This window comes from Helianthus annuus, chromosome 3, assembly GCF_002127325.2.
Source record: "Helianthus annuus cultivar XRQ/B chromosome 3, HanXRQr2.0-SUNRISE, whole genome shotgun sequence".
Taxonomy (NCBI): domain Eukaryota; kingdom Viridiplantae; phylum Streptophyta; class Magnoliopsida; order Asterales; family Asteraceae; genus Helianthus; species Helianthus annuus.
The window spans coordinates 150,396,475-150,467,238 of NC_035435.2; the positions used below are offsets into that span (position 1 = coordinate 150,396,475).

Here is a 70,764-nt window from a genome sequence, read left to right on the forward strand (position 1 = left end):
CTCTTGCGCTCGTTTGCAATTCTCTTGGACAACTCTTTCTCTTAATCTCATACCAAGAAACGCAACGCACTCTAAGGTGAGTATACATGACCCATTTTCTATTTTCCACTTTTGGGTGCAATATGTATTCTATATCAAACATCACAATCACATCAAACATTTTACGCACACTCTATCCTTACCCTATGTGATACATTTTAATCATGTTAGACATGTTATGCTAATGTAAACATTCATGACTATGTGTTCATTAACTTCGTACAAGCCTCCCCTAACAATGGTAGCGCTATAGGTTGAGAAACGCCCCTCCTGTTCTACGAGCAGGTATTGTTAGGTTAAACTATGTCAACCTACTCAAACTCGTTTGGGTACACTTTAATTGCGTTAAACTTTGGTTTGGACACGTAGAGTAACATCGTTTCGAGTATACTGTTTACATGATATTGTATTTCACATTTGGATATGAGCAACATTTTAAACACGTATTATGCTATGTATGAAAACTTGTATACTCGCCAACTTTTTGTTGATGTTATTTTAATACATGTTGCAGGTTGATTAGTACAAGACTCAAGAAACAAGCTAGGATGGCTTTAGATACCCATTTTAGCAATTAATCAATGTTTGAATCTATGTTTACTATTTGAAATAGTGTATTATCCTTTAGTTTTAATAAAATGATCTAATTCATATTGTCACATTTAGTGTTATGTTGTTTTGAGCAATTTGTTCGTCTCATCCCGATGTTTCCGCCATCGGTTGGGGTGTGACAGATTGGTATCAGAGCCATAACTATAGGGAATTAGGTAGGATTGCCATACTTTTCCCTAGTCTATAGTAGGAGTACTCTGATACCAGATTGGTATCAGAGCCATAACTATAGGGAATTAGGTAGGATTGCCATACTTTTCCCTAGTCTATAGTAGGAGTACTCTGATACCAGATTGGTATCAGAGCCATAACTATAGGGAATTAGGAATGCCTTGCTTTGCCTAGTCTATAGTTTAGGAGCTTTCTCACTATGTGTTGCTTAAAACAACTTCTCTTCTATCTTCTTTGCTTCCCTCTACTTTCTTTTGGACTCTTAATATACATGTCTTTCCTAAGGCTAACACAATACACACTTGGAGGCTTTGAAGACACTCTTACAACACCATCGAAATGATTCATCAAGATAGGGGTGATTCCCACACTTGGTGATGATTTTCACTCAGCTATACTTTGATTTTTGCACGAAATCTACCCTCAAGTTAGGAGTGATATCCAAACCTTGATGGGAGTTTTCCATTTCATATTCTAGTGGACCCTTATCTTAGGATAAGTACCAACCACATTAGGGTACGATGTTATCAAGTTAGAGGTGATACTCGTATCTTGTTAACTAGTCCCACTCCTCGATTTTCGCTCTCGCCAAAGTTTCGATTTTCCCAATCGATTAAGGACGTGTAGTAACTGGAAGGAAAAATATCGTTAGTCGCTCCTCGATGAGAGTATTTGTCCATTAGGCCAAAGCACGTTTCCTTAATTCGAGAAGGTCTTCGATTCACTTTGGAAGTGTCGTATGTTACGTTCCGTGACAATCCATGTTTTACAATAAATCTCTTTTTATGTTATCTCAATTATTATGTGTTTTACGTTTGAATGTTACCTTCATTTCAAGCTTGGAGACACGTTACACACTATCTTCGCAATCTAAAACAAATAATAATAATCTCTTGTGAACAAATTAAATTTATCATGCTTTCATCATACATGTTACTCTATGTGAAAATTCATGTTATCCTATGTGAAACACAATGTGAAACAATGTGCTACATGTTACATGCATTAAACACTTTTTCTCAAAATAATCATTATGATCAAAATCTCATCTATTCTTTCATTTAAATCTTTAACAGTCTTCTCTTTGATTTCGAGGACGAAATCTCCTAAAGTAGGGGAGACTGTAACATCCGTAAAAAACGGATATCCAAATCCGACCCGTTTTAAATGTTCGGATCCTAATCCTACACGAAAGACGGGAATTTGTACGTTAATTCGGTTAAAATAAATAATTACAAGACTTAGTGAATAAACAAGTTAACAAAGTTAAGTTAATAATTAAATTAATAAACAAAATTAATTAAATAAATTTATTAATAAATAAATTATAAAAAGAAAAATTAAAAAAGTTTTTCTTATAAGTAATAAACATGGAAGGCCACTTAAACAATATATTAGTAATAAAATTTCTAAAAGTATTTTAATGTACAAAGTCAACCCATTTTTCCATAATTCATCGTTGAATATGACCACTTTTTCAAAATATAAACCTTCATACAATTTTAAAGAATTGCCAAACCAAAAACGTATACAGCTTCACCTTCCCTTTTTCTACTTCATTTCCTTTTCAACACTTCCTGATTTCACGGTGATTAGAGATTGTTCCGCGTTTCCGTCTTCACAAACAATCATGAACAAGGACGTGTTCTTGGTGTATATTCTGTGCAGACACCCATCAACCTTTTCGGAGATTTAAAGACTTTCCAAAACTGTTTTGTCGGTTGATTTATATAAACCTCTAGTCATCGTTTAGAACCCTCATCACCGTATAACCCTCTATATATATCAACTCGATTCCTACAACCCACACATCTCGATACCATCTCACCATCCACTGTTTCTTGTTAACAAGTTCGCCGGAGTTCGAAACATGCTACAGTTGCAACGAAAAAGGGCACATTAAGACAAATTGCCCAAAGTATGCAAAGAAAGCTGATGAAGGAAAGAAGACTAATGCTAGGGTCTTCAGAATGGATGCAAAGGAAGCTGTGCAGGACGATAACGTGATCACATGTACCTTTCTTATAAATGATGTTTATGCAAGAGTAATATTTGATTCAGGAGCTGATAAATCATTTGTAGATAATAAGTTTTGCAAATTGCTGAATATACCTGTCAAAACCTTAAGTGTGAAGTATGAGGTGGAATTAGCAGATGGCACCTTAGAAACCGCCTCAACCATATTAGAGGGATATTCCATATCCATTAAGAATCACTCTTTTCCGTTATCCCTACTTCCTTTGAAGTTAGCCGGTTTCGACATAGTTTTGGGTATGGATTGGTTATCTCATAACCAGGCCAAGATTGTCTGTAATAAGAAGCAAGTGGTGATCAAGACTCCATCTGGTGAATCACTTATTTTTCAGGGAGATACCCAGTATGGATTGCCTGAGCAATTGTCTATGCTCAAGGCCTCTAGGTGTTTGAAGAAGGGTTGTGTCATCTACATGGCACAAGTGACTATTGATGAGCCGAAAACCAAGATTGAGGATATCCCCGTCATTTCTGAATACCCTGAAGTTTTTCCTGAAGAATTACCTGGTTTACCACCAGATAGGAAAGTAGAATTCAGAATTGACATTATTTCTGGAGCACCACCTGTTCCAAGAGCACCTTATAGGTTGGCACCGACAGAGATGAAGGAATTGAGAGCACAACTGGATGAATTGCTAGCCAAAGGTTTCATTAGACCTATTTCGTCTCCTTGGGGAGCACCAATCTTATTTGTCAAGAAGAAGGATGGATCGATGCATCTGTGCATCGATTACCGTGAGCTTAACAAGGTCACTATCAAGAATAGGTATCCATTACCCAGGATCGACGACCTGTTCGATCAACTTCAAGGGGCAAGCTACTTCTCTAAGATTGACTTAATGTCAGGTTATCACCAACTGAAGGTTAGAGATGAAGACGTTCACAAGACTGCATTTAGGACTCGTTATTGTCATTATGAGTTCCTAGTGATGCCTTTTGGGCTCACTAATGCACCAGCGGCATTCATGGATCTCATGAACCGCGTCTGTAAACCATACTTGGACAAATTTGTCATCGTCTTCATTGACGACATCCTCATCTACTCAAAGAACCAAGCTGACCATTAGAAGCATCTTCGATGTATTCTTTCACTACTTCAACAAGAGAAGCTTTACGCCAAATTTTCGAAATGTGAATTCTGGCTCCGAGAAGTCCAATTCCTTGGACATGTGGTTAGTGAGCGTGGTATCCAAGTGGATCCCGCTAAGGTGGAAGCTGTCATGAATTGGCAAGAGCCGAAGACACCCACAGAAATTCGCAGCTTCTTAGGATTGGCATGATATTACAAGCGTTTTATTGAAAATTTTTCAAGGATTGCTGCACCCCTAACTTCCTTGACTAGGAAGAAAATTAAGTTCGACTGGGGACCAAAGCAACAAGAAGCCTTCGATATCCTTAAACAGAAGCTAAGCAATGCACCGGTGTTGACATTGCCTGATGGAATAGAAGAGTTTGTGGTATATTGTGATGCATCACACACCGGAATGGGATGTGTGCTTATGCAGAAAGGCAAGGTTATTGCCTATGCTTCACGTCAGTTAAAGGTGCATGAAAAGAATTACACCACTCGTGACTTAGAATTGGGTGTCGTTGTATTCGCACTGAAACTATGGAGACACTATTTATATGGCATCAAGTGTGTGATCTATTCTGATCATAAGAGCCTCCAGCATCTGTTTAACCAAAAGGATTTAAACATGAGGCAGCGACGATGGATGGAAACTCTAAATGATTATGATTGTGAGATAATATACCATCCTGGCAAGGCGAATGTAGTCGCCGATGCCTTAAGTCGAAAGGAAAGGGTAAAGCCTATGATGGAAGCTAACTACCCTAATGAAAAGCTAGGAGTAACTGAAGAACAATTATCCTATGGCAAGGACGGAATTTTAAGGTTAAATGGGCGAATATGGGCTCCAGTTTATGGAGGACTTCGAGACGTTATTCTCCAGGAAGCCCACAGTTCCAAATACTCCGTTCATCCTGGAGCTGACAAGATGTACCAAGATTTGAAGGCAAACTTTTGGTGGATAGGCTTGAAGAAGTCTATAGCTACCTATGTAGTTAATGTTTGACAGGTGCGCAAGTCAAAGCTGAAGATCAGAAGCCGTCAGGTTTGCTACAACAACCTGAACTGCCAAAATGGAAGTGGGAAATGGTGACGATGGATTTCATCACCAAATTGCCAAAGACAAGAAAAGGAAATGATACTGTATGGGTGATAGTTGATAGGTTGACTAAGTCAGCACATTTCCTACCCATTAAGGAGACTTATAGCTCCGACATGTTAGCCCAATTGTACGTAGACAAGATTGTATCTCTACATGGCGTACCTATGTCTATTATCTCTGACAGAGATACTAGGTACACATCTCATTTTTGGAAAAGTTTCCAACAATCTTTGGGCACGCGCTTAAACTTCAGTACGACTTACCATCCTCAGACGGACGGACAGAGTGAGCGTACAATCCAAACTTTGGAAGACATGCTTCGTGCATGTGTGATTGACTTGGGTGGTAATTGGGATAACCACCTGCCATTGATCGAGTTCTCGTATAACAATAGCTACCATACTAGCATTAAGGCTGCGCCTTTTGAGGCCTTGTACGGTAGAAAGTGCAGAACGCCCGTTTATTGGGCGGAAGTTGGAGATGTCCAACTGTCAGGACCAGAAATAGTCTTTGAAACGACGGACAAGATTGTCCAGATTTGTGACCGTTTGAAAGCTGCCTGATATCGCCAGAAAAGCTACGCAGATCTAAAGCGTAAACCTCTGAAATTCGAGGTAGGGGACAAAGTATTGCTTAAAGTATCACCCTGGAAGGGAGTGATGCGATTTGGAAAGAAAGGTAAGTTAAGCCCGAGATACATAGGACCATTCGAGGTCATCGAATGTGACGGATCAATTGCTTATAAGTTAAAGTTACCTGAAGAGCTCAGTGGTATTCAAAATGTGTTCCACATCTGCAATCTGAAGAAGTGTTTCGCTAATGAATCACTAGTCATACCCAGTGGCGGATCTAAAAAATCCGTCAAGCGGTAACGTTTTATAAATAAGCGGTAACGAAACCGAAAAAACATCAATTTTTTCCAAAATTTACACTAATTTTACACTACCGCCGGAGCGCCAAGCGGTAGCGGGCGCTTCCCTTGTAATAAGCTACATCCGCCCCTGGTCATACCACACACAGATGTGCACATAGAAAAGAGCTTGAAGTTTGTTGAAAAACCTGTGTCGATCGAGGATCGACAGGTTAAGAAGCTTCGAAGGAAGCATGTACCGATTGTAAAGGTAAAATGGGATGCCCGTAGAGGTCCCGAGTATACGTGGGAAGTAGAGTCCACGATGAAAGAAAAGTACCCTCATTTGTTTCAGTAAAATCTCGAGGTCGAGATTTCTTTTAAGGGGGTGAGGATGTAACACCTCGGAAATTCGCGTCCTATAATGTATTGACACGTGTCATAAGCTTATACGTGAGAAAGTTTTGACCTTTCGGATAATAACAAGGTGACCAAGGACTTAACAAGATGGGTAAAAGTCTCGAGGCCCTTATATGTAAATAAGGAGGGCTTATAATGCAAGAAATACCCTTCCGAAGAGCCAAGAGCCAACCTGCAATTATTGAAAGATTTGAAATCTGTCAGAGAGATTCAGGCGGGCCGCGTAAGACTTAACAAAGGCTTTACGCGGGCCGCGTGAAACACCCAGATACAGAAAACGTGGTCAGCAGCACTGTTCAGCCTGCTAACCGACTTTATCAGATCTTTTTAGCAGCATGGGCGCCCCTATGCTTTTTAGACCTTAAGGACACTTGTGGATGATCCATGGTCAGTAGTAGACTTGTTTGGCAATGATCTAAGGTGATTTAAACACTATAAAAGGCCCATGAGTTGCAACATTGTGTTCACTCATTTCTTCTGCATTTCTGGAGCTTCCTGGAGCTTAAGAGCAGACCTTTCTTAGTTGAGTTTTTACTTAGTTTTAGCTTAAAAGTCAAACCGTCGCAATTCACGGTTGACTTAGCGATTAATCATTAATGGTCCAGTGATTAGTCGAATCAAAGGTAGTTATAAGTTGGTAATTATGTGGGCATTGAACCCTTAAAGGGCACCCTCTGATTCCCGCTCTAACTAGATCAAATGTCGGGTCAAAGTTGTTTAGAAAAAGTCAACAGAAACTTAATTTGCAATTTAACATGTAACTAACAATGTAGAAGGCATGTAACCTATTTTATCACTCATATAACTTGATAATAAGTATAAGAACTGGTCTAAGCTTGTTTGATCCGACCATTTTCTGTTTTGACCCGGTTCGGAACCGAAAGTCGCAAAACTTTGACTTTTGCTTTGACTTCAGTTCTGACCCGTTTTAGTAGAGTTTAGAAATGCCTTAGGACTTCCTTAGGACCAGGTTACATGATAGTATAACCATCTGTGACTGGTTCATTGATTGTCCGCTTCGTTTACAAGTTTCCGTTAAATGCCTAAAAGTTGACCATAATGCCCTTTTTACCATAGAACGAGAATTTTGGAAATGTGAAAGGACAAAAATCTTTGTTACTGATTATTAAGCATGTCCCTAAAGTTTCATAGCAGTTCGAGGTCCAGAATAGGAGTTATGCTAAATAGCGCAATTAAGAAACTTTTGTTAAATAAACGGCGCACTTAGCATAAAGCCTATCTAAACCCAACTTTTAGCACCAAACCTTTTACCCTCTGATGTAATATAATATTTTAAGATTTTTTAAATATTTTTAATTATTTTTAACCTGCTCATAACCTAAGGTTATGGCGTTGATCCGGTAAATGCCGATTATACCCTTTTCGGACATAAAATGAGTTCTACATAGTATTTTGACACAAATCCAATTGCTACTGATTTTATATGATAAATGAAGTATTTTGAACTATGTAACCTGATCAGAAAACTCAGATTTCCTGTTTAACCCGGAAATCGCTTAAAATGGTTTTTTACGCATAATAAACGCCTAGTATAGGTTTAAAACCATTTTGTCACATAAAGACTTATTACCTACTGATGTAATTTGTTAAAGTAAGTAGTTTTACTGATTACTTCTGACCCGAACATCAGAATTATAAATAAACCCTTTTATAACCTTTAAAATGACCAAAATACCCCTACGGGGCTTATATTGATATTAAACTCGTTTTGGGAATAATGGAAGGTATCCTACTGATATCACAACATAATTAGGGCGTATTAACTTAGGAGACCTGTAAGTGACTCTTTCAGTTACCCGTTACGCTTCTTATGCGTTCGGTTCGGGTTATGTAACTAGTTTGCATAACTCAGCCGAAACGGGTCAAACCTTATCGTTTTTATCTCAAAATCCAGAAGATGTTTAGTTTCCCCATATTATACAAGTATTTAAACTTGTCGGGACTAAAACACATTCTATTCCGGTCTTCGCCTAATCGCGTGTTCGAACCGTACTTTCGTTAAAACTAACCGGTCTAAGTTTAGGCTTAATTAAAGACCCGTTAGGATTCTAATAGGTTATATTAAACCTTCGTTCCAGAATAGGAGACCCAGTAAAAGTTACACGCACTTGCTATTTGTGATTGATACTTGCAAAGGTAAATACTTTTAACTTAATTTCCCTTATACGGGCTTGGGGTACGGTATATAAAATACCGCTTGTTCCGGCATTGAATCTTTAATCAATTAGAGATTAAATCATTGATATGCTCTGTTTTGAAATGTTTTGTTTGCTTAAAGCCTTTGGGGGGTTAATGACCATGTCCCGGATATCCTTGGCATCATCTTACGAGATGGCCACGACCTGAGCACGGGGTGTAGGCGTACACTCGTTAGTGCATAAATGAATAAATAATGTGGTGTGTCTATTGATCTTTAACCCGGTCTACGGATCGGGCTACTGAACGCATAAGGAACATGTAATTCATTTACAAGTATTATATTCAAATAATTATCCCAAGTTATAAAAGTTTGTGCCTCGTGCATTCAAATCAATTTTATTAAACTTTTCAAACTGAGTCGGTTGAATGTATTTACCAGTGTAAACTGACGTATTTTCCCAAAAAGGTTAAGTGCAGGTACTAAGCGAACTAGGCTGGCTTTCTCCTAGCGTCCTCAATAAGTCTCGCAAGCTTGGATGTCAAACTGTTGAACAACGTTTCCTATTTATTTTGATCCCCCTGTGGATTATTTTCAACTGTTTGTGATACTTGATATTACAATTATATTCAGTTGAAATATATCTATCTTTTGCTTCCGCTGTGCATTTAAATATTGTGTTGTTTGACTGTAATGTTGCCAACTACGTCACGATAATCACCGGTGAAACGTGTAATTATCGGGGTGTGACAAGTACCGATACATTCAGTATCGGTTTCGTTACCTAACAATTATCGTGCTTATCCCTAGTCACAACTCACAAGTCCAACCAATATCTAATAAAAACTGGTGGTTAAGGCCCAATGGTTGAGCACAACTAAGTACTATGAAACCTTTTTAGCATATTTAATTTCACGATTTCGTATTTCCTTGACCTTTGAATTTGAATTAATGATTTTATATGTAAAAATATCGTTTATGTAATGTAGTTTTCCCGGTCCGGCCGGGATCCGGAGACACCACCGGGCCGGTTCAGCCTTTTAACCCGTTTCAGCATTGACCCGAAGGTCAGGCCGGGAGCCGGGCGGTCGGGTCTGCGGTTCGTCACATAAGGGCCAGGCCAACTTTTTTTATTAAATAATGTTGCTGCCTCCATTGACAAACACACAAACAGTAATTTTCCAATCACCACTTTTAGGTTTTTTACTCACCGGCAACCGCTCCGGTGACATCTGCAACCTCCTCCGGTGACATCTGCGACCTTCGACCTGCGACGTCTGCGACCTCCAGCGACATCTGCAACCTCCGACCTGCGACATCTGCGACCTTCGGCAACAAACATTGTATTTTTATTTTTAATTTTTTTATTAAAGGGTTTGTGAGGGGATGGAAAGGGAAGGGGATGGTGATGATGATGCACTTGTTTGTTGTGAACAATAATGAACCCGAGAAGCTTCTTTTTTTTTTTTGATGATTTTACCCCTCAAGTTGTAATTTGTACCCCTCGAGTTTTACTTTATGATATGTTGACCCCTTTGTTTGTTTTTTATACTATATTTTTGTTAACTTTAGCTTTTATACTTAATTTTTGTTATGTTTAGTTTTTATACTATATTATATATATATATATATATAATTTATGACGTAATCCGGGTCTTAAATCCGGTCGGACCAGTCTGACCTTTGACCCCATAAGGCGACCGGGTCAACCTCCGGTCCGGTCCTGAAAACATTGGTGGTATGATGGAAGAAAATGCCAAAAATTTAGGAATTTTAATTTGACAATTCATATGCCATCTTAAAATTTGATAGAAATTCACCATTTTGTACATAGGAAATCTATCTATACTTTCTATAAAAGGAGAAATCCCAATGACATAAGAAAAGTTGATGTATCAGTAGGAGAGGCTGTCCAACAAGGCTTTTCTTATCTCATTATTACATCATAAAGCCTAATATATAAATCACTTTAAAATAAATTTAATTTAATTTCAAACCACTGCCTTGTGTATTCAAATGTTAAAGGTCTGGCCACATTCAAAACTAACACTTATTGTGGTTTTGATCGTAGGTGATGTTGGAAACAAACCGGAAGACGATCAAGCAAGCTTTTGAAGAACCGAACACTATTTACAAGCTTCCGCAATGTTTTAATCTTTAATAGACTACGTTTATGGGTTGTAAACAAATTGATAAAAGTTTTAGAATGTTCTAACTTAGTCGTTAGTCGACTAAGGTTTATGCTACTTATGAACCTAACTTATGGATTCTATGTTAATTAGATGTATTTTATCTAAAATGGTATGAATTATTATTAAATTTAGTAAAATTAAACGGGTCTTACAAGTTGGTAATCAGAGCTCAAGGTTGTCAACAAAGTGTTCGGTTCAAGCTTGATCGATCGTCCGGTAAGGATTAATTATTTCCTTCAATAGATGTTATCCTATGTAAGTAAAAGAGATGGAAATTAATGTGGATGGGAAGAATGCGTTAATACACTCAAACCCGGAAGGTGCACTAAATGAGAACGGTCAAAGCAAGTTACGAACTTGGCTAAACCAAAGCAAACAAAGTTATGTTATAAATGAGATGTTTAATAATTGATGTGAACGATATGAAATATGTGAAAAGTGTATGGGAGGAGTGTATAAATACGCTCGAACCTGGGAAATACACTAAGTAAGAAAGGTAAGGCAATATATGTACTTGACCAAACCGAAAAAGAATAACACATTACTTATGATTAAGTAAGTGTGATATAAATTTCCGTATATAAGACGGAAATGAATTAAATAAGTATTGATTAACCATTATGGATGTTTCAGTTAAAGGAATGTCTGTAACCAGAGATAATTCGACATCTCAATTAACTGAACAAATGAAAGCTAAGATTTCCGAGGCAGTCGGAAAAGCTCTAGAAAATAGTCTATCACATTATATTGATAGATTACAAACCACAATCGTGCCGGTGGTGGACAATATGATGGCTGAATTGAAAGACATCATATTACAAGAAATAGAAGAAAGGAGGGTGTTGGATATGAATCCAAGTTCCGTAAAGAAATCCAAGTCTAATAAAGCTCCCAAGAAAGGAGTTACAAAAAGTGTGTTACATCAGTGCAAATTTTGTGGAAAAATTCACAAGGGCACATGTGGTAAGTCAAGACATAAGAAGTCTAAATGTCCAGAAAGGCTTGGAACCAAAGATGCAACCGACACAATGTCTGATGCCCAGAAGTCAAGGACAAGGTCGTTTTATATAACAGCCACAGAGGCTAAAGCTGAACCTGATGTTATTTCAGGTATGTTTCTTGTAAATTTAATTTAACACAAATTTTATCCGATGCGAGTGCGAATGATAGTTGCATAAGGGCATATATGAGTAATGAATTGGGAAAATTATGTAAAAGAAATACCTATATAAATGTATACATATATATAGATAAGAAAATAAATAATGGCGAGTATGTGAAACTGAGGTAAAAGTAATCTCGGTAAATATTTCAACGGGAAGGAGTGCATGTACACTCGAACCCGGGAATGCAATGAAAGACAAGTGTCATAACGGGAAGGAGTGTGCGTACACTCGAACCCGGGAACTTAACGAAGTGAATAAACGTTGTGTTGGGAAGGAGTGTAATTACACCCGAACCTGAAAATTGAAATAGTAGTGAATGGCAAGGACAAGGTTATACACTTGGTTAAACCAAATAAAACATATAGGAACATCGTTATATTGATAAACGATGTGAGAAAAATTCCATACAATGACATGGAATAATAAAAATGAAATGAATGGATTTCCATTATTGTTATAATGGAATGATGTCAACCATAGTTGGCAACAATACGACATCCCTCATGACTGAGGAGATGCACGAAAGAATCCATGGAAAATCGGAAAGGCTATAGAAGCCGTTTAACCCGGAATAAAGGAAAGGCTATAAGTCACCATCATGACGGCAAAGAAAGAAGGTTAGCGAGTTGAGAAAAAGGCCCATTGGGGTGAGTATTGCGGGTACACGTATTAAAATTTCATTAAGATAACATTGGGCAACAATTAGACAATGGATTGAGGCTAAGAATGAGAAATTAAGACTTGGGCAGAAAATACCCTCAAGGAAAACCAAATAAACGATACATATTATTCGCCACTACGAATAAGAAAGTATCATCAAATGCGAATTTAGAAACTTGGGTATGGGTAACCATCCAAGTAACATATTAATACTCAAACCCGTATAAGGAAGAACAATAATCACATTGATAAGTGTAGTTGAATAAAAGATTAGTAAAATAAACATATTAGAAGTGTTAGAACGAAAACGGGTAAACCCCAAGAGCTATATAACGATAGCAATGGTTTTAACAAACAAGGCCTAAGAAATGAACCCTCGGGACATTGATAAAAGAGACGGTGATGCAGATTAAAAGTTAAAAGACTCAGATTAAGAGTTATGACTAAAAGACGATGAAATTCTGCAAAACAGAAATTTCGATAGTTGTGTTCAACTATTCCAATATTGGATGGGCTTAAATAAAGTATAGTACTTGATATTTCAAGTGAGCGCAAACCGAATAGTGAAAGTGCGAAATATTAGTGAATCTACGTGATAGGTCGTAAAAGATTGTAGAAAGGAAAATGCAAACCAGTGAAACAGAAGTGTTAAAAAACATTATGATAAAGAACCCGGGTAACGGGTTGAAAGGAAGTAGGGGCATAAACCAAATAACGAAATGAGTAGGATAAACCGACGTGAAAACGACGTAAGAAGTCACAGAGTCGGAAAGATAATCCGAAAGAAAACGAGTGTAGCCTTAGGCTACGGTCAAGGTCAAATGAATTTCAGAAGTGAAAATAAATTATTCTAAACATAGAAAGGGGGGTGCCTTGACGCCATATGTATATATATATATACACACAATTAAATAAAGAAACAAGTAGAAGATGATCTACGGGATTACCATAACCTCCGGGTTATAAACAATATAAAGGTCTACGGGGCCAAAATGACCCTCGGGTCACAAATACAAAGAAACAAACTATAGGGTCTCACCTTAAAAAGGTGAAGTTCTAATAAAATAGTCTACGAGGCAAAGTGAAGGAACCTACGGGTCACTTTGGGATTAAGCATGAGGACTTGTTACGATCCCCCGCGTAATATAATAGCGGAAAAGAATAAATTCTCGTCGTTAATTCATGGATATGAGTAATTGACATAAGTTGAAGAGATAAACGTTAAACTAAAATTCAGTTTTAGTGAGAGACAACGTTTAACAAATATGAATAATATGAGGTAAATTAGGAAATAGTTAATAATAAAAGATATAGGTCTTAACACCAATAGGTGTAAGACGATACGTTAGAAAGAAGATTTTGATAATGAAAAGTTTATGAAAACTTAAACACGATGTGATGCGATGTGATCATGGTCACAAAAGTGATATAGAATATAATCATGTTGTAGTGCGAGTTACGGGATAAGAGATCATAAAATCACGCAAGTCCGAATATAGCAAAGGGTAGACCCAAATTAACGGGGCATGAGGTGACGGTGACTGATCAGTCTAGCCGATAAGATCATCCAAAGTTAAAATAAGTTAAAATAGTGTTGTAATTTATATAAAACACTTGTCAATATTGGGTAGTATGGAATAAACATATTGACGAACTCATACTAATGAGTGGTCAAGTAGCAATTGGGACAAATAGGCGGCAAGATAAGAAATACAAGACACAAGTTACAGTCCGTGAGGACTTACACGTGAAAGACGCATGCGTCGAGGCAAAGGGTGACTTTCGATTAAAAGAAGGAATGCCTTAAAAACGAAACTAAGTTAGTTTGGTCCAAACCAAAGGACTACTTAAGGAAGGTTTCGGGGACGAAACCTCTTTAAGGGGGGTAGACTTGTAACACCCCAAAAATATAAATTTATATATACATATATTAAAATGCCGGTAATAGTCAGGATAAAACAACTAGGAAGAAGTAACCTAGTTAGTTAAAAGTCTTGACATAATAGGAAAAACATGGTTAAACACCCTTTATAGAAACTTGATTATGTAGAGGGACCAAAGTGGACAAAAATTAAAGTGTTTTAATTAAATAAAAACTTAACACCAAAACACACACATAAAGTGTGTGTTCTGGTCGAGCTTTTCACAGGAGAAAAAGGGATTCTCCTACTTGAACCCTAACCTTGCAAAATCAATCAAATTGAAAGGGCAAATCAAGCCCAAATCGAAATCCAAGCACAAATTAGTGATCACCTCAGTAAAGGGATCATAAGGTATGTAAAATTTTACTATTTGGTTCCATCTTAAATTCTGGATGAACACATAAGATTCGAAATTTGTGCCTGCATGATTGTTGTTTGGATGAAATTGGAATGAAATCATGTCTAGGAGTTAACCCTAGCCGTGAGCTTGTTGAATTTTTACTCATCATGATGAAATTCATAATCACCAATATAGATGTTTAGTGGGTTATGTAGAAATATGTTAAACACTAGGATTATGATTGTCACTCTAGTGTATTTTGATCTCTATGAGTAAATCCAGAATGTTGATGTAAAAATTAGGCATGAATTTGTCTACTTGATGTTTAATCTTGGCTAAATAGTTAGTCATGAACTCGATTGTTAATCGTATGAAATCATGCCCACAAGGTGTTTGATTAAATGCCTAAACGAATGTTAATGTATTGAAAATTTTGAAAGAAACGCGTAATTGAATAATATGGTGAATTACGTGTAAAATGAAGTGATATGAGTTCTAAACACGGTGTTGGTTGAACTCTATAGGCTCGGTGGTTGAATCTTCAAGCGGTCAAGTCGAAGTGGACGCGCGCTTGAAGGATATGCCTTAAAAGGTACGCGGCTTGTCACCTCGTTACAATTATGTAGATAAGCCTAGTCGTAAATATGTCTAATGTTGTTATAGCGAAAATAGCTGCGTTTGGTGAGTCTAAGAAGTGATGTAATTCACTCGACAAACCAAATGGGTCAAAAGAATTAGTCGAAATAGGTATGATGTCGAAATAGTGAAATTGGAACCCTTTGGTAAGTCTAAGAAGTGATGGAATTCACTCGACAAACCAAGCGGGTCAAAATAAATAGTTGGTTAGATATGTTTATTGATAGTATCGCTTAATTAGTCATAATGGGATGTAAGTAAAGTGATGTAATTCACTAGATGAAGAATGTGTTAAAATAATGGTCGAAACGGTAGTGTTTGGAGTTACTCAAACGTCACTGGTTAAACTGAGTTATAAAAACAGAAACCGTGGATTAGAAGGGATACGCTAAGGTCGACAAGCCCGGGAATGGGTAATTATGGTTAGAAGGCAATGCCGACGAATTATGAAGGTATGTAACTTGACCCGTTACATTAAACGAATTGTTGTTAAATCATGTGTAGTCGCGTTTTAGAATAGGAATTGTGTTGATCGTAGTGATCACAATTGTTACTCGAATTAATAGAGTCCAATTAGTAAGGAACCGTTTGGTAGTCATCACATTGGAGGAATTTCCACAAGATGAGCCAACGGGTCGAATATGGTGTAAATTATAGTATTGGTGTCTAATTAGTTAGCAAAGGCGATATCGATCACAAGAGCATTAAACCATAGAATTGGTAAGGAAATGCGAGTGATGCTAAGCCTCGGATGTTGGGTGAAAACGCCTTAAGGTTGCTCTTGCATGGTAGTAAATTTGTGTAAATATAGTGGGTCAAATATCTAAATAGAAATTTTTGTGACTAAGTCCGTAAACCAAATTTTCGGGATAATAATTATGGTAGACACATTGGTAATTTAATTACGGTCGTGTAGGAAAAAGAATCACCAAAAACGGATTTACGGATCATAAGTTATGGCGATTTTAAGTTGGGATGTGAATAAACTTGGAGCTGGGAATCTGCAGCATCAAAGAAATAAACATTCTGAGAAAATAGGGGCTAGGCGTGACGCGAGGGGCCTTGGCGTCACGCGACGCCCCCTTCCGGATTTTTTTTATTTTCTTGGTTATTAACCCTTGGAACTTGTTTGTATCCATTTTAACTTGATCAAAACTAACACTTATTGTGGTTTTGATCGTAGGTGATGTTGGAAACAAACCGGAAGACGATCAAGCAAGCTTTTGAAGAACCGAACACTATTTACAAGCTTTCGCAATGTTTTAATCTTTAATAGACTACGTTTATGGGTTGTAAACAAATTGATAAAAGTTTTAGAATGTTCTAACTTAGTCGTTAGTCGACTAAGGTTTATGCTACTTATGAACTTAACTTATGGATTCTATGTTAATTAGATGTATTTTATCTAAAATGGTATGAATTATTATTAAATTTAGTAAAATTAAACGGGTCTTACACAGATGGATGATGATTTAACAAAAGAAGACAAGGCTCAAGAAGAATACATCATCAAAATGGTTCTTCAGACATTTATGGAAGAAAAACAAGACTCGGCACAATCTAAACTTTAAGTATTTACCGACTGACTTATTTATTTATTTTATTTATAAGTCTATATAAGTATAACTATACTCATCATTTATATTTGTTGTGCATGGTTTTCTAAGAAACGACCCGTGTTTGCACACGGGTCTTACCGCTAGTTTATATAACAAATGAAAATAAGTATGGGACACGTGTCATATTTTTAGGGTCTCTAGATTTGGTTTTTAGCGGGAAAATAATGGGGAAATATTTTAGTAAAATAATTGCATAGTTGATATTTTTTTTTCAAATTTAAAAGTCGACAATTTTACAATTATTCCTTTTTCTAATTTTCGTTTACAATTACAATTATTTCCTTTTTTTTTAATTTCCGTTTACAAAGTTTCCATATATGATTTTTTTTATTTAGGGTATAATTCATTTGTATCTTTAAAATTCATATTGTGACTGAATTTTTTTAATCAATTACAACTATACTTTCCTTTATTCTTATACAATCGATTACATACTATTTAAGCATTATGTCTATATACTAGATTGAAAATTAAAACCAAAATTGTCAATCAATATTCATTATAATATGTTTACGTAAACTTTCTTAAATATTTTAAAATTCTAATACTTATAAATTTTAAAATGATATATGCAATTGTTTTGGTAGATATATATAGCCATAACCAACTCTAAAAAATTATTTAAATAATACAGCAATAATAACATGCCAAAAATAAATATAATCTAAAAGGTAACCACAATAATTTTCGACAATTTGAATTTCAAATCATTAACTTGAAATGAAAGTATTCAAAATTCATAATCAAGATAACCATTTAAGTTATTTATTTATGTTTTTGACATGATTTTTTGACATTTATCATCTTTAGTATCTATAAATAACTTTATTTTAATAATACAAATTGTTCGTTTATATAACATGTCTTTTAAGTACTCTTTTTTAGAGGGCCTTTTTCTATGACACTAATTATTGTCTAGTACTATTTTTACGAATTTCGTAACCCATTTTGATGATATAAAATGATAAATTATTGTATAAATGATTCTATGTATCTAATCTCATAAGTAATTAAATAAAATTAAAAAAAATAAGTGTGTAAACATTAATAAAGATTTATATCATACCAAACTAAAAAAAAGTATGGCAATTACTTTTGTATCACATATGGCTAAAGTAATTTTGTGTATGAATTTAAGTTGCCATTTGGTGATACTCTCTGTTTCCAAATACAAAATAAGACATTTTTTAGTACTACAATTTTTAATAAAGATTGTTGTGAAATATCATTGAGGAAATCAACCTCAAACGTCTTTGATCTTGAAGATACCTATAACCCATATAACTTTATTGAGCTTTCTAATGATTCAAAATATCATATCTTTTATAGTTGTATGGTCGATACATTGATAAATGACTTTATTGCATTAATATTTTTGTATCGTTTTTATTAACTATTTAACAAATTACATTCTAATATTACGAACAATTTGTTCTTATTTTGTAGTAGCTACCTAAACACATTTGAATGGAGATTGAAAATATCTACGGAAGACGGGCTTTTCGAAACTACAAGGTTTATAATTTGTTTACAATATACTACAGTTTGTAATCTATTTATAATATACTAGGCTATCACCCGGGAACATCCCGGGTTAGGAAAATTAAGTTTTTAATAATAAAAGGTGTTTTACAAAAGGTACAATTCATGTAACCATTCTTTTAAGTGTTTTCTGAATGCCTTTTACAAAAAGGATATCTAAAACAAAAAGGTTGGACTAAGACCTGGAATCCTTTTGATGACAAAGTCGCAGGTGCAAATAGAAGATGAACACAAAAATATTCACCTCCAAACGGAAAAGACCATAGAATCATTTAATACGGGTCATTAAGAACACGTAAGGTTACAAATTTCGTGTCACAGACTACAAATGAAGCTGTCTACAAATTTCGTGTCGTAGCTTATCCAATACAACTATGCGCTGTTGCGCCTAACCTCTGTAATTGACTTCTTTAAAGTCTTCATTCAGAAATGCCATTTCCATATTGATTTTTAACTCTTTTATAAGCACCCATTACTCGCCATGTCTAAATTTCTTGCAAATCAATCGGCACTTCCAAAACAGCACAAGATCATAAATTTCATGCTCCCACCTCCCACTACATTAGGTTGTATAATTTTGTAATGGTAGGAAACTCCATCTGAATAAGAAAAAATATTAATAAATGGGTCATAAACAATACATAGCACAAACATTAGACAAATACCAAAACTAAAATAGGAAGACAGAATAAAAGTAGGAACAAAAGCAAAACAATTCTCCAAATTAATAAGGAAAAACGACATACCTACACAAAATTAACAAAACTAAAGCAACACGATACCTACACAACTATTTCATTTAATCCTAAATTTGTAGTAGCTACCTAAACACATTTGAATGGAGATTGAAAATATCTTCGGAAGACGGGCTTTTCGAAACTACAAGGTTTATAATTTGTTTACAATATACTACAGTTTGTAATCTATTTATAATATACTACATTTTTTTAATTTTCATATCTACATTTATTAATTGTTGTTTGTTATAGGTATAATGTAGTCGGTTGGAATGATTTGATAAAATATGGGGGAGCTCCATGGGGCAAGATAGATATTTTCAAATATTTCCACTATATTATCGTGTTATGAATTTACATCGAGATAGATGGTAAATGGGCAACAAGGTGTGCCGCTACCCCTTTTTGAATAGCAAAACTACGTCTTTAAAAACTACATCCATAGATCCCGGGGTGATAACATTACTATGCATGACCCTTTGAACTCGACTAAGTAGGTCCACAGCCTCTGACACTAGGAAACCAAAAGTATCAAAAGCAAATGAGATAAACATGTGCTGGTTTTCAAGGCACGCTTTCTCGTGTTTGGTCAATGGGCCAAGGAAAGATTTGGCTTGGAATAGATCAATACCTTTAATATTTCATAAAATCATTTTATCAAAAGCATCTTCGAATCACATTGTTTTTTACATTTAGTGTTGTTTGTTTATTTGTAGGTTGAGCTATTTGAACATTATCATTTTGTCTTTTTTCTTATCATAAGTCATTAGTACGATTTTAACATTGTGCTACATGTTCAAAAACCCATGTTTAATTATACCAAAAGTATTGTTTGTTTATATGTTGGTTGAGATATTTGAACATTATCATTTGTCTTTTTTCTTATCATAAGTCATTAGTACGATTTTAACATTGTGCTACATGTTCAAAAACCCATGTTTAATTATACCAAAGTATTGTTTGTTTATTTGCTGGTTGAGATATTTGAACATTATCATTTATCTATTTTTTTTTTTCATATCATAAGTCATTAGTATGATTTTAACATTGTACTACATGTTCAAAAACTCATGTTTAATTATACAAAACTTTAAAATTCGTTTATAAATAACTTATTGTATTATTTTAAATAAGATGCTACTCATAAAATTAGAATATGAAAAACTTTCTTGAGTTCGGGAAGTAGTCACAGGTGATAACTTAGTGCTTTATACATTGATATAGATATAGATATATAATATGAAAAGAAGACTTTTATTCACTAGAGATGGATGGCATGTGGAAGGGTTAGTAAAAAGGTAGATAAAAAAAGAAACGAGGAGTGGTAAGTTGAATAACTTTCCATAGAGTTTTGAAAATGACAATCTACACGTATATGATGTGTTGAATGATATCACTAACCACTATTCCTATAAAGAAACATTTCATCCCTTAACAAATATCAAACTAATATAAAACACATCTGAACATAGTTAAGGTAGATTTAATGCTAAACAAATATAAACAAAATTTTTAACTTTTATTAAGATAATGACAACCGTCAAAGTTGGTATACCAAAAATAAAGTAAATTCTATGTTTGGTATTAACTTTATGAATTCAATTAGAAAAAGTAACATAATTAATCTAATCACTAAATACCACTCGTATCGTAATCAGGTTGGTTGAGTTATCTTGAATCTTCTTCTTTTCGGCCGACTGGTTATAACGTCGACCGATGAACTTAGTTATGTGCTTTCAAAATTGATGGTTGGGTCGTGTACTCTTTCATTCTTTTTCAAAGTTTCATTCACTGATTTATTTGCTATTTCTACAATATTTTATTACCACGATGTATCTACACCAAAAGATAAAGTAGTCGCATATATGTTTTTAAAAAAATAGTTGGATTATATATTGAGTTTCATCGGTAGTACATCACACAATATCTCTCATCCACTCCTCCTGCCATGACAAACAATCCCCACAACCCTTCATCTTTTACTGCACCACAAGTGGGCGAGGCGGTGTTCCCAGTGGCACACCCATGGCTGAGCCACATCCTTTCCTCTTGACCCGTTACCACTCCCTTCACCCTTCTATACCGTGTCCTAAATTAAACATATCTTAGCTTGTTTTGAAATAAAATAAAATGCAACACAAAATCATAAACTGTAATATAATATATAAATATATAACCAAAGGAGCAATGCTCTAGCGGTACCCCAATACTTTCTTTAAAAAAGGGAGGTTGCTAGTTAGAGTCTCATTTCTGATAAAACGTCATGCACGAGTAAGAGGTTTTATCATAGTGGGTCGTCAGACAGTGAGTAAAACTGTCTACGATTGCGGGCGGAGGTTACCTTTTGACATTATTTAAACAAAACTAATAAAAAAACTATTTCACATGATGAGGTACAATGTAAAACACAAAGTCACATCAAAGTGACTATCTCTGACTTGTTTTTTATTCACCATTCATCTCACTCCACTTTCCACAAAGCCCAGTTCAACCTTTGTCTTCTTCCTCTTACCATCTTTTAAATAATAATAATGCCTCCAATCTTTCTTTTAACATAACATCCTTAGAGGTGAAGAAACTACAAAAGATCCAACCTTTTTCAAACATTATATTATATGATTCATTGAACTGAATGTTAGCCACAAATCATCATGGATCATTTCAATCACAACAACAAAAAAGAACAGCAACCATTCAATCATTCTTTCATCTGCAACACCACCTTTTCTGAACAAGATCTTGATGACTTCCTCAACCACCCTGATGATGCCACTCATCCGCCTCCCGGAGATATCTTCTCTGCAGCTGCTCTTCACTACACAAATCCGGTTTGTTTGTTTTTTTTATTATTATTATTACTTACTTAAATATTATTATTTTTTTTGTAATGATTATTATCTGTCTGTATTACATATTCACCCTACTGAATTATTGAATTTATTAATTGTTTGTTGTTGTAAGATTCTTGTATTTGTATGTTGGATCATGTAGATGGTAGGTAGGTAGGCCCCAAACTAGACCTATGTGTTTTTTTTTTTTTGTTCATGTGTGTTTGGTTTTGGGAAAAGCAAATTAAACATCAAAGAATAGATGTGTTTGTTCATGTATGTTTTTTTTTGTTCATGTGTGTTTGGACAGTTAGATCAAGAATCAACTATGTGTATGTGTGTTTGTTTTTTTTTTTTTTTTTTTTTTTGGGGGGGGGGGGGGGGGACAAATTAAGCAGCAGCAAAGAAAAGATGTAACAGTTTGATCAAATGAGATCTTTTCACATGATGAATGAGTTTGTTGAGTGATTGTTTGGGTTGCAGGATAACTTAAATAGGTTTTCAAGGTGTGGTGGAATGGCAGGAAACCCTCTGTGGTCTCCGAATCTTAATCCAAAGACTATGGATTCACAATCCTCAATATGTGGTACACTTACTCACTTGATCTGTTTGTGCATAGAACTTATTCCTAAATCATTTTGTTAGAATGTCAGGTTATTATCGAAATAATACGATTTTTCTTATATTTTGCACAATAATTGTTATAAACAAACTAAAATTTTGGACATTTTCTTGGCCATCTCACCATATCCGTTTCGACCCATACAAAATACTGGTTTGATCCGTTACCTTACCCACCTGACCCGTTCATTTTGTCACTAACCATACTTCACATATAAACAAAGTGTTATCTGATGTTAGTTGGTGATGTATTCATATTTGGTCAGCTGAGAGTCCAACTTCTGATACCAAACCGAAAAGAGGGGATACCAATGTGGCTGGGGCAACCAGTGATTATGAACAATCAGACGATGATGATACGGAGATTGAAGCTGGTCAATGTGAACAGAGCAATGATCAGCTAGATGTTAAAAAGCATAAAAGGTAATATTTTTTATCAAGATTTTCATGAATCCAAGAAATGGAAGGTTAGTCAATCCCACTTTAATATAATTGGCTATGATTTCAGGATGGTTTCGAACAGAGAATCCGCTAGGCGGTCAAGAAAAAGAAAACAAGCACATTTAACCGATCTTGAGCAACAAGTGCGTACTTAACTACTTATTAACAATGTTTATTATCTACATATATCCTTAGATTTTCAGAACTATACCGAAAGATCCGTGAACCAAACATGTGTTTCAGGTGGAACTACTGCGAGGAGAGTACTCAGATTTGTTCAAGCAACTCACGAGTGCAAGCCATCAGTTTAAAGATGCCTCAACGAACAACCGAGTGCTCAAGTCAGAGGTGGAAGCTTTGAGAGCTAAGGTACCTTCTTTCCTGAATCGTTAATATAACAAGTTTACTTACGTAGGTGACCCGTTTGACCCATTTGTTCCTTTACTTTAAAGTGTTTGACACGTTATCAATAGAATGCAACCCAAGTAGACCAATCTTGATATACATTGCTTGAAATTGCCACCTCTAGAAATAGAGGTGTGAATTTCTGACACTACCCAAGAACATCACATGAACCTAACACGAAATTCGTGGTTTGGGTTTAGTCTAAACTAGGCCTGTAAACGAACCGAACGAACACGAACATATGCATGTTCGTGTTCGTTCATTTAACTTTAACCGAACATGAACATGAACACGAACATATAATCGAACATATTTTTTTGTTCATGTTCGTTCATTAAGAAATCGGGCATGTTCGTGTTCGTTTATGTTCGTTCATTTATGGCCTAAACGAATAGTTCATGAACATAAACGAACACAAACGAACATACACAAAAAGAAAATTTAACTGAACATATATGAATAAACATAAATTAACATGATTGAACAAACAAAAATGAACACAAATGAACGTAATTGAACAAATATCGACAAACATAATTTAACATTAGTGAACACAAACAAACAAATCTACTATATTATAATTCATCCGAAAACACATCTAAATTAGGGTTCATATATACTAAAATTAAGTAGTTTTTTATATAGCCGTTAAATAAGTTATTAGTTACGATCTAAGAAAAATTATAAAATTACATTTTCTATTACTAGAAAACTCAATTACTAATTAATTATATTTATATAAGTAGTTAGAAAACCTAATATTTAAATAAATATAATTATTTATGTATTCACTAAAATTTAAACGAACATAAACGAACGTAAATAAACGAACATAAATGAACATTCACAAGGTGTGTTCATGTTCGTTCATTTAATTAAACGAACAAAATATTTTGTTCGTGTTCGTTTGTTTATTAAATAAATGAACATAAACGAACTTCCCTCCGAACAAGTTCACGAACAGTTCATGAACGTTCGGTTCGTTTACAGGCCTAGTCTAAACGGGTTCGGGTCAGTTTCAGGTTGAACCCAGGTTGACCCGTTTAACCCATTTATATTAAATTATATTTTTTACAAATATGTTTTATGAGATATATTAAATTGGGAGCGTATTTGATGCCATAATCATAACTTAAAAAGAGAAATTGATTTGTGGAAAAATAATTAAAAAAATTCGGGTTGACTGGGTTGTGTTCGGGTCAACCCGCTATTATTCGGAACGGGTTCGGGTTCATATGTATGACATGATTTTCGGGTTCGGTAATCCGCCAACACGACCCGTTTAGCACCCCTACTTGATATTCATAGACTCATGACTAGATGCTAAAAAGTTGTCTTTGGTTACAGGTAAAGTTGGCTGAAGATATGCTGGCTAGGGGCTCATTAACATCTAGCCTTAGCCACCTCCTTGAGAACCATTTAACTACTTCTCAACTGTTTAACTGTCAGAACATGTCTAGAATGGGCATGGGCAACGTCTCTCCAACTGTAACCTTGCGTGGGGACGACCATGGACCCCACGTTGGCCTACCTGTTCCCGGGCAACACATAATGGGTGGACTAGATTCTAATCCTGTCATCTACGATGGTAACGTCAAGAATGGTGGTATTAACAGTAATGGTGGAAGTTGTGCGTCTAATATATGGTCGGGTTGAACGTATAATAAAAGGGTTTCTTGCTTTTGAACCCTCTCGTAAGCCTTTCACGTTCGTGGTAACTTCTTTTGCGCGGTTTTATTGTATTTATGTAATGCTTGTATAATTAGAATCGTTAGACATGATCTTGATGTAGTATAGTTTTGGTATATGATGAGACTGTGGATGAATGCCAGGGATAATGTTCTTTCATAAGTTTAGACCCTATGATGATGTTAACAAATCTAGAGAAATATATATTTATATATTTTGCACAGGATACAAATCATTATATCATGTTGCTATGGAAGGCCTATTTATTTTAGGCACATTGATTTCTATGCCTGGTATATCTTAGATATGTTAAACAAATGCATAGGGGTGAAAACGAGCCGAGTGGCTTGCGAGCTACTCGCGATCGGCTAGTGAAAAAACTCAAAACGAGCTGACCCTTTTATCGAGCCCGAGCTCAAGCCTGGCATGTGAAGCTCGCCAGGCTCGTTAGCCTTAGTGTAATATTAGTTATTATTAATATTAAATAACATTTACCCCTTACTTAAAGTTGTCTAGTAAACGAGCCGAGCCGAGCTTATTTAAACTTGTTTACGAGCCGAGCCCGAACCTAAAAATAAGCTTGTTTACTAAACGAGACTAGGCCCGAGCTTCACTTAGTCTATTATTTATATTACTTTTATTTAATATATTAACTAATAATAAACGAGTCGAGCCCAAGCCAGCTCGAGCTTGAGAAACTACCAACAAGCCGAGCTTGAGCCTGGTCGAGCTCGGGCATGTCTCGGCTCATTTGCGCCCCTTTTATGCATCATCTAAACAATAATTATATATATGTACCGAGTCGCTAGTAAATAGACTGTAGTTTCTAATGATTCTATAGATAGTCTCATAGTCAGTGAATACATTATACTCATAAGAGTTTCTCAAAACACCCTAGCTAGCTCGATCCGGCATAGTCTAATGGCATAGGGAGATCAAGTTCTAAGCAAATAAAAATAAACCGGATTATCTCCCCGGTCAAAGAACCCGCAGAAAACTTGTTTCGGGTCACAGCAATGGCAACTCTATTGTTTGTCACAATATGCTATAGATCCACCTAAACCCGCGTGACCAAACCCATGTAAAGAACCAGTGGTAGTGAGAAACCTACAAAACCCCAACCCGAACATCCCATTTGGGAAGATCAAATTCTTATAATCTCCACTTCCCAAAAAGGCATCATGAATTTTCTCTTTAGTGTTAGCAAAGATTGTAGACTTGTAGTGTCCACCTCGTCAGTTGTATCCTCTTTGTTTTCATTGTTGATAGAAGGATGGCGAGGCGGGACCACGCCGCCATCCACAAGGGCAGCATAGTAGTGAGCCACTGCACGAGCCAAGAGGTGTCCATTGGCTGCTGCTACTATTGCACAGCGGCCATCAAGCGTATTCAACAGGTTTGAAACCGTGCTGAGTGTTAATGAGGACGGCAGGAAGGTCGCGCTTGCAGGGTTGGCTTTTGGGTCTAACTTACTGAGATCATATGTATCCATTGCAACACTTGCAAGACGAGATTCCACACCTGAAAGCAGCATAAAAGCAACTTCTTTTATAGTTGTACACATTACTGAAGCTTTTGTATTGAGTTGTGACTTAATTGCACGTACCAGGAGGAATCCCTATATAAAGCTCGCCTTCAACGTTAAGTGAGCAATTAAAAGCTTCCTCAAGAACATCCTGAAACTTCTTCCCGGATGCATGCTGCAAGTTCAACAACATGCACATACGTTATTCAAAATAAGGATAAACGTTTAAGCGGTTTGCGTGTAGTATACCTCAATGATCTCACCAGTCACCACATAGCCAACCATAAGATAAATAATGATATAACTGCTCACGACCAGGTTCGGTCTCAGGTGCAACCATAGGAATGCGTTTTAAACACTCGTACCAGTCACAAAATAATGTACAATCTTTGGTAATGCTAGCGAGAGCATTGTGTAGACCAGATGTATGGTTAAGTATATGATCAAACATAAGCAGATTGTGTTTGCCTAAAATATGATAACTGTAAAACTCATATCAACATACCCTTTTAAATTTTAATCATTAATGTAATGTAATTGTTTTGAAGGAAATGTAAAGAACTGGATCAAGAGAACCTTTATTTGATCTTTTTTGTTTGTACCAAACTCCGGCCAAATGTTTGCAACGTTTTCGTCAAGCTTCAGTTTCTGATGCAGGCCCAAGTGTGGAAGCTCAAGCCATGGCATTTCTGGAGGCCCATGATCGAGCTACCAAAGGTGATTTACGAAAACGACCATAACTTTGGCAACGGGTCTCCGTTTTAGGTGTTCGACCAGTAAAATCGAAGCTTGAAACGAGGAGCACATCGTGGCAAGGACCCAAAGCCTTGTCCAAGTTTCAGTCCAAAAAACGCATTCTAGTGGAAGTTATGGACACTTTTATGTTTTTTTCCATGTTTTATGCATTTTGTTTTTGGGCTTGTGTTTGGCCCATGGCCTTATTATGGCCCGTTTCGAATTTCTGGTTTTATTTATGTCAATCATCAGTTTTGTAATAATCATTTTACCATTTCAAATTCTTTGCCTTTTGCATTGAATTTGGGGGTTTGGGGAAGATTATCATGGGTATTCATAGAATCAACGTGATCAATTCTTCATTATCATTTTACCTCTCCCCCTCTTGCTCGCCCGTGTTTCGGCGGGGACGTAAAACCGTACCATATCCCCAACTTAAGTTGTGGTGTGTTAAAGCGAAGAAATAAGACCGAAACCTAAAATATAGAAAAAAAAAAATAACTAAGTCAATCTAGGACCCCGCACGTTGCGACAATCCTGTCAACGAGAAAAGATAGACGTAAGCACGTTGAATCACAAATGCGCTTTGTGCCGTGATAACTCCCAAAATTTTGAAGGAAATGTAAAGCAAAATGTAAAAACGTTGAACCACACACGCACGTTACGCCATGTAAACTCGTAAAATTTAGAAAGAAGCTAAAACGAAAATTTGCGAAAGATGTAAAGTATAGGGGATCAAAATTGAAGTAAAAAAGTTATGAAGTTAAATTTCAAGTAATGAAAAGTTTTGGGTTAAAAATTAAAAAAATAAAACAAATTTTATGATGTTAAATTTGCAAAAGATAAAAACTTTGGATTAAAAGTAAAAAAATTAAAAAGGATAAAATACAAAAGACAAAAAACATTTGAGTTAGAAGTGAAAAATATTTATAAAAAAAAAAAAACTATGCAAGGGGTGCAACACCAAAAATCTTGTAATTAATAGTATGGAAATAAACATGCATCCAAGTTGTTTACATCGATAGCATTGGCGGAGCCACCATATGGATGGTGTCACTCGACACCATTAAACGTCGCGTATCATATATAACAATATAACATTTAATAGAAAATTGTTAAACGACACCAATTTTAAACCCCCAACACCATTATGTTTTTTTTCTAAACTTCTTACATACGAAAAGATTTATAATTTAAATATTAAGCCCAATCAACCCATTCTATATTATATTGTTCCCGTTGTTTATAACTGCTATTTGGGCTAATTACAGCCGTAGAAAGTCATCAACTTTTAATCTCAGCCGTTTAAAGTCTCTAAATTCCTTCTAGAAGCAGCAGTTCACGGCGGTTCAGCACTCTCTCACCCACGATCTTGCAGTTTCCTGCAGTTTATCAAGATGCACCAATCAGAATGCATTATTAGAACATGGGTCCTAGAAAAGTGCAAGTTATCAATTGACGGTTAAAAGGGTGTTCCTTATTTTCAGGAACTTAGTGGGGTAGTAGACACTTAACTGAATAGTTTGCTGGCTATATAATACGGGTTGAGGTAGCATAATCTTCCATAATTTTTTTAATTATATATGCTACCAAAGTTTAAGCATTCGAATGGAGCAGATAAAGATGAAAGCAATGGAGCATATAAAGATGAAAGCAACATATCTAAATTCCAGGGTATTTTACTTGATAAATTGTTTTAACACTTTTACCTACTAATTTGAGAATTTCCAGGTATTTAACTTGATAAATTGTTTTAATACTTTCACCTATTAATTTGATAGTTTCATTTCATACCAGGTTGAGCCAAAAAAGGCCTTGCAACTGATGAAAACGTTGAGACCTGCAACCCGTTTACCAGTCCATTGACATCCGCTGTGACCTGAAAGTGTAGGTTAATTATATTTAAAAATGTTAGTAATGAGTTTGATTTGTTCTCATGTATATTTTTTTCTTTTTGGAGCATACAGGAAGATATGGGGGTTAAAAAACACTACCTATGTTGTCTAAATGGAAGATCATCATAAAAAAAACACAAATCATTTGGCCAAGGTACTCTTTCCATCATATTACACTTTCAGCTTTGAAACTCTTAACATAAAAAGGACACGAAGATGATGGTGAAGCATGGTGAATCGAAGGTGAACTTGTATTCATGTACTTTCTTTCATTCATTGTACAAGTACTTAGTTTACAATCTCATCTTTAAACATGTATTTAAAAAGTTCAAATTTCTGATTTTATGTAAACAGGATTATAAGATGATGTCGAAGCATGATAAATTGAAGGCGGGCTCAAGTCACGTATTTTCTTTATTTAAATTTACAATCTCATCTTTAAAGTTGTAATTAAAAGTTCAAATTTTCTGTTCTTAATTTAAACAGGTTTAGAAGATGAGGCTGAACATGATAAATCGAAGGTGAACTCAAGTTCGTGTACTTTCTTTTTTTCAGTTTACCATTTGATCTTTAAACATGTAATTAAAGATTCATATTTTCTGTTTTTTTATTTAAACAGGATCGGATCAGATCGAATGGCAAATGGTGTATTTGTAATTTGTTAACCTTAAAAAAACTTAGAAAAGATTTGGATAAGGTTTCTTTAAATATGGTAATTTTGCTTTTTAAATGTTTACATAAGTTTACATAATGTTTTGTTTTAAAAATGTTAATTGGTTTTTTAGTGGTTTTCAAAACATATAATGCCTTCAGTACATTTTACACAAGTTTCATATTTTTTTAAAAGGGGCAATGTGTTTTTATAAATGTTTTTTAATGAAAGATAGTGTCTTTTATACATTTTACACAAGTTTTGCTTCCTATTTTTTGGTTCCTTAAATTAGTGGGTCGAATATTTTTTACTTAACTCTTAATTTGTGCTCTGTAAATAAGTTGTTTCAGTTGTTAAAAAAGGTAAGTATTATGATCATTTTCATGTTCCTAATGTTGTAAATTCTCTTTTCAAGTGGTGTAAATGAAATGGGATAACACATGAAAGACTTGAAAAAATAATAAAAAGATATAGTAGTGTCCTGAAGGTACCACACAGAAAGTACAACCTCAAGTTGAAGCAATTTTGATTTTTCTTACAAAAGCCTCTCATTTGTAAACACCTTCATAGCCATTTTAAATTATCTTACAAAAACCTTCCATGTGTTAACACCTTCATTACAGGTTAGTAGACCTTCATAGTCATTTTTTAATTCTCTTACAAAAACCTCTCATGTGTTAAACCTTCATTACAGATTAGTAGACCTTCATAGCCATTTTGAATTCTCTTACTAAAATATTTACAAAAATCCCTCATATGTTAACCTCCTTTTTAAACAAAAAATACAAAGGAAAACAACAAATGAACACTTATTGTTAACTAAAACCAGGTAGATTAGTTATTAACAAAACTGACCTAATTTGCTCATTCCCTTCTTCAACATCCTGAAGCTAGCCCCCTACCTCTTCAAACTGCGATAAAAAAAATACTATTGTAAATACGTGTGGATTAGCAATATCCCCAAAATGATTCAACATAAACCTTAAAAAACAAAACGACTTAGATTAGCAAATCTGTAAAATTATATGGAATTAAAGCCGATCTAGGCAATTCGTATAGAAAAATGGAAAAAAAAAACTACCTTTTTTGGTATAAAGATACGAGCGAGAGAGAGAAGGAGGTCCGATGAGATGCATCGGAGCAACTTTGATCTTGTATCTGTGACAGGTGCATATCTTCCGACAACATAAAACCTCTCATGTGGCGTGAAGTCTAGATGATGATGATCAATCGTTCAAAAAGACAAAACTCTTCTGAAATACAAAACTTAAAAGAGAATCAATAAAGATTATGATCTCTGGTTTAAACTAATGAGAACAATTCATCTTAATATGATATGAAACCCCAAAACGAGAGTTGAACGATCTGGAATTTTTGGAAAAAAGGATCTCTACAGCTGATAGTCTTTTACTCTTTTATACTGGAACCCTAGCTTGAGAACTTGACCAGATCCACAAAGCCCAACAACAGCATGTAATAGTCTTCAGCCCAGTAACTAGCCTCCTGAGCCCAGCAAGTAAAATATCATCTATATTGTAGCCCAACTCCAAATCCAATCCTCAAAATATAAAAAAACAAACTCTTTATTAAAACTAAGAAAAACTCATAATAAAAAATATAATTATTAAAAATAAGGAAAACTCATAATAAAAAATATAAACATCACACTTATATGTTTAGATATAAAGTGGATTATAAAGCTATATAGGTTAATGTTGGGAATATTTGTGCCTATCTTTGTAAACAATAAAAGCTTTCAAATTATATTTTATCTATCTCACAAATTTTGTTTGTCATTATACCATGAATTGCACCAAATATTTAGTATTCTAATATATATACCATATATACCTGATCCTTGAACCCCATTGAAAGCATTTCATCAGCCTCATCAAGAGCAAACGTCTTGATGTAATCAGAACGAAGGGACTACGTACTAGAGCTCCGAGACTATCGCCTACAAGTGAAAGTTTTTAGGATGACAAATCATGTAAATAAATAATTAGAGCCCAGAAGAACTAATGCCATATACAAATGAAAAGAAAATTAACTTGAACAAAAAATAATTATGAAATGTGAAATGACAAAATATACCACCTTAGTTCCAACGATGCGACTGTTCAAACGAGCTACTAATTCATGAAAGTGTTTAAGTTCTGAATCGACATTCGTTTCCTAAATAGTAACAATCACAAGTCAAAGGGTTAAATATGAGTTTTAAGTAGACCTGGCAAACGGGTCGGATCGGGTCGGGTCATGGGTCAAAACGGGTCAACTATAAAAAAGGGTTGTTTTGGTTCGGGTCGGGTCAGGTCAGTTTTTTTTACATAACTTTGGTGATCATACTTGGCACGTTAACTATTAATAAAAAAACTAAAACTACTAAACAAAAAGTGAGTCGAGCCGACCCCATCTATTGTAAATTACTAACAGTTTGGGCTATCTAATTGTTGAGTTACACCCACATAACTTTTGGTCAAGAAACAAAAACAGAACTAGATCAACCTGTACGCCGCAAGATTATGACAAACTTCAAAAGGATCATATAACCACTTAACCGTGTGGAACTTCCAGGCATACACAGAACACCACTAGTGGAATTACTAGCATTACCAGCATAAACAAATGGCAGCATCTTATCAGGCAGTGTGGGTCCCTTATACAACGAGACACCAGAATAGTCTCTCCCCTTGCCGAGACTAACGTACGCCGGGAAGTCACGGTCCGACGTCCCTGCACCGACGGTTGTTATCCATGGTGACACCAAAACACAATATTACCCTACATAACTGATCAAAACACTACCGGTTACACGAATTCGAACCAGTAAAACCTGGCGCACATCAATTAAATCCAACTAGGGCACAAAAACGCAAAATAACTGACAAAAAATGTGCAAACTCGAGAACTCCTTCCAAAAACGGAATACTCATCAGACCGTCTCTCATACCTAAAGTCGAAGCATACAACCAATTAGATCTTCTTCTTCCTTAGATTTATAGTGATTACTACTAACATCATTTCACACATATTTTACAAAACACAACATTACACCCTAGCATCGATTAAAACAACATCAATTACAAGAATTTCTAACAGGTAAAACCTAACAACTGCCAAATAGAACCAACTAGGGCATAAAAACACAAGATAAACGAACAAAAAACCTGCAAAATCGATCAAAAGCAACGTAGATTACACGAATTCGAACAAGTAAACCTAACGAACGTTAAATAAATCTAACTAGGGCACAAAAACACAAAATAAACGAACAAAACACCTGCAAAATGATCAAAAACAACATTGATTACAAGAATTCGAACACGTAAACCCTAACGAACGTCAATCAAATCTACCTAGGGCACATATACACAATAAACGAACAAAAAAACCTTCAAACCTTTTCAAAGACCGAATACTGATCGGACTATTTGTCCTTGAACGCAGTGGCGGAGTTGATCGAGAGAGCAACAGTGGCAAACTCTTCAATCAGCTTCGAAGGAAACCCGGTGGATGTAAGTTATATAGAGCGGCAGAAGTAGAGGAGGAAGTTAGGGTTTTAGCACCGGCAGAGGTAGCCATCGGCGAATACGGGAGGAGGTGCGGTGGTTGGGGCATTGGACTGGCGTGGTGGTTTTGTTAGTCTTTTGTTTGGTTTAAAGGGGTTTTGAAACTGTAAATGATTTTTGGGGTTTTGAAACTGTAAATGATTGGTTGGGTCTATTCGCACACGGCCTTTGTCTTTTTGCACACTCAAAGCGCCCCGCTATGGCCAAAGCGGGGCGCTTTGGCTTTGGTCAACAGACAAGGACTGACTTCTGTCAGTCCTTGTCTGTTGACTAAGCCAAAGCGCCCCGCTTTGGCCATAGCGGGGCGCTTTGAGAGTGCAAAAAGACAAACGGCTTGGGGCTTGGGGTGGGGATTATTTGGGTTGATTTTGGTTAGTTTTGTAGGGATTTTTGGTTGAAATAGTATGGTAGATATTTTTGAAGTAAAAAATTTTTATGTGATATTTGCCGTTATGAATGGGAATTTGTTTTTGAATGATTGAATGTTGCCTTTTTTGAATTAAAATGTCGTTATTTTATTAAATTAACGTTGTTTTATAATTACGTCGTTACGTCGTTATTTTTACAGAATGTGTATATAATAAGTTGAACGAGCGTTAAATAAAGCGAACACGTTAAATAAAATATACAGAAAGCATTAAACGTAAACAATCCAGAACCAACGTGATTTAAATAAAAGATTAACTGCAATATATATATATATATATATCAGTTTGTACATACAATACACAACAAAAAGGTACAACTGAGTCAATAATAATACATAACAAAACACTAAACAAACAAACTAATGTACTAATCCTCGTGCGGTGGGGACGGTGGGAGGGGAAGTGGAGGCAACGCAGCGAGCTCTCGTAGCTCAACGAGCGTCTGGACGATCCAGTCAATGCGTGCGCCCTGACGTCTGAGGCGCCGGTCGAAATCCCGAGCCACCTCACGCGCTACCGGAGGTAGGTCAGCGTAAACGTGCTGCGGGTACTGTGGCGGCTCAGGAGCTGGCTGAACTGGTGGTACGTGAACCTCCTCGACAGGCTCCTCCTGCGCCGGATCATCCTGAGCCTGAGCCTGAGCCTGAGCCTGAGCCTGAGCCTGAGGCTGAGGCTGACCCTCAGGCTGATCCTCAGGCTCATCGATGCCCAGAGCCTGTCGCTGAGCCCGCCGAGCCTCCCGCTGAACCTCAGGAGGGGCTAACACCCCAGGCCTCAGCTCGATAACAACCGGGATGACCTCCGGCAACACCTCTGGCTGCCAAATCAGCCCGTCAGGACCCCTGAACCGGAGCCCGACATCATAGGTACGGGTGATCTGCATAGCGGATACTGACGCGCGGCCCAACCTGGATGACGGGACCGGATCGGACAGCAGCGGATCTAGCTCGGGCACGATCCCTAGCGATCGTGCAATGGCGGTGATAAACGAGCCAGTGTGAAGAAACCCGCGGAGCTGCCGATGGTATGCAGTAGCAAAGTAATCTGCCAGGCTGGCTGCTAGATCGCAGGGCTGGCCGCGTAGTAGGCAGTAAAGAAAGAAAAGGTCACTAAGGTTGACCTTCTCCTTGCTGGAACCTCGCGGCACGATAGTAGACGCAATCACCTGGTGCAGGTATCGGAACAAGGGATCTCTGATGGTGGTGGCCTTTTGCCAGGATTTCCCAAAGGGAACCCTGGAAATGGCCCTCCAGAAACTAATAAGAGTCTGCCTGTCCAACATCGTAACAGCCTGCGTATATAAATCAGTATCAAGCTCAGGCTCAGTGTACAAACCTGTGTGGACAGCAAACTCCCGCACGCTCATCTCAAACTGCTGACCGGCCAGCCGGAATGTAACCTCGTGTACCGGAAATAAAGGGTCCTCCACGTAATCGGCCGGATGCGGCGCGTATGTAAACGTAGAGCAAAACTCGTACGTAAGCTCCGGGTACGAGTCCTCCATCGCCATCTGAAATAGGCGCGACCAAGGAGTATCTAGCCCAACTATATCTCGCGCCCGCTCGATCTCCCCCACGGTAGCTAGCAGCTCCCAGTCTATCCCAACGTGCTCCCCAATCGGTATAGTGCGCAACCTAGCGCATCTCCCCCTCGCTCGTGACCCCACCGGAAACTGAAGATACGGACACTCCGGCTCCTCCTCGCCCCCCTCCAATCCCTCATCAATATGCTCAATCTCCTCATCGGATAAATCCATCCCTGCACGTTGATCAATTAAACAAATATTAATAATTATTAAACAAATAATAACTAAATAATAATAAATAAACTAATAATAATATTAATAATTATTAAACAAATAATAATTATTAAACAAATAATTATAAATAAACAAATAATTATTAATAATAATAAACTAATAATAATATTAAACAAATAATAATTAAATAATAATAAATAAACTAATAATAATTATTAAACAAATAATAATTATTAAACAAATATTAATAAACATAATAAATAAACAAATAATAATTATTAAACAAATAATAATAAATAAACAAATAATAATTAAATAATAATAAATAAACTAATAATAATTATTAAACAAATAATAATTATTAAACAAATATTAATAAACATAATAAATAAACAAATAATTATTAATATTAATAAACTAATAATAATTATTAAACAATTAATTATAAATAAACAAATAATTATTAATAATAATAAACTAATAATAATATTAAACAAATAATAATTAAATAATAATAATTAAATAGATAATTAAATAAAAAAAAAAATAAACTTGAACCAAAGCGCCCCGCTATGGCCTCGGCGCGGCGCTTTGGTTCTTCATTTTGAAGAACAGCAGCGAACACAGCAGCAATCTAACCTCAAATCAACACAAACATGCTCTAAAATATACACTAAATGATACACGAAGACTAAGGGCTTTAGATCTAACCTTTTAGCCGCTGAAAAGCTCGGAAAATCAACGAAAATGGCTCGAGTGTGTGAAATCGCACTGTTTGTGTGTGTGATGTTGTTTGGGTGAAGTGAGGGGGGAGATGCCCCGCTTCAGGGTATAACGAGGGACCAAAGCGCCCCGCTATGGCCAAAGCGCGGCGCTTTGGGCCCAAAACGCTCCGTTTTGGCCATAGCGGGGCGTTTTGGTGTTTTTTTTAATTTTTTAAAATTGTATTTAATTAACAAACGGGTCAATAAAAGGTCTAAATTTGCCGTTTTTTCTTTTATACATCATTTTTTTAATATATATGGACTATACGGCAAGTTTCGGATCAAATCGGTTACGTGTGATGTCTTATTCCGTTATCTCGTGTCATTTAGGTTTGAAATCACAAGTACTCCTGTGAGAAGTTTTATGTGTAACAGCCGCCTACCATACATGAACATGACTTAATTTTTCATTAATTGCAGTATTATGATGTATGTTGTCATTTCGGGTCGTACAAGTGCGTATTGAATCCGATTGGGTCGTGTCGGTGACATTCGGTTTTTAACGTGATGTAACGCGTATATTGAACAAACACAAACGTGGTTATTATTAAACACATTTAGGATACATGAACACAAACGTGATTATTATTAAACACATTTAAGATACATCGTGAACATATGGGGTTGCATTAAGGTCGGGGGCACGATACGTAAGCATTTCGTACGTGTCGATCTGATCCCTGTATAATGTATGCCAGCCTGCTGCGCGCTCTGTTCTGTTCGCTGTCCATAGTAGGTTTGGGGGAGGCATTGGATAAGAACCTCCAAGCTCTACATGTATGAAATGACCCTTGTCGACAAACACAACCGCAACTACCAGGTGAGGTTCATCAGCTTCGTTTGGGCCGCCCAGCATAGGGAAAATTGTATCGCTCCCACGAATGTCGAAGGTGTGAACAATCACACCGTATCGTTGGGCAATAAGAAACCCCGTCTCAGGCATCGTCATGTAATTTTCGATATCTGCTCGTCCCACCCCGTTGAAATCGATCCGTTTAACCAGCTCATCATAATGTCCTACATTTTCCGGATCGAAAACCTGCCTCCAAAGCGATTCGTGCATACGTAACTCCTTTAAAAGCTGTTCCCGGATCTTCAAATATGAATTTTGTTTCAATCCTAACCCAACAGCCACCGATCTAAATCCACAATGACCATCTGGTTTCACGTCCTTTATTTTAACGATGTATGGATGGATCACGTTGGGAATCTGAGATGCGTAGTTGCGGATCGCTATATCCGTCTTAGGACCGAGCTTGATATTCGGGAAATCAGGGTGTAGGTTGAGCGGTTTGGTATTCTTTCCTCTGCAAGAATCTTCGGCTGATATGTACGAGCTGTGACGGGGAAGATCGTCTGAGGCATCGACCCAAGTTTCTTCTGACGGAATGTAGGAGCTTTGTCTAGCAGCTTCAGCCTTTCTTTCTTCCTGCATTTTCAATGTTGGTCGACCACGGGTTTTCTTCAAAACAGCAGGAGGTTTTTTGTTACTGTTCCCTGGATTGAGGATTTGCTGAAACTTTTCAAAGAAGCTCCTTTTCACTTGAGGGGGTGTTGGATCGATCTGTTTTTTCAATTTTTCAAATTCCGCATCAACATCAATATCCTCTATTTTATTCCTTGCAGGCTTGAAGTCAAGCTTCTTCCAAAACACGTCTATGTGTGTGATCCGGATTTCCTGACCTGTGGATGAAAACAAATTAGGTGGCAAAATCATAACGGGAAAGTTCAAAAATAATAATTACCTTTATTTTCCAACTTTTCCAAACGACAGGCACATGGCAAACCACAGCTGGTAAAAAGTTGGCAACCACAGCTTGCACCGTAGGCTCTCAACCCGTCTTCCTTACGCTTTAGTTCCATACTCAAAAGCTCAATCGCATATATTGAAACCTTTCTGAGAATATATGCAAGCATGGGCTGATTCTTGTGGTGCGTCATCACTTTTCTGAGGCTTGTTTCAAAGGTATTTCTAATCTCGGTGTATTGTTTAGCAACAACATGATCAACATACAGTACAAGTTTATCCAGTGTGTTGCGATGACTTGGAAAGTGACTTTTTAATGTTGCATGCATGCTCTCAACCCTGTTGGTCGTAGTCTGGCGAAAGTTGATAGTTTGGTTAATCCAGCAAGATACAAACTTTTCACGGTACGGATCCAACCAGGATTTCTTCATATAATCATAAACCTCTAAAATTAAAAAACGTAAATAGTCAGTTTTTGTTATTATATAAAATTTGAACATAATTATGTAAGAAATACTCACGTTCACGGTCAGCTTCTTTCAGCTGTGCTTCAAAGTTTTCCAAGTTATACATGTATATTTCCTCGGTCGTAGACTCGCACAATGTCCAAAATGTACGTACGAATTCTTTCCACTCCTTGTCAGAGAATTTCCTCTTGCTGTTCTTATTAATATTTTGTTGAATATGGAACCGACAAAGATACTTGTGCGCTTTTGGAAAAACTTGTTCACACGCGTTCATTAGCGCAAAATCCCTGTCTGTTAAAATCACGCGCGGTTCCATACATCCTGCCAGCATAGACTTGATCCTCTGCAACACCCATAGGTAGTTCTCTGACTTCTCGGCGGAAATTACAGCACAAGCAGCCGTAAACGATTTGTTTGTCGACGTCATGCCTACGACCTGAACAAATGGCAGGTTGTACATGTTCGTTTTGTATGTGGCGTCAATCATTAGCACATGCGGGAAGGCACACCACATAATGAATGATTTTTCGTGAACAAAGAAGACGTCTTCAACTTCGTTCGATATCTCATTCGTGCGCATGTAATAAGTGTAATTTTTTTCGATAAGAATGTTTTCAAGTTTTTGCATCGGAGAGTTACCTACATTTTTTTCGGCGTTGATCTTCTGAACAGCGTTGTGTATATCTTTCGGAATAAGCTTTCTAGCCGGATTGTTTTTTGTCAGCGTTCGCCAAATACTTTGGTTGCGAATATCTTGCTCTGCCAACTCCTTAACCAGTTTTTTGTCCTCCGAAGAAAGCCTTCTCGCATACGCGTGACCCTCGAAGTTTTCAATGGGAGTGTGGTTATGCTTCGCCTTCGTCACCTCGATCCTCCAAACACTTCCGGATGATTCCGAAAACCCGATCATCTCGAACGGGCAGCCTATTTTCTTGCTACCCGTTTTCCTCTGTGTAGCTACACTCTTATGCTCCCCGCCAAAAGTACATTGAAACCAAATCTTGTAATTCTCTCCTCTTTTATTCGACCTCTTTGTCACAATGAGGTAACCATTGTCTTTTGCCGTGTCTTGTACCCAACGCACCATCTCTTTACGTGACGAAAAGGTCTGCGTTGTATCAAACGAAAATGTAACCGGGTAACAACCTTCCTCGTCAACAGACGCATCCTCCGGCTCACCATCGTCACCGACATTCGAATAGACTTGATGTTCAAAGCTTTGTTCACAACCGTAACTCTGGGTTGGATAACACTCCTGCTGTACAAAGCTTTGCTCGCCACCGTAACCGAAATTTGAATAACTTTGATGACAACCGTAACTGTCGTTTGGATAACACTCCTGCTGTACAAAGCTATAGTCGCCACCGTAACCGAAATTCGAATAACCTTGTTGTGCGTAAGGGTCCTCCACAGGGGTATTCAAATCCAGCTGCACCGTGTTATCACGATAACGAATGCCAGATACAACCTCTGTCTCCCTCAAGTTGGACGACACCGGTTTCTCAAACGAGTCAGAAATAGCGGTCCCCTCGTAAGAATCAGGAACAACCGACTCGTCAGAATAATCACCGAAAAGATAGTTACTGAACCACGACATCGTTTTTTCAAAAAAATTAACTAATAGAGCAAAGAAGATCGACAGAAAACAAGGCCCGAAAACTATTCGAGTGATGAATCTGTTGTCTGGCTAGTGATTTAAAGCCAGAATTTGGGATCGAAGCGCCGCGCTATGGCCAAAGCGCGGCGCTTAGGGTTCACGGGGTGACTGAAACCTAGTCACCCTTTATGTCTGTCAGTCTGTCACTCGGTCAGTCATTCGAAACCTCGTATCACCTTTTGTCGCCCTAAGCGCCGCGCTTTGGCCAAAGCGGAGCGCTTAGGGGTGTGAAAATTATTTTGGCGTGTGTGATTAGCATGATCCAAATGATTTTTGGGGTTTTGAAACTCAGTAAATAAATGGGTTTTCGATTTTTGTTTTCACCTATAACTAAAATTAAAAGTAAAAATATATATTTAAGTTCGGTTGCAAATGCGTAGCAAGTTGCTACCCATTTCCATAACACTAACTAATAATTAGTGTTTTTTTTATTTGCGTTGCTATTGTATTGTAAATTTGTCTAAAAAATGAAGCTTTTAATTTTCATTAAAAATGTGTCGTAGATGAGTCGGAATTTGTGACGCATTTATTTGCGTTGGAAACTTTTGTAGCAAAATGACTATTTTCTAGTAGTGATATGGTAGCAATTGTAATTTTTAAAGTTGGGTACTAATGCAATGACACCGAAGAAGAAACAGATATGCAGTATGGGGTTTGGTATACTGTATCATTTGTTTTGGTAGAGTTCATATACTCTATGGTCCGTGAAAAGAAATTGTTGGTTATCTTCTTCGATCAAGTTGTAAAACACCTTATTTATATGTTCAAAGTAATTATTTTATCTTTGTCTCTTGTAGAGACAAAAAAAAATTGTTGCTTTCGTCCTGAAAAACTTAATATGTAGTTCCACGGAGACTCTTGCTTCACCAAATATTTAGTTCCATTAGCTACGCTCTTTTGTTTTGTTCAATGTAACATTATAAATACATGTTATCGTTTTCTTTATTATGTTCTATGGGTATTTATGTCATTATGCCGTTAAGATACCCGGCCTACGGACGGGTACTCAACTAGTTTTTAATAGTGGACATTGTCATATTTAAATAACTGCTGAAAAAAAAAATAGTAAACGTTGAAGCAGTCTTCACTCTTAGTAACTAACCACTGGTTAGGTTGATCCCACATACTTCAATGGAACAGGAAGATCAAGTTGTGAGCAAATAAACCGGATTATCTCCCCAGTTAAAGCACCTTCACACAACTTGTTAAGAGTCACAGCAATAGCAAACCTATTGTTTATGTCACAATAAGCTGTAGAACCACCTAAACCAGCATGACCAAACCCAAACAATGAACCACCAGCCGTTCGACACCTACTAAACCCCAACCCGAACACTCCATTTGGTAAGGTTAAATTCTTATAATCTCCAGTTCCCAAAAAAGCATCATGAATTTTCGCTTTAGGGTTGACAAAGATTGTAGTTTCCACTTCATCAGTTGTGTCCTCTTTGTTTTGGTTTTGGTTTTGGTTTTCATCTTTCTTGTTCATGGGGTGGTGAGGGTGGCTTCCGAGTGATGGGAGGGACGAAGAGGGGTGGCGAGGCGGGATTACTCCACCATCCACAAGGGTGGCGTAGTAACGAGCGAGTGCACGAGCCGAGAAGTGTCCATTGCCGCCAGGTACTATGGCACGACGGCCATCAAGTATGTTCAACAATGCGATAAGGTTTGAAATTGAGGTGAGTGTAAGTGAGGAAGGTATGCCTGGGTGGGCTTTTGGGGCTAACCTACTGGGGTCATCTGCATCTATTGCAAGAGTGGCAAGACGAGATTCTACACCTGAAAGCAGCATATATAAAAATTAAAACAACTTAATTTATTTATAAATTAGTGAAGCTTTTTTAGCGGGTTGTGATTGTGACTTACCGGGAGGAATCCCTATATAAAGCTCGCCTTCAACATTAAGTGGACGAACAATAGATTCCTCAAGAATGTCTTGAAACTTCTTCCCGGATACATGCTACAATTGCGTGTTCGTTCAAAAACACATACTCATTCAGCATCAGGAAACAGTAAGGTTAACTTGTTATTAGTTTTAGAATCCTATATACTATTATACTATGCACTCCAAGTACCACACACACACACACATACATTTACTACGCGTTACGTATACGAGTGCAAGATCTTATGGACTCTAGAAAAAAAATAGAATGGCGTAACTGCACCTCAATGATCCCACCACATAGCCAGCCATATGATAGATAATGATATATCAGTTGACGACCAGGTTCAGTCTCGGGTGCAGCCATAGCAATGCGTTTTAAGCACTCATCCCAATCACAAAATAACTTTGGATCTTCGGTAACGCCAGCGAGAGCATTGTGTAGACCAGATGTATGATTAAGTATATGATTAACCTACACTAGAAAAGGAAAGGGGTCATAGTTACACATGACAAAATAAATTAAGATTAAGATATATATGGTTGCAATTGCTAGTATGAAAATTATCATACAAAACTGATTTTTCCCCATGCAAAATTAGTATATAAAACAACGTAAGATTATAATCAATCATAAGCAATAGCGTCCGCTATGGACGCTATCGATAACTATGGCTACAAGTGGAGTTACATGACCCATAAGTAGCGGACAGAAAGGTCTCAATGAGCCAGATGATGTAGCAAACAACGATAGTCGCTTTGACCAGTTGTCAGATCCAAATTCCATTAATTAGGGTTCTCATTTCGCCAATTAAGATTTTCTCAAATTTTAGTTTGTTCCAATCCTTTTTTTTTAATCATAAAACGAGTAAATAATATCCATTCTATAGCTTGTAATTTCGAAAATTTGGCAGTTATTCTACAAAGGCTTCTAATTGTAAGAAGTGTAAGAAGGATTTATAGAGTGACAAGTGTCCAATAACCTAAAACCAAACCCACTACATCACCACCAAAAACCTAAACACCCACCCCCACCCCCACCCCACCAGTCCACCACCACCCAAAAACCTAACCCCCCCCCCCCCTCCCACCCCCACCCCCCACCCCCGGCAAAAAAAAAAAACTATACCTCACCAAAAAAAAACCCCAAAAAACCTAACCCCCCCCTCCCCAAAAAAAACTAAACACCCACCCAAAAACCTAAACCCCCACCCCCTCGGCAAATTTTTTTTTTTTTTGGTGGGTGATGTGGGGGGGGGGGGGTGTTTAGGTTTTTGGTGGTGGTGGATGTTTAAGGTTTTTTTTTTTTTTTGTAGTGGGGTTTTTTTGTGTAGTGGGTTTTTTTAGGTTATTGGACACTTGTCACTTTATAAATCCTTCTTACACTTCTTACAATTAGGATCCTTTCTATTTGATCCTAATCCTATGTCTATTATCTTCATGTTTCCACTCTACATCACATCAAACAGATGCAGGAAAAAGTGAAGAATTGGGACCAAGTGAACCTTTATTTGATCTTTTCCATTTACACCAAACTCAGGCCAAATGTTTGCAACGTTTTCGTCAAGCTTCAATTTCCTATAATTAAGATGAATACACCTACATATTACTTACTATTTCATTCCATGACACAATGTCGCGTAGACAAAGAATATACATATTACTTAACATACCCTTTATCAGCCAGCCAATGTACCATTCCCGCTGTGACGCCCTTCGTTACTGAAAAGCTGGAAATAAGCCATCAGGCTGAACTGGACGCGGATCATGTTTTCCCAGCACTCCAGCTGCAGTATCAATTATCACTTGTCCGTCTTTGTACGCGCAAACCTGAAAAAAAAAAATAGTGGAATATAAAGTTTTGTTGTAGCCATACTGATCCAACCAAACATATATAAAAAATGTTATATATAGTGATGCACACTTGGATTCCAAGTATTTTATCAGCATTCCCTAAATCAACCAAGAAACGCCTCAGCTTCGCCTCTACATCAGAATAGACTGGACTGTCATATAACCATCTAGCATTTGAAGCTGCTGGTCCATCATCATTCATGTTGCTGAAACAAATCAACTCCTGCTGTGAACAAATTAAATAAGATAGGTTAATCAGTGTAGTTAATTATTAGCACAACATGGAGCGTGTCCGGGATCAACAACTGTAAATTACTTATTGACCTTCAAAATGCTTATAAAAAGGCATGGATTTTGATCAGTATTAACACAATTATTTGGATGTTTGGGAGCAATCTAGAAAGAGTGAAATAGAAATTTAGAGTGAAGAAACGATCTAATAACTTAAAAATGAAAATTTAGAGCGAATGAATGATCTGATAACTCAAAAAAAATGAAAGTAGGTCATTTTGACCGAAGTTGATAACGTTTATACAATTTTTTATATAATAATATTTCTTTTTCCATTTTGAGTTTTATGTAAAAACTAGGGCTGAGCAGTATACGGTTCAGAACCGCCAGAACCGGGGAACCGAACCGGAACCGCTAGATCCAAACCGTATTTTTGTATATAGGGTCCGGTTCTGGTTCTTAAATTTGGGTAAAAACGGTTCTCGGTTCGGTTCCGGTTAAAACCATGGTTTCGGTTAAAGAACCGCTAGAACCAATTGGGATTATAAATATTTAAACCCTATTTTATTAATGGGTTTTTCAACATCATACGACCATCATAATTCTTGTTCCCTCCTCTTATATTCATTCCATGATCTCATCTTTCATCTTCTAATTCTTCTCCATCTCTCAACCCTAACCCTAATTGCTATCATACAAGTTCATCTCCATCAACACCCTGCAAATATAGGTACGTTATTCTACATGACCTTTTTTTTATGATTGCATATATTTTCTTTCTAGATGTTTGCTTTATGATACATATAGTTTCCTGTATATGAAAATAAAAATTGAACAAAAATAATCAAATCAATGTTGATCAAATTATAAATGTGTATATAAATAGTGTATCGCTTGGTAAATACAGTAGATGCATTACTGATCAATCTATTCACGTGAACTAAATACAGTAGATGCATTATTCGTTTATTTTTTTTAATTGCTAACACTTGGTTTCATTTAGATGTTTATGAGAAGATTGAGAGGATGAAGATCGAATGAAGTTTGAAGATGCTTGTTTTAATTGTTAACATGATGGTTGTAATAGTTTTATTTAGAGTTTGTTTTATGGCTTGAATTTTTTTATTGTTGCTTTGCTACTTTTATTTTGGTTGGTTTGAACTTTGAACGTTGCAACTCTTAGTTAATGTTTTAAATGGTTTGATTCATTTTTATTGAATTGTTAATTTTACGATTTAATTGTCAACCGGTTCCCGCGAGAACCGTTTAACCGGTTCGGAACCGAACCGGAACCGTTACAATACGGTTCGGTTCCAGTTCTTAAATTTGGCATCTAACGGTTTTGGTTCGGTTCCGGTTCGGTTCGGTTCGGTCCGGTTCTGAACCGTTGCACAGCCCTAGTAAAAACTAATAGGATTACATACGCTTCGAGGTTTTGGTCGATATCTATTTTGGTTCAGTATAGCCACCGAAATAAATATGCTCAAAAGTCAAAAGAATATCTATACATGTTTTACATCCATCAAAAACCATAAAATTTAAATTGGACAACTGTATGCGTGTTAAGTTTAAATTACTTGTGGAAACGTAAACTTTATCTTAAATATAACTTTAATGAAAATTTACGTCTAAACGTAAACCAACTTGAATTTATACCGACATGTAAAATAAGCATGTAAGAAAATATTGTTTTTTAAGTCAAATAATGGTACGGCCGCGTTGCGGCGGTGTCGAGATGTAAAGTGATTCGAATTTATACAGTCAAATAAAAACGTATTATATTTGACCCGAGTGGTTTCTGATCCTAAACACCCCTAAAAAATCATACACTTCCCGGGGATATTATGTAAAAAAAAAAAAAAAAAAAAAAAAAAAATCATGACGCTTTGAACATTCATTGAGGATGAAAATAGAGAAAAAAATATAAGCAGACGAACCTTTTGTAATATGATATTCGGAGTTCTTCAAGCAATTAATCAACCGGATCAGCTGATGCTGATATGGTGTTTGGTAGTTTTATTATCATCATTATCAAACAGTCCTTGTACGTGTGTGGTTGTGATGGATTGGGAAGTTCCGGTATGATCAAAAAATATTTAATATCATACTTTTGACTTGATCGAAAGCTACTTGATTTATAACTTTTAACCCAAAAGTTATTATCTTTTCTAATTTAACTTTATAATTTTTTGTTTTGAACTTTGGTCTTCTATACTTTTCATATTTCGCAAAATTTTCGTTTTATGTTTTGTTCTAAATTTCGTGAGTTAACACGGTGCAACGTGCATGTGTGGCTCAACATTTTTACGTTTTGTTTCACTTTGTTCTAAATTGTTTTACACTTTGTTCTAAATTTTGTGAGTTAACATAACGCAATGTGTGTGTGTGGTTCAACGTTTTTACGTGGTCCATTTTTCCCGTTTGACAGGTTCGTCGCAACACGCAGGTCCTGTTAGGATCGAACGCTCTCACACAATCTGCCACAATCAAGAACACAAAGGATTTACGTGGTTCGGTCTAAACTGACCTACGTCCACGGGTAACTAGGAGTTTATACTACTTGGAGAGGTACAAGGAATTACAATACATATGAATCTCTTATATAGAGATTGAAGAAAGAGAAAGAAGTAGAAAAAACAAAATCCGTGAATAATGGCCCCTGCCCCTTATCCTCTTATCCTGTAATCAGAGAAGCTTTTCTGATGTCCACTTGATCAAGTGGCTTCATACTCAACAATCTCCCACTTGAAGCCACGGGATAATCTTCACCCGTGCTTCAACTGTGCATCTGTATTTCTGTAAAAACCTTTTGATCTTAGCCCCTTCCTAGTTACCCGGCCTTTTCTTCAATTATCCTGAAGGCCCGTTAAGGCTTTCATTAGCTTCAACATATCAGTCATGGCTAAGTCTGTCCCTGACTCATTCTCTGTCTCCACCGGCTCCCACTGACACGAACTGCCGGATTCTGAGAGAACCTGAGAACTAACACTCTCCATCATAAGCAGGTAATTCACTAGAGAGACTTTCACCGCTGGAATACAGGTTCTCTTAACCCACTATCGTTTGGGAGTTCTGACTGAAGCACTACCTGTGCACCCACTGCCACGAAAACCCCCGACTGGTTTCTCTGAATCTTTCCTAGCACGTTCAACCTGAATCTGACCTGTAGCTCTGGGTTTGTCTCCTGCAAAACAAACCTTCTTTTGTCCACAAGATTCTGTGAACCGGATCTTGGTCTTCTTCTGAACTGGGACGGTTACTCCCTCAGACGGTACACTGACCATATACGGCGAACCCCGTTTCTTTCCTCGAGCTACGACTAGATTTCCCTTTAGAACCTTCCACTGCCCGTTCCTGAACTTAACCTCGTGCCCCTGTTCATCCAACTGCCCAACAGAAATCAACTGTTTCTTCAGACTTGGAATTACCCAGACATCCTTCAAAGTCCATGAACCGATTGGAGTCTTCAGATCTAAGTCACCCATGCTCGTCATATCAAGAACCTCATCGTCGCCAGTCTTGCCTTACCAAAATCACCTTCTTTCAGATTTCGCAGTGCTTCACTGCTGTGGGTGGCGTGAAATGAAGCACCCGAATCCATAACCCAGGAATCCACACTTGTCACACCCCAACCGATGGCGGAATCATCGGGGCATGGCACTGAGCGAAACAGATTGTCCAGAAGTTTCCACAACAACTATTAATACTATTCAGTTAAATGATACGTCCCATACCGTATCCCAAATAATAAAATAAATTATTACAGATAACAACTAGTCAAGTAGTTCTGTTCCGACAACTCAGATTTAAATAAAATAAATATTGTTTAATTGCTTCTAGAGACTCGATCTGCAAGATCTACAGACAACTATGCTCTAGATGCTTATTCCTAGCTCGCCTTCCTAGCAGATAAGCATCCTAATTGCCTGTCACATACGTTAAAATAAAGTCAATACATGAAATGTAAAGGTGAGCATACAAGTTTGATAATAGCATATAGAGTTCGAAATAGTTTACGCATAACCAGCACGTACACAGAGGAAAACGAAGCATGTTAATTATCGACATGGATCTATCGATACCAATGACTGCGGGTTGACTGTCCGAGACAGTTCGCAATACATGATTACCACCGTAATCCATGCAAGTAATTGTCCTTAACAACCCCCGTGTGAACGGGTGCTGAGTCCAAACTATAGCACTACGTCGTTAAGGCAGGTAGACAGTATTCCACGTGTAAACATAACAACAAGCATTCATTTAGTCACGTAATACATGCGATTCGGTTAGCGTTCAAATAGTTTGAGTAGTGTGATAGATTGTGTTTTGATATAAGTGACGTATGTAACACCCAAAAGTGCTAAAAGCAAAAAGGGATCGAGTATACTCACAGCGATTGATTGATGGATTGAAGGGAGCGCTTGAGAGTAGGGTTAGCCTGAATAGTTCGATAGCATAACGATGAATACACGTAAAATGGAAACAAATGATGATGGGTCGAACAGCCTGGTCGATCGGACAGTTGGTTCGATCGAACGGGTTGTTCATTCGGCTGGACAGTCCGTTCGGACAGCCCATTCGATCGGCCGGTAGGTTCGTTCGGTTGGACTGTTCGAGTGGATTGTTTCTTCCTTTGAGTAGGATGTGTTTGTGTATGATGGTTTGACCTTTTGAAGTTTTTGTTGTAGTATTTGAGAACACTGAAGTGTTCTTACCTTTCAGGTCGATCGATCGAACGGTCTGTTCGATCGGCCGGCTTAACCGATCGGTTAGACACTTCGATAGTGAGTCCTCAGCTGGATGTCACCTGATCGATCGAACAACATGTTCGATCGGGTCGCACTCCGTACTACTATGAGTTGTAAATTGATTAAGTGTTGAAGCATAGTATCTCATGATCCGATGAGTAATGTTCACCAATCAGTCGTTCGATCGGACATTACTTCGTCAATACCATACCTCATGAAATTTTCAAATTGTGGGGCCATATGCTAGCTGATCGGCTGACCTGGTCGATCGGCTGACATGTCCGATCGGCTGGGCTGTCCGTTCGGGCAGCCTAACCGTTCGGTCAGCATCCTGACCTGGTCGGCCTGTTCGTCTAACACTTGGCTGTTCTGATTATATTGTCGTTATATCGAGGTAGTTTGGCAACGAGCTGAACCATGGAACTTTCGTTCTTACTTGTTTTCCCCTGCTCGGATAGGAATCACCCAAGTCCGGCCGGTGAACTGTTCGGAACGGTAGTTCGATGTTTAACCCGAAGTCAGTGAACCTCGTAGATAGAATCCGAATCTTGAACCACTCATCCACTAGAATGATCGGTGAGTTGACTCAAGCTCCGTCTCTACCGGTTTGAAGGCATTGAGTGTAAAAGAGTTGAAAGAAAGTTGGAAATTCTTTTTTCAATCCTTCACACCATGTAATTGTTCAGATCTATGATAGATCTTAGCTTATTTATGTGGAAATCGGTTAGATCCGAGCTATTCATGGTGGATTGAGGCCAAAACAGGGTGTTCTTGAGGAACACCATGATGGCATCATCCTAGAATGCTTAGATCTTGATGATTTCACGGTTAGAAATCAAGATTCGAAAGATAGAAAGGTGTAGGAGTGTGCATTGATCAAAGTTGACTTGGACTTTGACTTTGACTTTGACATTCAAAAACACGGAGTGTTACAGACTCCCCTTGTTTAGGGAATTTCGTCCCGAAATTAGGCTCGAAGCTGCACATCGCCGTGAATGATATTACCAATTTCTCGCTTCAGATCTTCATTCAAATAACTGCGGGTACATAGCCTTCATGTCGCTCTCGAGTTCCCAAGTGAACTCTGCGCCTCGTTTGCCTTCCCATCAGACTTTCACGATAGGGATGCGTGAGCGCCTGAGTTGCTTGGTTTGGCGATCCATGATTTCGACAAGCTTTTCCACGAAGTGTAGCGTTTCGTTTACTTGAAGGTCGTCAAGCGGTACAATCAGATCATGATCAGCGAGACACTTTCGGAGGTTCGACACATGGAAAGTTGGGTGGACGTTACTAAGTTCCTCTGGTAGTTCGAGTCTGTAGGCGACTTTTCCGATCCTATCCAGAGTCTTAAAAGGTCCAACATATCGAGGCGCTAGTTTCCCTTTCTTGCCGAATCTGACCACACCCTTCCAAGGTGATACCTTTAGGAGTACGTAGTCGCCAACGTCAAATTCAAGGGGTTTGCGTCTCCTATCGGCGTAACTTTTCTGTCTATCCCGGGCTTTCGACAAGTTGTCGCGAATCTGGAGGATTTTGTCAGTCGTTTCTTACAATAGCTCGGGACCGGTTAGTTGCGAATGACCGATGCCGTGCCACACAATAGGCGAACAACATCTTCTTCCATATAAAGCCTCGAATGGTGCCATTTGTATGCTGGCATGATAGCTGTTGTTGTACGAGAATTCGACTAACGGTAGGTATTTGTTCCAACTACCACCGAAGTCTATGACACACGCACGGAGCATGTCTTCAAGAGTACGGATCTTTCTTTCAGTCTGTCCGTCAGTTTGAGGATGGAATGCAGTACTTAGGTTCGGGCTAGTCGTTCTACCTTGTAGTCTTCCCGTATTGGTAAAAAGTGGGCTGATTTGGTCAGACGATCAACTATAACCCAAATGCTGTCGTGACCTGATGGCGTGGGCGGAAGTTTGGTGATGAAATCCATAGCTATACTCTCCCACTTCCATATAGGGATTGGAGGTTGTTTGAGTAAGCTAGAAGGTCGCTGATGTTCAGCCTTGACTCTCGCACAAGTCAGGCAACTTCCAACATAGAGGGCGATATCCCGTTTCATACCCGACCACCAGTACTTGTAACGAAGATCCTGGTACATTTTATCGGCACCGGGATGAATAGAATAGCGGGATTTGTGGGCTTCGTTCATTATAATCTTTTGCAAATCGGTCCGCTTAGGGATCCAAATTCGGTCCAGATAATAGAAAATCCCATCTGCCTTGCTTACCAGTTGAGCTCCATCGTGGTAGATCCTCTCTCTCTTCAAAGTGCGTTCGTTAAAACAAGCATGTTGGGCTTCGCAGATGAAAGTTTCGAGGTTGTGCTGGGCTTGGGTATTACGAATACTGAGCAAATAACTCCGTATGTTGAGTGCGTCGGCAACAACATTTGCCTTGCCTGGGTGATAACGAATCTCACAGTCGTAATCGTTAAGAAGTTCTACCCATCGGCGTTGACGCATGTTAAGTTCTTTCTGATTAAAGATGTGTTGTAAACTCCTGTGATCGGTGAAGATTGTACACTTGGTACCATACAGGTAGTGTCGCCAAATCTTCAATGCAAAAACAACTGCGCCTAGCTCGAGATCGTGGGTTGTATAGTTCTTCTCGTGGATTTTGAGCTGACAAGATGCGTAAGCTATAACCTTGTCCCGTTGCATGAGAACACAGCCATGTAACACCCGTTCATATAAATTAAGGTTTTACGTATCATTTACGAAAACAATCATGTAAATAAGATTATATATGCATTGGAAATTACGGGTTTGTTAAAAAACTTTTTACAATTTAAAAGTATACAACATATCACGTGTATGTTCGTCGTTTAACATAATAACGATACATAGTGCGGAAGCTTATTTCGTAATCGTGTTCGGTTCTTGCTCGACGCTTGATCTTCATCCGTGCACTCTTGGCATTCACCTATGATCAAAACCAACTTAAAAGTTAGTTTTGATAGTCAAATATTTACTTCAAACAAGTACAGGGGTTAAAAATGACAAAAATTAAAAGTTTTCGGAGTTCGGGGGCGTCGCGTGACGCCAAGGGGCGTCGCGTGACGCCTAGCCCCTGTTTTCACAGAATGTGCTTCAGCTGTAGCTGTACGTTCCCAGCTCAACCCAATTTCACGGAAACGACCATAACTTCTTCGTTATTGATCCGTTTTACGCGATTCTTTTTCCTATGCGTCCGTAATTAAATCCTCCATCTTATGGAGTTAAAATCCAACATCCAACATAATAAAATTTCAGACTTTTAACCCTCGGCTTATTACCCCTTTTTACCGACTTTTGACCCGTTCATGAATTCATCTAGCAAACGTATTTATTTGATTCCTATATCTCATACACTTCTTCAAATTAATGTTACCTACTATATTAGGTTCTAATCATAGGCTTATTACACCATTTAAGTCCGTTTTAGCTCGTATGCTTATTTTGACCCGTTAAGGGTATTTAAGCACTTTCGAATCTAAAATCGCTTTCAATTGCTTCTAACGTTCTATTACCACATTTCTTATCCTAAAGTCTCCCACCACAACTATATTTAAGGTGAGTTTAATGTGGTGATCAATATAAACCAAATTTTTACCTCTTGATTCATTAATTTACGGCAAAAACTAAAATAGTGCCTTTTGACTAACATATTACATCTTTCAACTTCTATACTTATTCTAAGCATTTATATAATCTTAAAACTTATTTCCGAACCACCTTTAAGGGTCGTTCGTCCGAATTGACTTACAAGGGCAATTTGGTCAATTTTCATTCTTCTTTAACTACAAGGGTCCTTTAAATACATGATTAACCCAAAATCCGACCCTTTTAAATATAATCTTATTTGTAAACCCATGTGCTTCTAAAACACCATGAACATAATTCAAATTATTCGGTTTACCTTAAAAATAACCGAATATCTACACTTTAACATTGTCTAACATATAGAACTCCAAATTCTACATGATGAGTTGTGCTATTATACATACCTGGCTCGGGTCAATATATTGACCCGTTTCGATACCTTGCCTTAGTAGCCGCTAAGCGATAGCGATGTGCATATTCGTTTGATATTTATTCCTATGAACAAGTAACTCGACAAACCATTAGTCGATATTGTCAAAGGGTGGTAATTTCACCCTTTTGACCCGTTTATTTACCTAGTGATCCTCGTCACTTCCATTAAATGTCAATTTCATGTATATGCTAATTTGAAGTCTAATGACGAAAATACGAATTCAAGGATAATGTAACGGAACCATAGTTTCGTACCTTTAAAGCACACCTTTCAAGCGTGTATCACCTCCGGCTTGTCTACCTGACGACCCGGGTTCTTTACCTAAAGAGCTCCATTCACAACCAAATTTAGAACTCTTTTATAACCAAAAATCGGACAATTCATTATGATATTCAAATCTGCGTTTTTGTCCGATCTTTAACGTTTTACTCATCACTTAGGCGTTTTAACAAACACCTAACGGGTCAGATTTTTACATAACCATTACTAGGTTCTTGACATGTTATTTTCATCTACATTCACTTCAATTAACAATTCTATACTAAATTTTAACATCAATAATTTCAGATTCACCACATGAATTCAGATTTCACTAGAATAAGAACTATAATTCTAGTGTTTACTTAGTTTCTACAAACTCACTAATTACCTACATTAGTGATTATAAACCTCACAAATATAAAGTTAGATTTTAACAAGAAATCATCTAGGGTTTATCTCTAGACATCACTTTGCTTCAAATTTCATCAATACAACAATCATGCATGCTCAATTTTTGATTTTCTCAATTAACCTAAAACTGAACATGAATCAAAATACCAAAATTTTACATACCTTTTGATCCCCGCAACGAGGTGATCACTAATCCGTGTTTGAAACTCGATTTAGAGCAGATTAAGGGCTTCAATTTGTGAATTTTATGTGAAATCTAGGGTTTGGAGGACACTCCCTGGTCGCCCCTTTCTTCTGTACGACCCAAACACACACTCATGTGTGTGTTTGGTGTTTTATTTACTAATAAAACTTCCATGTTTCAAGTTTTTGCTAATTTAGTCCCTCTACTCTATTTGACTTATAGTTTAGGTGTTTTAACCTTATTATATATCACTTCAAGACTTTTAACTAACTGGGTTATCGATTCCCCGAAAATACACATTCCCTCTTATTAACTAAACTAAACATTTCTAGTTAACTTAGCGGGTTTCGGGGATATTTACGACTAAGTTTATTTAAGGTCCCGTTAACTCAGACCTTTTGTAAACTTTATTTATCCATAGACCTTTATTTATCTTTTTATTAAATATTAGGTTTACTTACTTAAAATTCCTAATATTCACCGGGTAAATTTTACTACTAATGGTACTTTACCCGTCTTTTAGTATTAACGGGATTTGATTACCAAACCCGTTTTCGGGGTGTTACAAGCCAAGACCAAGGTTGGAAGCATCACAATAGACAATGAAATCATTGTTTCCGTCTGGTAACGCGAGAACGGGAGCATTGCAGAGTTTGCGCTTAAGGGTTTGAAAGCAGATTCTTGTTCAGTTCCCAAAACAAAGGACCTATCTTTATGAGTAAGAGCGTTAAGCGGCACAGCGATCTTAGAAAATCCTTTGATAAATCGTCGATAATAGCCCGCTAATCCAAGAAAAGAACGGCTTTCGACGGGTTCTTTGGCGTAATCCAGCTCTTAACTGCTTCAATCTTCGCGGGATCGACATGAATACCCTGACTATTCACGATGTGACCCAGAAACTGAACCTCCTCCAACCAGAATTGGCACTTGGAGAACTTGGCATAGAGTTGGTTCCCCTGGAGTAACTCGAGAACCAAACGTAGATGTTGCGCGTGTTCGGCTTTCGATTTGGAATAAATCAAGACATCGTCGATGAATACGATGACGAAACGGTCAAGATAAGGCTTACACACGCGATTCATCAGATCCATAAAAACCGCGGGTGCGTTGGTTAGACCAAAAGGCATAACAACGAACTCATAGTGGCCGTATCGAGTGCGAAAGGCGGTTTTGGGTATATCTTCTTCTTTTATGCGTAGCTGATGATATCCTGAGCGTAAATCGATCTTCGAGAAACACGATGCACCTTGTAGCTGATCAAACAAATCGTCGATTCGGGGTAGAGGATAACGGTTCTTGATGGTCAGCTTATTCAATTCACGATAGTCGATGCACATCCTGAACGACCCATCCTTCTTTTTGACGAAAAAGACTGGTGCGCCCCAAGGAAAGGTGCTCGGGCGAATAAAGCCTTTTTCAAGTAACTCCTGGAGTTGGTTCGAGAGTTCCCTCATTTCGGATGGCGCGAGTCGATAAGGGGCTTTGGCAATAGGGTTAGCTCCAGGAATGAGGTCGATACGAAAGTCGATATCACGACTTGGCGGTAGTCCGGGAAGGTCATCAGGGAACACCTGAGGAAATTCACGAACCACTGGGACGTCTTTGACTTCGGCCTTCTTTTTCTTTTCCTTTTTCGCTACTACAATGTTGGCCAAGAAAGCGCTGTATTCCTTGCGGAGATACTTGCTAGCTTGGACGCATGACATGAGCTTGAGAACTTTCGAAGCTGTTTCACCGTACACACATAATAGATCACCATTTGTGAGCGATAATCGAATCATCTTTTCAAAACACACGACTTCAGCATGGTTTTCGCGAAGAAAGTCCATGCCTACTATGACGTCGAAACTTCGGAGTTGCATGGGAATAAGGTCAATTGGGAAGATGTGATTGTTGAGCTCGAGGGTACAATCACGGAGAACAGAGTTAACGGCGACAGTTCTTCCATTAGCGACTTCGACTTCGAATGACGAGGGGAGATAAGAGCGCTTACGACTAAGGAGCTTCTCGAATTCAAACGACACAAAGTAGTTATCGGCTCCAGTATCAAACAAACATTATTGATAAATACCATTCACAAGGAACGTACCATTAACCACGTTGTTGTCAGCCTGGGCTTGACAGGCGTTGATGTTAAAGGTTCTGGCACGGGCTGCTTGCTGTTGCTGCTGAGGCTGCTGTTGCCGTTGGGGCTCTTGTTTCACCACCCTGTTCGGCACATGTTTGCAAAGTGGTTAGGGTCACCACATGCAAAGCAGACTCAAGCATTGACCGCGGGTGGTTGAGCTGTGGGTTGGCCTTGAGGGGCTGGGAGTAGAGCTTGATGAGCGGCGGCTTGAACTGGGGCTTGACGGGGACCATAGCGACAATTCGCAGTGAAATGCTCGTAGAGATTGCAGTGGGTGCAGAACCGACAGGTGATTCCCACCGGGTGATGGTATGAGCATGTCTGGCAGAGCGGGTGGGGACCTGTGTAAGCGCGCTTGGCTGGCGGCGCATTGATCACTAGAGTTTGTCGGTGGTGAGACTGCTGCTGAGCCTGTACGGCTTGCAGAGGGGCAGCAGTTGTTGTCACAGCACAGTTCTTGTTGCTGGAGCTGTTGTTGTTGTGCTTCTTCTTTCTTCTTGATGACTTGGAGGGTTGAGCAGTGGTGGTGTCGACGGTCGATGCGGTGGTGGCTTGGTGCAGAGACTTGGTATGCTTATCCCAAAAACCAGACTTCACTCGCTTGTCATTGATCTCGACGGCAAGCAGTTAGGTTTCCTTGATTGATGATGTCTTAGCAGCATGAACAAAATCGGCAACACAGTCGGGTAGAGCTCGAATATACTTCTTGATGGCCATGTCTGGCATCTTGACTTGGTCGGGACAGATGATGCTAAGCTGCTTGAAGCGAGCAGTTAAAGCAGCGTTGTCTCCATCCTTCTACTTGATGTTCCAAAACTCGTCCTCCAGCTTTTGGCGTTCATGGGGAGGGCAGAATTCGTCCATCATGATGGCCTTCAACTCCTCCCAAGTCAGCTCATAAGCTGCATCATTTCCGCGCTTGTTTCGTTCGGCCGTTCACCAGTCTAGTGCTCGGGACTGGAAGACGTCTGTAGCATTGAGGGTGCGGAGATTTTCAGGACAGCCCCTTTGGCGCAGAGTGACTTCAACCGAATCAAACCATTGAAACATGGCGGTAGGGCCATCTTCTCCGGTAAACTCTTTTGGTCCACATGCCTTGAACTGTTTGAAACTGAAAACGGTCTTGTTGGTATCCTTAGGAGCATCGATTCGCGACTCCTCAGACGACTTGCTGACGTTCTCAAATACCTCGCTTACAGCTTTTGCCACACTCTTGGCAATGATAGCAGCGAGACGCTTATCTCTCTTCTCTTGGCGAGTAAGATGGTGTCGGGATCCAGAAGACATTGTCTACAACAGACATCGTCACAGGACTCAACACAACATGATTGAATCTCACCTCACACGTCTACTACTTACTAAAGCTCAGAAATACATCGAAACACGCATCACACAACCACAGAGTCACAGATTCACATAATCACAGAAGCACATAAGCACGTAGGCACGTAGAGCATAGAGACACATAAGCATGTAGGCATATACACATTTAATCACAGAGGCAGTCAGAATACAGAAACCTATCATTCAAAGCTCGTGTGTCGTTCGTATATAGTGATCGCGTATAGTATGTCGAATATAGTATAGCGTATATCGTAGCATAGTGTCGCCTAGCTTGTAACGACTTGTTAGCGTATTGAGATAGAAGAGCAATGCGAATCGTGTGTATCGATCGAAGTGATAGCAAGATCAAATAAACCTCAAATTTTAAACATATAAATAGTTAAACACATATAACACATAAAAGCAACGAATCATCAGAGTCGCAACTGCGGGCTCAGAATCGAAAACACATAAAATCGAGAGATAGATTGTCTGCGGCTACTAGACTTGACTACCCAAAGCGATTCGACTATTCTCAAATGGACTTGTCGTCACTTTTCGACCTTTGGGATCGTGCTTTTGCCTCGATTCCTGGGCATCCAGCATGTATTCCCTAGGTCATACTTGTGAGTTCGGGTCGTTGGAGTCCGTCGAGGCTTTGGTGAGATGACTAAAAGTTGGAATAAGTTGCCATGGTTCGGGTTTCACCCCTAGCTTAGCAATTTCTTCCTTGTTTTAATAAAATTGAGGAGATCATTCATCAAAATATGGATTTCACTCCTGATTTTGTATAATTCTCCTCGTTTGTTATTGAAAAAGTAATGAAGAATCCTTCGATAGTTAGATAAAATAACATTGATCCAGCAACTTAGTCGGGAGTTTACAGTTTTCACACCTGATCATGACCAAATCGCCTTCTCATTATTGAAAATTCGAGTGTAGTAATAGTGTAGAATAGCAGGATTTAGCGTATACACTTGGTCTGTTGGTTCCTAACTATAGTCTAGGTCTCTAAGACAGCGACCCGGACTAGGTCGTGTCTAGCCTAATTCCCAATCTGTCACACCCCAACCGATGGCGGAATCATCGGGGCATGGCACTGAGCGAAACAGATTGTCCAGAAGTTTCCACAACAACTATTAATACTATTCAGTTAAATGATACGTCCCATACCGTATCCCAAATAATACAATAAATTATTGCAGATAACAACTAGTCAAGTAGTTCTGTTCCGACAACTCAGATTTAAATAAAATAAATATTGTTTAATTGCTTCTAGAGACTCGATCTGCAAGATCTACAGACAACTATGCTCTAGACGCTTATTCCTAGCTCGCCTTCCTAGCAGATAAGCATCCTAATTTCCTGTCACATACGTTAAAATAAAGTCAATACATGAAATGTAAAGGTGAGCATACAAGTTTGATAATAGCATATAGAGTTCGAAATAGTTTACGCATAACCAGCACGTACACAGAGGAAAACGAAGCATGTTAATTATCGACATGGATCTATCGATACCAATGACTGCGGGTTAACTGTCCGAGACGGTTCGCAATACATGATTACCACCGTAATCCATGCAAGTAATTGTCCTTAACAACCCCCGTGTAAACGGGTGCTGAGTCCAAACTATAGCACTACGTCGTTAAGGCAGGTAGACAACATTCCCCATGTAAACATAACAACAAGCATTCATTTAGTCACGTAATACATGAGATTCGGTTAGCGTTCAAACAGTTTGAGTAGTGTGAAAGATTGTGTTTTGATATAAGTAACGTATGTAATACCCAAAAGTGCTAAAAGCAAAAAGGGATCGAGTATACTCACAGCGATTGATTGATGGATTGAAGGGAGCGCTTGAGAGTAGGGTTAGCCTGAATAGTTCGATAGCATAACGATGAATACACGTAAAATGGAAACAAATGATGATGGGTCGAACAGCCTGGTCGATAGGACAGTTGGTTCAATCGAACGGGTTGTTCGTTCGGCTGGACAGTCCTTTCGGACAGCCCATTCGATCGGCCGGTAGGCTCGTTCGGTTGGACTGTTCGAGTGGATTGTTTCTTCCTTTGAGTAGGATGTGTTTGTGTATGATGGTTTGACCTTTTGAAGTTTTTGTTGTAGTATTTGAGAACACTGAAGTGTTCTTACCTTTCAGGTCGATCGATCGAACGGTCTGTTCGATCGGCCGGCTTAACCGATCGGTTAGACACTTCGATAGTGAGTCCTCAGCTGGATGTCACCTGATCGATCGAACAACATGTTCGATCGGGTGGCACTCCGTACTACTACGAGTTGTAAATTGATTAAGTGTTGAAGCATAGTATCTCATGATCCGATGAGTAATGTTCACCAATGAGTCGTTCGATCGGACATTACTTCGTCAATACCATACCTCATAATTCGAGTTTGATTGATGGTTGGATTAGCTTGATTATTGATTGATTAACTTTATCGCATTGTTACTTCCTACTATTCACAGTCGAAAAGCGTTTCGCGTCGATTAAACATTAGGTTACTTCGAATCCTTGGATTGATAACACTTACTCAACATAATACAAAACATAAAATAGACTTTTTACAGTTAAAGAAGTCAAACTTGACTTGGACTTTGACATTCAAAAAACACGGGGTGTTACAGCCTCCCCTTGTTTAGGGAATTTCGTCCCGAAATTAGGCTGAAAGCTGTACAGCACCGTGAATGATTTTACCAATTTCTCGCTTCAGATCTTCATTTAAACAACTACGGGTACTTAGCCTTTATGACGCTTTCGAGTTCCCAAGTAAACTCCGCGCCTCGTTTGCCTTCCCATCGGACTTTCACGATAGGGATGCGCGAGCGTCTGAGTTGCATGTTTTGGCGATCCATGATTTCGACGGGCTTTTCTACAAAATGCAGCGTTTCATTGACTTGAAGGTCGTCGAGAGGTACAATCAGATCATGATCAGCTAGGCATTCTCGGAGGTTTGACACATGGAAAGTCGGGTGGACGTTACTAAGTTCCTCCGGTAGTTCGAGTCTGTAGGCGACTTTGCCGATCCTTTCCAGAATCTTAAAAGGTCCAACATATCGAGGCGCTAGTTTCCCTTTCTTGCCGAATCTGACCACACCCTTCCAAGGTGATACCTTTAGGAGTACGTAGTCGCCAACGTCAAATTCAAGGGGCTTGCGTCTTCTATCGGCGTAACTTTTCTGTCTATCCTGGCTTTCGACAAGTTGTCGCGAATCTGGAGGATTTTGTCAGTCGTCTCTTATAGTAACTCGGGACCGGTTAGTTGCGAGTGACCGATCTCGTGCCACACAATAGGTGAATGACATCTTCTTCCATATAAGGACTCGAATGGTACCATTTGGATGCTGGCATGATAACTGTTGTTGTACGAGAATTCGACTAATGGTAGGTATTTGTTCCAACTACCACCGAAGTCTATGACACACGCGCGGAGCATGTCTTCAAGAGTACGGATCGTTCTTTCAGTCTATCCGTCGGTTTGAGGGTGGAATGCGGTACTCAGGTTAAGCGTCGTACCAAGAGCTGCTTGAAACGTTTCCCACAATGGCGAAGTAAACCGAGCGTCACGGTCTGAAATGATGTCACGAGTCGTACCATGATTACAAATGATCTCGTCGGTGTAGATTCGGGCTAGTCGTTCTACCTTGTAGTCTTCCCGTATTGGCAAGAAGTGGGTTGATTTGGTCAGACGATCAACTATAACCCAAATGTTGTCGTGACCTGATGGCGTGGGCGGAAGTTTGGTTATGAAATCCATAGCTATACTCTCCCACTTCCATATGGGGATTGGAGGTTGTTCGAGTAAGCCAGAAGGTCGTTGATGTTCAGCCTTAACTCTCACACAAGTCAGGCAACTTCCAATATAGAGGGCGATATCTCTTTTCATTCCCGGCCACCAGTACTTGTATCGAAGGTCCTGGTACATTTTGTCGGCACCGGGATGAATGGAATATCGGGATTTGTGGGCTTCGTCCATTATGATCTTTCGCAAATCGGTCTGCTTAGGGATCCAAATTCGGTCCAGATAATAGAAAATCCCATTTGCTTTTCTTACCAGCTGAGCTCCATCGTGATAGATCCTCTCTTTCTTCAAAGTGCGTTCGTTAAAACAAGCATGTTGGGCTTCGCGGATGAGGGTTTCGAGATCATGCTGGGCTTGGGTATTGCGAATACTGAGCAAATAACTCCGTCTGCTGAGTGCGTCGGCAACAACATTTGCCTTGCCTGGGTGATAATGAATCTCACAGTCGTAATCGTTAAGGATTTCTACCCATCGGCGTTGACGCATGTTAAGTTCTTTCTGATTAAAGATGTGTTGTAGACTCCTGTGATCGGTGAAGATCGTAAACTTGGTACCATACAGGTAGTGTCGCCAAATCTTCAATGCAAAAACAACTGCGCCTAGCTCGAGGTCATGGGTTGTATAGTTTTTCTCGTGGATTTTGAGCTGACGAGATGCGTAAGCTATAACCTTGTCTCGTTGCATGAGGACACAACCAAGACCAAGGTTAGAAGCATCACAATAGACAATGAAATCGTCGTTTCCGTCGGGAAACGTGAGAACAGGAGCATTGCAAAGCATATGCTTGAGGGTTTGAAAAGCAGACTCTTGTTCGGTTCCCCAAACAAAAGACTTGTCTTTATGGGTAAGGGTGGTAAGCGGCACAACGATCTTAGAGAATCCTTCGATAAATCGCCGATAATAGCCCGCTAGTCCGAGAAAAGAACGAACTTCGGACGGGTTCTTAGACGTAATCCAGCTCTTAACTGCTTCAATCTTTGCGGGATCGACATGAATACCTTGACTATTAACGATGTGACCCAGAAACTGAACCTCCTCCAGCCAGAATTCGCACTTGGAGAACTTGGCATAGAGTTGATTCCCCTGAAGTAGCTCGAGAACCAAACGTAGATGTTGCGCGTGTTCGGCTTTCGATTTGGAATAGATCAAGACATCGTCGATGAACACGATGACGAAACGGTCTAGAAATGGCTTACACACGCGATTCATCAGATCCATGAAAACCGCGGGTGCGTTGGTTAATCCAAAAGGCATAACGACGAATTCATAATGGCCATATCGAGTTCGAAAAGCGGTTTTGGGGATGTCTTCCTCTTGAATGCGCAATTGATGATAGCCTGAACGTAGATCGATCTTCGAGAAACACTTGGCACCTTGCAGCTGATCAAATAAGTCATCGATTCGAGGCAAAGGGTAACGGTTCTTGATGGTTAACTTATTCAACTCCCGATAGTCGATGCACATCCTGAACGACCCATCCTTCTTTTTAACGAAGAGGACTGGCGCGCCCCAAGGAGAGGTGCTCGGGCGAATAAAGCCTTTTTCAAGCAATTCCTGAAGTTGGTTCGAGAGTTCCCGCATTTCGGATGGCGCGAGTCGATAAGGGGCTTTGGGAACAGGGTTAGCTCCAGGAATGAGGTCGATACGAAAGTCGATATCACGACTTGGCGGTAGTCCAGGAAGATCATCAGGGAACACCTGAGGAAATTCACGAACCATTGGAACGTCTTTGACTTTGGCCTTCCTTTTCTTTTCCTTCTCCGCTACTACAATGTTGGCCAAGAAAGCTCTGTATTCCTTGCGGAGATACTTACTAGCTTGGATGCATGACAAGAGTTTGAGACCTTTCGAAGCTATTTCACCATATACACATAGAAGATCACCATTAGCGAGTAAGAATCGAATCATCTTATCAAAACACACAACTTCAGCATGGTTTTCGTGAAGAACGTCCATGCCTACTATGACATCGAAGCTTCCGAGTTGCATAGGAATAAGGTCGATTGGAAAGATGTGATTGTTGAGCTCGAGAGTACAATCACGGAGAACAGAGTTAACGACGACAGTTCTTCCAGTAGCGACTTCAACTTCGAATGACGAGGGGAGATAAGAGCGCTTACGACTAAGGAGCTTCTCGAATTCAAACGACACAAAGCAGTTATCGACTCCAGTATCAAACAAACACGATGCATAAATACCATTCACAAGGAACGCACCATTAACCACGTTGTTGTTAGCCTGGGCTTGACGGGCGTTGATGTTGAAGGTTCTGGCACGAGCTGCTTGCTGCTGCTGCTGAGGCTGCTGCTGCTGCTGCTGTTGGGGCTCTTGTTTCACAACCCTGTTCGGGCACATGTTGGCAAAGTGGTTAGGATCACCACATGCAAAGCAGACTCGAGCATTGACCGCGGGTGCTTGAGCTGCAGGTTGGCCTTGAGGGGCTGGGAGTAGAGCTTGATGAGCGGCGGCAGGAGCTGCGGTGTTTCGGGGACCATAGCGACAGTTCGCAGTGAAATGACCGTAGAGATTGCAGTGAGCGCAGAAACGACAGGCGATTCCCACCGGATGATGATATGAGCATGTCGGGCAGAGCGGGTGGGTACCTGTGTAAGCACGCTTTGCTGGCGGTGCATTGGTCACTGGAGCTGGTCAGTGATGAGACTGCTGCTGAGCCGGTACGGCTTGCAGAGGGCCAGCAGTTGTTATGACAGCACAGTTCTTGTTGCTGGAGCTGTTGTTGTTGTGCTTCTTCCTTCGGCGTGATGACTTGGAGGGTTGAGCAGTGGAGGTGTCGGCGGTCGGTGCAGTAGTAGCTTGATGCAGAGACTTGGATGGCTTTTCCCAGAAACCAGACTTTACCCGCTTGTCATTGATCTCGGCGGCAAGCAAGTAAGTCTCCTCGATTGATGACTTCTTGGCGGCGTGAACAAAGTCGGCAACACAATCAGGTAGAGCTCGAATGTACTTCTTGATGGCCATGTCTGGCGTCCTGACTTGATCGGGACAGATAATACTAAGCTGCTTGAAGCGAGCAGTTAAAGCAGCGTTGTCTCCGTCCTTCTGCTTGATGTTCCAAAACTCGTCCTCCAGCTTTTGGCGTTCATGGGGAGGGCAAAATTCGTCCATCATGATGGCCTTCAGCTCTTCCCAAGTAAGCTCATAAGCTGCATCATTTCCATGTTGTTTCGTTCGGCCGTCCACCAGTCTAGAGCTCGGTACTGGAAGACACCGGTCGCATTGAGGGTACAGAGATTTTCAGGACAGCCGCTTTGGCGCAGAGTGACTTCAACCGAATCAAACCATTGAAACATGGTGGTAGGGCCATCTTCTCCGGTAAACCCTTTTGGTCCGCATGCCTTGAACTGTTTGAAACTGGAAACGGTCTTGTTAGCATCTTTAGGAGCATCAGTTCGCGACTCCTCAGATGATTTGCTGACGTTTTCATACACCTCACTCACCGCTTTTACCACTTGCTTGGCGATGATAGCAACGAGACGCTTGTCTCTCTTTTCTTGGCGAGTAAGAGGGGTTCGGTGTCCAGATGACGACATGGTCTGCAACAAACATCGTTGTAGGTCTCAGCCAAAACAAATCGAATCTCACCACACACGTCTACTACTCACTAAAGCTTAGGAACACGTCGAAACATGCATCACGTAAACACATAGGCACATAACAACAGATTCACGTAATCACAGAAGCACATAAGCACGTAGACACGTAGACACGTAGGGCACAGAGAAATATAAACACAGAAGCACATAACACATACACATTTAAGCACAGATGTAGTCAGAATACAGAAACCTATCCTTCCCAGTTCGCGTGTCGTTCGAATATAGTATATCGAGTAGTATCGTGTAGTCGTATAGCATATCGAGTATAGCATAAGGTCGTCTAGATTGCAGCGACTTGTTAGCGTATTTAGATAGGGGAGCAATGCGAGTCGTGTGTGTTGATCGAAGTGATAGCAAAAATCGAGTAATTCTCCAAAAATTTAAACACATAAAACACATAAAATCGACGAAATATCAGAGTCAACAGTTGCGGGCTCAAAATCGAAACACATAAAATCGAGAAATAGATTGTCTGCGGCTATGAGACGTCGACTACCCAAAGCGATTCGACTATTCACAATAGACTTGTCGTCACGTTTCGACCTTCAGGTTCGTGTTTTCTACCTCGATTCTTGGGCATTCAGCACGTATTCCCCAGGTTCTACTTGTGAGTTCAGGTCGTTGGAGTCCGTCGAGGCTTTGGTGAGATAAGTAAAAATCAGAACAAGCTGTCAAGGTTAGGGTTTCACCCCTAACTTAGCAACTTCTTCCTTGTTTTAGTAAAAATTGAGGAGATTATTCATCAAAATATGGATTTCACTCCTGATTTGGTATAATTCTCCTCGTTGGTTCTGAAAAATTAATGAAGAAATCATTGATGAATTGATAAAATCAGCATTGACCAAGCAATTTAGTCGAGAGTTTGCGGCTTTCACACCTAATCTCGACTAAATCGGTTGACTTTATTCAAAAATTCGAGTGCAGTGATAGCGAAGAGTAACGGGATATAGCACATAAGCTTGGTCTGTTGGTTCCTAACTATAGTCTAGGTCTCTAAGCCAGCGACCCGGACTAGGTCGTGTCTTGCCTAATTCCCTATAGTTATGGCTCTGATACCAATCTGTCACACCCCAACCGATGGCGGAATCATCGAGGCATGGCACTGAGCGAAACAGATTGTCCAGAAGTTTCCACAACAACTATCATTACTATTTAGTTTAAATAATACGTCCCATACCGTATCCCAAATAATAAAACAAGTTATTACAGATAAGCATCTAGTCAAATATACTGTTCCGATAACTCAGATTTAAATATAAATATTGTTCAAATGCCTCTAGAGACTCAATCTGCAAGATCTACAGACAACTATGCTCTAGACGCTTATTCCTAGCTCGCCTTCCTAGCAGATAAGCATCCTAATTGCCTGTCACATACGTTAAAATAAAGTCAATACATAAAATGTAAAGGTGAGCATACAAGTTTGATAATAGCATATAGAGTTCGAAATAGTTTACGCATAACCAGCACGTACACAGAGGAAAACGAAGCATGTTAATTATCGACATGGATCTATCGATACCAATGACTGCGGGTTGACTGTCCGAGACAGTTCGCAATACATGATTACCACCGTAATCCATGCAAGTAATTGTCCTTAACAACCCCCGTGTGAACGGGTGCTGAGTCCAAACTATAGTACTACGTCGTTAAGGCAGGTAGACAGCATTCCACGTGTAAACATAACAACAAGCATTCATTTAGTCACGTAATACATGCAGAACGGTTAGCGTTTAAACAATTGAGTAGTGTGTTCGATTGTGATTTAGATAAGTAACGTATGTAACACCCAAAAGTGCTAAAGCAAAAAGGGTTCGAGTATACTCACAGCGATTGATTGATGGATTGAAGGGAGCGTTTGAGAGTAGGGTTAGCCTGAATAGTTCGATCGAACGGGTTGTTCGTTCGGTTAGACAGTCCATTCGGACAGCTGTTCGATCGGCCGGTAGGCTCGATCGGTTGGACTGTTCGAGTGGATTGTTTCTTCCTTTGAGTAGGATATGTTTGTGTATGATGGCTTGTCCTTTTGAGGTTTTCGTTGTAGTATTTGAGAACATTGAAGTGTTCTTACCTTTCAGGTCGATCGATCGAAATGGCCGTTCGATCGGCCGGCTTAACCGATCGGTTAGACACTTCGGTAGTAAGTCCTCAGCTGGATGTCACCTGATCGAACAGCATGTTCGATCGGGTGGCACTCCAATACGTCGAACAAGTTGCAAAATCGATTAAAGGTTGAAGCATAGTATCTCATGATCCGATGAGTAATGTTATCGAACAGCTCGTTCGATCGAACATCACTTCGTTCAATACTATACATCATGAAATTGTCAAAGTGTGGGGCCATGTGCTAGCCGATCGGCTGACATGTCCGATCGGTTGGGTTGTTCGTTCGAACAGCCTGTTCGATCGGTCAGCATTCTGACCTCTCGGCATGTTCGTCTAACACTTGGTTGTTCTGATTGTTTGACGTTATATTGAGGTATTTTGACAACGAGCTGAACCATGACACCTTCGTTCTTACTTGTTTCCTCTGCTCGGACAGGAATCACCCAAGTCTGGCTGGTGGACGGTTCGGAACGGCAGTTAACGTTTAACCCGAAATCGGTGAACCTCGTAGATAGAATCCGAATCTTGAACCACACAATGATTAGTGAGTTGGCTCAAGCTCCATTTCTACCGGTTTGAAGGCATTGAGTGTAAAAGAGTTGAAAGAAAGTTGGAAATCATTCTTTCAATCCTTCACACCATGTAAATGTTCAGATCTGTGATAGATCTTAGTTTGTTTATGTGGAAATCGGCTAGATCCAAGTGATTCTTGGTGGATTGAGGCCAAAACATGAAGTTCTTGAAGAACACCATGATGACATCATCCTAGAATACTTAGATCTTGATGACTTCACGGTTAGAAATCAAGATTTGAAAGATAGAAAGGTGTAGGAGCATGTATTGATCAAGAAAGTACAAGATTTAGGATGAAATCTTACCGGGATTGAGAGAAATCTGAGAAATAGTGAGGAACACGAGCTGGCCGGTCAGAGGGTTTCCAAAAGTGGAAAGAATGACAATGACAGGCCTATTTATAGGCTTCCAAAAGGGGAAAGGGCTGGCCGATCGGCCAGGCATCCCGATCGGACATCCTGCTCGATCGGACAGTCCGTCCGATCGGCTGGGCTGTTCGATCGGCTAGGAGCCTGATCGATCCACAGCCTGTTTTGAGCGTTCGGTGCGACGATTTCTGATATTTCGATTTCGATTGAAGACGATACGAATACGATAGAGTTTCCTATTCAAATTACTTTTAATCCCAACCATTATATCTACATACAAGCATCTACATTCCATATTCGATTTCGATTTCGATTGAGTTCGATTGAGTTTCGAGTTTCGATTCGATTGATCACCACACATAGCATAAAGAAAACACGCACAGGTAACACATAAGGCACACACACACGTATTATAACACCAAATTCGCATAATTCTAGTTTCGAGTTTGATTGATGGTTCGATTAGCTTGATTATTGATTGATTAACTTTATCGCATTGTTACTTCCTACTATTCACAGTCGAAAAGCGTTTCGCGTCGATTAAACATTCGGTTACTTCGATTCCTTGGATTGACAACACTTACTCCACATAATACAAAACATAAAATAGACTTTTTACAGTCAAAGAAGTCAAACTTGATTTGGACTTTGACTTTGACTTTGACATTCAAAAAACACGAGGTGTTACAGTTGTGGTTTCCTTCATGATGTTGAATGCCACAGTCTTTGATAACGCCAATGTAATAACTGCCCTGGCTTTCCTGTCTTTTGATTCCCAATCTGCTGGTTCCACTCTTTCTGGTCTAATTCCTGATAACACAATATCAAGATCTTTTTGAACCAATAATGCCTCAATCTGCATCTTCCACCAGCTAAAATATGTACCGTTAAACTTGTCGATTTGCACCTTCCCGTCTTCTGCCATGATAACTCAAACACGACTAAACGAAACTGAAATCGAAAAGTAAACCGAAAATCAAACTGAAACCACCGAAACAAGCACTGGTCTACGGTTCTGCTTCTTCGATCTTCAACGAAACGATACTCTGAAAATTTGCTGGTTTAACCGGTCAAAAAACTGATCTTGAAATTTTTAAACCTTTTGCCTAATGCCCCAAGAAAAATTTTAGTTCTTTGACAAATAAAAGTTTGGCTACTACTGCCAAAGGATTAAATAAAAAGAACTAAACCCAATTTTCTTCTTTGTTTAAAGTTGAGGGGTCTCCTTGGTCAAATTGATAAACTTCAATTTTCCACCAAAAAAAAGAATAAAGCACGACTGTGCTTCTTCTTCCCCACAAAATAAAAACTCTGCTCTCCTTCTTTTCTTCTCTTCTCTTCTCTTCTAGATGCAATCAACACCCAGAAAAAGCAAAGATTGAAAACCCTAAGTAACGACGGCTACTGGGTCAGCAAATCCTAGTCGCGAGGGTGAAGAGTACGGAGGCGGCGGCGGTTCTGGTGGTTTCTGATGGCGGTGGAGGCGATTCTGACGGCGGTGGCCGCGGTTCTGATCGGAACCCGACGGTGTGGGCGGCAGCGACTTCGAACAGAAAATGGCTGACGTGAACAATCCGGTAGAAACTGATGCAAATCAGAACCCTAGTTCAGATTTCTGCACCTTCATGTATCTTCTTCTTCTACACCTTCATTTCTGTTCGGTTTCTATTCGGTTCAACAACACGAGCCTGAGCTCTGATACCAGTTGTTAGGATCGAACGCTCTCACACAATCTGCCACAATCAAGAACACAAAGGATTTACGTGGTTCGGTCTAAACTGACCTATGTCCACGGGTAACTAGGAGTTTATAATACTTGGAGAGGTACAAGGAATTACAATACATATAAATCTCTTATATATAGATTGAAGAAAGAGAAAGAAGTAGAAAAAACAAGATCCGTGAATAATGGCCCCTGCCCCTTATCCTCTTATCCTGTAATCAGAGAAGCTTTTCTGATGTCCACTTGATCAAGTGGCTTCATACTCAACAGGTCCTAAATCAACTTAGTTATTATGTTCTATGTTTTACGTTCGGTCTAATTACAACTTCAGTGTTACTGGTCAAAGATAACATTTGAGATTTTAGTGACACAGATTTTTAATTTACACATGATAAACTTAGGACCACAATTCTTGATACTGTCTGAACCCGACATGAAAAAAAACGGGTTTGGGTCGACAAACATTATCCGTTTAAAAAGATCTGGGTTCTAATTGACAAGTATTAGAAACGAGTTGGATTTAGGTTGACCCGTATTCACAATGAAATCTTTATCTATATCTATATATTTATACTAAAACCACTACTATTCTCTCTCTTTTTTAATTAAATAATATTTTTATACCTTTTTCATTACTTTTTCTCTCTCTCCTCCACTCACAACCATTTCTAAAATTCCACGTCTGTTACGGCTAGTGACGCAGATCGAAGGAAAACGAATCGACAGGGGCTCAGGGATCAAAATTTTGAGATTATGAGCTCAGAGTGTTTTTTTTTCCAACTAACCACACTCGGGAAACAGTAACTTAAATAAAGTTTAGAGGCATTACAAAGTATAGAGGATAGCAAAGTACATGAGTTAAAAAAGTAAGTCAAATAAAGTGTAGGGGAGTAAATGTCAGATTTCAAAGTGTAAGAGTTTATGTGAAAAACTTTTGTGGCCAAACTGTAATATAAAAAAGTTTATTGGTTCACTTAAAACAACCTAAAATTATACTATCACCAAGCTGGTTTTTAAATAATTGCGTGATAATGAGATAAGTAATAATAAGATG

General features: G+C 38.7%; 1 protein-coding gene, 1 long non-coding RNA gene and 1 pseudogene across 13 annotated transcripts; 1 reads left to right on the forward strand and 2 right to left on the reverse strand.

Moving 5' to 3' along the window:
* Nucleotides 1-21,760: 21,760 nt before the first annotated feature.
* Nucleotides 21,761-25,474, forward strand: LOC110930191 (basic leucine zipper 9). Its single transcript, XM_022173427.2, has 6 exons — nt 21,761-22,097; nt 22,581-22,683; nt 22,985-23,141; nt 23,227-23,302; nt 23,403-23,528; nt 24,912-25,474. The coding sequence occupies exons 1-6, from the start codon at nt 21,921-21,923 to the stop codon at nt 25,218-25,220; spliced, it is 948 nt and encodes a 315-aa protein (XP_022029119.1). The 5' UTR covers nt 21,761-21,920; the 3' UTR covers nt 25,221-25,474.
* A 3,126-nt stretch (nt 25,475-28,600) lies between these two features.
* On the reverse strand, nt 28,601-33,738 carry LOC110930192. 12 transcript variants are annotated; one of them, XR_002587688.2, is made up of 7 exons: nt 33,461-33,738; nt 32,158-32,793; nt 31,912-32,017; nt 31,142-31,618; nt 30,916-30,971; nt 29,308-29,392; nt 28,601-28,895 (listed from the first exon to the last, which is right to left on the reverse strand). It is a non-coding gene; the product is annotated as an uncharacterized LOC110930192 (long non-coding RNA). The 12 variants fall into 12 exon arrangements; XR_002587685.2 differs by having other exon boundaries at nt 32,158-32,849; XR_002587692.2 differs by having other exon boundaries at nt 32,158-32,235; nt 33,461-33,733.
* A 7,629-nt stretch (nt 33,739-41,367) lies between these two features.
* On the reverse strand, nt 41,368-46,480 carry LOC110930194 (annotated as a pseudogene).
* Between the last annotated feature and the right edge of the window lie 24,284 nt (nt 46,481-70,764).

What these genes read in the sequence shown, in the direction of transcription:
- LOC110930191 (XM_022173427.2), top strand. Translation starts at nt 21,921, where the DNA reads ATGGATCATTTCAATCACAACAACAAAAAAGAACAGCAACCATTCAAT. An exon ending in TTCACAATCCTCAATATGTG is followed by an intron (nt 22,684 to 22,984) that starts GTACACTTACTC and finishes ATATTTGGTCAG; the next exon opens with CTGAGAGTCCAACTTCTGAT. An exon ending in TAACCGATCTTGAGCAACAA is followed by an intron (nt 23,303 to 23,402) that starts GTGCGTACTTAA and finishes CATGTGTTTCAG; the next exon opens with GTGGAACTACTGCGAGGAGA.